The following is a 72,089-nucleotide window of genomic DNA, read 5'->3' as shown; positions in this document are numbered from 1 at the left end:
AGGAAATAAAAAAGGTCCATGGGAGAGGAATGCATAGGTGGGGACTTGAAGATGCCAGGGTGCTTATCTAACTTGTACAGAGGATAGAGAAATGCCTTAGGAGGGAGGGGTCCCGGCAGATGGAAATATTTCTGGCCTGAGCAATTAAAACAGCCTTAAACCAAGGACAGAGGTATCTCTGGCCTGAGCAATTAAAGTGACCATAAGTTAGATCAAAAGTAGCCCTGACCTGAGCAGCTGGGAGAGCTGTAAGATAAAACATCCCAGGCCAGCACAACTGGGAGAAAGCTATAAGATAAAATCAAAAATGACTCCAACCTAAACAGATAAGATGACCAAAAGGAGGAAAAGTGCAGATGTGGGAGTTGTGAGAGCTGATTACAGGGCTAAGGTCCTACAGTAGAAAAGAATCATCTCCAGCCTATTTAATGCCTCAAGACAAAGAAAGAGTGTTCACCCTTCTTAGGGGACCCCTCTGTCCCTCCAGGAGGGAAGAGTTTTAGGATTAGGAACTTAGAGGACACATTTCTTAGGTGACCCCTCTGCCCCCCTGTGCCAAGGGGAGCAGAGTTTTAGGCTTAGACTTTAGAATTAAGGGTTTAGAAGAAGCATTTGCTTGCAATAAATTTTCTGTACTTTTCACCTACCACCCTTCGTCCGTGGCTTCATTCTTCGAATCCATCTGGACAAGGACCAGGAAAGAAATCACTCTGCTCAATAAAATAACCCGAATCATTTATATATCTTAAATCTTCTTATTAAACATAAAAACTTTGTCACAAACATGTCAAAAACTAAGTCTTAGTGCATGTGCCTGTGCATGTGTCCCACAAATACCAGTTGAGAGCCTAATATGCCAGGCGTTATTTTAAACCCTAGAGACACCATAGTGAAGAAAGCAAAAATTTTCTTCTCTTACAGGTTATATTAATAATTTGAACAAGCTTTTTAAAGTTACCTTAGAACTAGGCTTGAAGTAGGAAAACTGAATTCTAATTTTATCTTGGACCTACACTAACTGAATTACTTTGGGGAAAAAAAAAAAAAGGTCTCTAACCCATGACATAAAAAGTTACTATATTGTTGATAGTATTACTCCCCCCGCCCCATCTCTCCTTTTCTTCCCTCCACCTGAATATTTTTTTAAATTAAACTTCAAAAAAATGTTTTTATATAATCTTTACATATCACCTAGCCATAAGACTTCAAGCTTCTGTTTCCCCAGATATTATAAACTTTCATGCTTTTCTTAGATATGTCAATCATTTGTTAATATCTTACTTTAGAATACACTTAATTTGCATTTTGCTCAATTTCTTTAAAGTAGGAGTTCTATTTTGTTTATTGCTTCCTTTTAACTATCATTTCATTTGTACCTCTGACAGGCATATTTTCCCTTATTTAATTTCTTACTATTCATAGCGTCATAGAATAGTTAAAGACAGGACAAAGTATTGTCCTAAAGGATAGCAGATTCTGCATTTTTCCTCTTGAAAACCTTAAAGAAAAAAAGATAAAGGACCACCAGGAAGCAGCCTATATTCCCTCTAAGAAACATATCATGACCTGAGCAAACTGTGCTTATTTAGGGCCCAATGTTTCCAAAATACAAAGGAAAGACAAAATAAAACAAAAACACACAAAATAATGTTGGTTTTAATTATTTATAAGGGCAAAGTAGTTTTATATTATCATTTCTCTTAAATTTGAGACGTTTTCTTTTTTCCATTTTATTTTTTAAAATTTTATTGGTCACATTGGTTAATAGGATCATATAGGTTCAAGTGTGCATTTGTGGTACATGATCCATATATTGCTTTGTGTGCTCACTACCCAAAGTCAAATCATCTCTGTCACCATATTTTTGGCCTCTTGTATCCTTTCGCTTAGGATAATTGTTGATGTTTTTTTGTGAACGGTGACGCTGAGATGAGCCGGACGTGCAGGATACGGAGAAGCAGAGGGCTACCGCTCGCTCAGGCGAGTAGCCATGCCCCTAAAAGCTCTCATGGCTTTTATTTGGCGAGTACAGCAAATAACAATGGAGTACAGCAAGTGACAATGATTAACAAGCATGCTTGTGAGATCATCTGAGCTAAGTTATACATTTAACTATTAATTTCCTATGTTATACAAAGACCCTTTCCACCTGCAGCAGTGCACCCTCCCTTGAACTTCCATGCCCTCATGGACTATTTATCACCTCAAGGAAAGTTCTGCCTCTGAACAATAAGTCTTGCTTGCAAGACTTTGTTCTGACGTGGCCTGCTTGCAGGCTCCCGCCTTTTCCTGGCAGAATGTCCTCTTCTAGTTAACTTCATTCCGCTTGACCACTACAATAATCCTACCCACTGTGGACGAAAAGGGGCTACATATGCTAACCTGGCTAACTCAGGGAAGGCCTGAGTGGCAGCCTTGCAAACTCAAGAGACGTAAACTAAACATAAAGAATGGTCTGAAATTAAAACCTCTAGTTAAAAAGCAGTTTATAGTGGATAGTCCATGTCCTAAACCAGCATCTTCCCTAACAAAGATCAACTTCGATCTTTACTGAGCCTATTATATTTTTGCATCTAAGATAACAGATCTGTGAAATGCCAGCGTAACTTGTAACTTCCCTTTTTCTTCCTCTCCCACCCCCACCCCCCATCCAGGGCACAACCAGGGCACCCTGGCACCAGGACAGGGATCACAAATTCCTTCATTGTTATTGTTATCATGTTAATTGTTGACTGTTAACTATACTGTACCCACCTATGTAAAAGAAGCATGTGTCTATCACTTTACTTTTATCCAATCCCCCCCTCCCTTTGGTTTCTCCCACCTCCCTAATATATCACCAATGGATTTCATGTAACCCACTTAGGTCTCCACTTTTGATGGTAATTTATAAAAATAGGTGAAAAACCACCATTTTCCGGAGCATTATCCTAATACATTGAGATTCTGCTTCCCAGCAATTGTCAACAGTTTGGCTCAAATAAACTCACAAAATTCTTTACAGGTTTGAATGTTTTCTTGCATTAACACCACCCACCCCCTTCCCTCTGGTAACCACCATACTGTTGTCTATGTCTATGAGTTTCAGTTTTATATCCCACATAAGTGCTTTTAGCTTTTTCTGACTGACTTATTTTGCTTAGCATAATATTCTCAAAGTCAATCCATGTTGTCACAGATGGCAATATTTCATCTTTTCTTAGAGCTGAGTCTAACTTAAATGTTAGTCTCAGGACCATAGGAAGAAAGTATGGGAAGTAAAGTCTTAACATTTCTCATGGCAACATTTTTTTCTGATCTATTACTTTGGGCAAGGGAAACAAAAGAAAAGAAAAAAATAAACACCCCCCACCCCCCAAACAAACTAAAAAGGTTTTGCACAGCAAAGGAAGCCATCAATAAAATGAAAAGACAACTACTGAATGGGACGATATATTTACTGATACATCTGATAAGGGCTTACTATCCGAAATGTATAAGGAACTTATAAAGCTCAACACCAAAAAAAAAACACCAAAAACAAAAACCCAATCCATTTAAGAAATGGGCAAAGGACCTGAATAAACGCTCCTCTAAAGAGAACATAAACATGGCTTATACACATATGAAAAGATGCTCAACGTCACTAATCATCAGAGAAATGAACATTGAGCTATCACCTCACCCCTGTCAGAAAGGCTACCATCAATAAATCAACAAACAACAAGTGTTGGCAAGGATGTGGAGAAAAGTGAACTCTACTGCACTGTTGCACATACTGTGGAGAGTAGTATGGCATTTCCTCAAAAAATTAAAAATGGAATTGCCTTATGACCCAGAAATTCCACTTCTGGGAATATATCCAAAGAAACCCGAAACACTAATTTGAAAATATATATATCTCACTATCTTATTTACAACTAGAGGGCCAGGTGCATGAAATGAAATTTGTGCACTGGGGGGGGTGGGGTGGGGGGAGGGGGTCCCTCAGCCCGGACTGCACCCTCTCCAATATAGAACCACTGGCTCCTAACCACTCACCTGCTTGCCTGCCTGATCGCTCCTAACTGCTCTCCCCTGCCAGCCTCATTGCCCCTAACTGCTCTTCCCTGCCGGCCTGATCGCCCCTAACCACCTCTGCCTTGGTTTTGTCTGGAGGACGTCTGGAAGGATATTTGGAAGACATCTGGTCTAATTAGTATATTACCCTTTTATTAGTATAGATAACCAAGATTGGAAGCAGTCTAAGTACCCATCAGTAAATATGTTTTAAGTGCTTTCTATGCCTCAGAAACAGTAAAGGAGACAAAAATTAAAAATAGAAATAAACATGTTCTCTGTTCAGAAGGACCTTTCAGTCAAGTTCCTTACTTTCACAGTTTGTTCCACAGGAAATTGAGAAGGAAGCAGTACAAAGCTATTAGGGTCTGATGGGAGGGAGGAGAATGTGGGGGAAGGGAGGTTCTTTTTTGTTGTTGTTAATCCTCACCCAAGAATACTTTTCCATTGATTTTGATGTTTAGAGAGAGTGCAAGGCAGAGGGAGAGATAGAAACTTTGATGTGAGAGAGACATAGCGATTGGTAGCCTCCTGCACACACCCAGACTAGGGCCAGGGAACCTGCAACCAACATATGTGACCTTGACTGGAATCCAATCTGAGACCCTTCAGTCCATGGGCTGATGCTTTATGCACTGAGCCAAACCAGCTAGGACAAGGAGGTTCTAATAAGGATTAGAGCCTTAGGACCACAAAAATGCAAAACCCTACCCCATCCTCCCCAATTTTTATTCCCTAATTTTTTTCTAGATGGGACATTAAACTAAAAGAAATCAAGATAACATTGTGCTGTTGAAAATAGTTGGAGTTCCTTCTGACCAGGTGCTCAAACCTCAGAGGGAAGGTAGGGGAGGGTGGGGGTAAGGGGGAGAGATCAACCGAAGGACTTGTATGCATGCATATAAGCATAACAAATGGACGCAGACAACAGGGGGTGAGGGTGAGGGCATGATTGGGGAGGGTAGAGGGGCAATGGGGGGATAAGGACACATATGTAATATCTTAATCAAACATATATATATATATATATTAGAGGCCCAGTGCACAAAAATTTAATTTGTGCACTCGACAGGGGGAGGAGGGGGGTCCCTCAGCCCCGCCTGTGCCCTCTCGCAGTCTGGGACCCCTTGGGGGATAACCACCTGCTGGCTTAGGCCTGCTCCTCAGGGGATTGAGCCTACGCTGGCAATCAGACATCCCTCTGGCAGCCCAGGAGCCCTCGGGGGATGACCACCTGCTGGCTTAGGCCTGCTCCTCAGGGGATTGGGCCTAAGCTGGGAATCAGACATCCCTCTGGCAGCCCAGGAGCCCTCGGGGGATGACCACCTGCTGGCTTAGGCCTGCTCCCCGGGGGATTGGGCCTAAGATGGCAATCAGACATCCCTCTGGCAAACTGGGAGCCCTCGGGGGTGTTCACTTGCCAGCGGGGAGCAGGCCTAAGCTGCAGTCTGACATTCCTAGTGCTGCTGAGGAGGCAGGAGAGGCTCTCACCACTACCGCTGTACTGGCAGCCGTCAGCCTGGTTTGTGGCTGAGCAGAGCTCCCGCTGTGGGAGTGCACTGACCACCAGGGGCCAGCTCCTGTATTGAGCGTCTGCCCACGGCTGGTTGAAAGCAGGTATCTGGGGTTTATTTACCTTCTATAATTGAAACTTTGTAGCCTTGAGAGGAGCTAGAGCCGGCCAGGTAGGGCAGGAGGGAAGCCTGCTCGCTCCCGCTCTGTGGCCACGGCTGGTTGAAAGCAGGTATCTGGGGTTTATTTACCTTCTATAATTGAAACTTTGTAGCCTTGAGAGGAGCTAGAGCCGGCCAGGTAGGGCAGGAGGGAAGCCTGCTCGCTCCCGCTCTGTGGCCACGGCTGGTTGAAAGCAGGTATCTGGGGTTTATTTACCTTCTATAATTGAAACTTTGTAGCCTTGAGAGGAGCTAGAGCCGGCCAGGTAGGGCAGGAGGGAAGCCTGCTCGCTCCCGCTCTGTGGCCACGGCTGGTTGAAAGCAGGTATCTGGGGTTTATTTACCTTCTATAATTGAAACTTTGTAGCCTTGAGAGGAGCTAGAGCCGGCCAGGTAGGGCAGGAGGGAAGCCTGCTCGCTCCCGCTCTGTGGCCACGGCTGGTTGAAAGCAGGTATCTGGGGTTTATTTACCTTCTATAATTGAAACTTTGTAGCCTTGAGAGGAGCTAGAGCCGGCCAGGTAGGGCAGGAGGGAAGCCTGCTCGCTCCCGCTCTGTGGCCACGGCTGGTTGAAAGCAGGTATCTGGGGTTTATTTACCTTCTATAATTGAAACTTTGTTGCTTTGAGTGGAGCTCAGAGCCACTGCGGCAGGCAGGAAGCTTGGCTTCCTCCATCATTGGGGCAACCAAGCCTCCTGCTCGCTCTATCTCCGTGGCTGCCAGCCGCCATCTTGGTTGGGTTGATTTACATATAGTTACTCTGATTGGCTGGTGGGCGAGGCTTAAGGCATAGCAAAGGTATGGTCAATTTGAGTGTTTGTCTTTTATTAGTGTAGATATATGATAACATTGTGTGGAAAATGCTTTTCCAGGAGTGTAGAAAAAACTGAATATGCCTTTCAAATTCCTTTTGGCTGGTTGTCAAGATGAATGAGTCAGTAGGTAACAAGCCTTCAAGAAATCAGGCTATAGGCCAATTGCCTATTCAGTCAAGGGAAAAAATTCTTTTAGAGATTCTTATCAGTCCAATGACACCTCAGTATCCTCCTCTGATCCTAATTGTCTCTAAGAGTAAAATGCAAGAAAGTTGATCTCACAGAGTATTTTAAAAGATATGAATGAACAACCTCAGATTTATTTGCCCAACTTGCAAAACTACTTATATTACTATAACTAGCATAACATACAATGTGGGTGATATACACCAGAAATGCTAGCATATCAGTTAATAAACAATCCTCCAGAGAAGAGAAATTACTGCCAATAACCAAGTATGTCCAAGAAAACATAATAATAAGGTCTTGGGATTTGAGTAGAACAAATCTAAAAAATAAAACCTGAAAGAATATAGTAATGTGCAAATAATACACAAACTGTCATTAAAGTTTTCTGCAAGAAAGTTTTTCACTTTTGCTAATTCATACATCTAAAAAGAAAATACCCTTTCATGTCCTCAAAACTATTGCAAATCACAAGTATAAAGTATACCCATATGCGATCTAGGGAAATCACTGAGTTTTCAAATTTCTTTACATGAATCTACACGATTTTATTCTGGAATATTATTGGAAAAATTTTTAAAAAACTAATCAGTTTGAGAGAAAATAGTCAAATGATTCAAAATACAAAATCCTCACTTTCATATGAAAATTTAAAAGTAATTCACATCAGAACAGCTTGTGCAAAATCTCTGGAATCCAGAGAAATAATGTCATGTATGTGGGGCTAAGATGCTTAGTCTGACTAGAGTGGGGGTGTGGTGTGGTGTGGTGTGGAGACAAGAACAGTGAATAGAGAGTTAATAAAGAGCTGGATCATGAAGATCCCTGTGCACTGTAGTGAGGCAACCGGCTGCTTGTTGAAGTGAGCAGCAAGTCAAGCAAGCTTTCTATCTGTCAGTCTGAGTGAATGAGAAAGTGAGGGCTTGATGAGTGTGTGTGTGTGTGTGTGTGTGTGTGTGTGTTCTTTCCCAGAAGTAATATATGTTGAACATGTGCAGTTAATTTATCACCTGTGATTTTCTTGTAATAATTGTTACCATAGGCAAAACCATATGTGTATTGTTCTCAAAGAACACTCAGAGTCTGCTATATGAAGGAAGACAATGAGAAGAGTACAAAGATTAATAAGGTCATTTATGTTCAGAAGCAAATAAGCTATAGGAAGGCCACTCCTCAGTAAACATAAAATTACTATTCTCCATGCCTTCAGTTTATTTATTCTATCCAATTTCACCCTTTCCACACCCTTCTGATGTTACTAAGTCCTCATTGTCTTCTACTCTAATTCCTAGCAAGATCTGGTTTAATTAAATCTTCAGCTTATTCTATGCAAAGAAGGAAGAATATGAACAACTTAAAATAACTTCAGTTTACGGTGATACAACATTCCTTTGAAAATTCCTCTAAAGTTACTTAAAAGTTTATATTTCTGGATAAATATAAACTTTTACCCTTATGGAGGGATTGATGACCCTTTGAACAGTCTAAAAATCTTCTGTTCTCAAAATCATTGCAAATCACAAGTGTGTCATATGCGATCTAGGGAAATCACTGAGTGTTAAAATTCCTATAAAGAATCTATACTAACATATTTTAAATATGTTGAAGAACCATGAGAAAAACATGGCACCAGTTAGTCTACTATTACAATAAATCAGAGAAGAAATAAATGAACAAAAGTAGTGGCAATATAAATGAAAGGGAGTCATAGGCTTAGGAAATTTTAGAGTGAAATATGAAGATTCAACTCCAAATTTCTGGTTCACATGTAAGAACTTAGAAGTCACCATTGCATCCTAACAAGTAAAAAGCTGAACAAACTGAACAATCTGCAATTCTTTTTAGACTCCTAAGAAAAGGTCACAGGGGAAACTGTTGCCTCCAGATTGGAGAGACATAAAGGCAAATACAGAGAATCACAACCTACCAGGCAGAAACCTCTGCAGGAACCACAGCCAGGTTAAGAAAACCTCAACTATAGTTGACCAATTGCTGAGGCACAGACTTACTGAACTGAGACTTAATCATAGGACTATAGACTGCTTTTCGTCCACCTCCATGCAGTACCACTACATTACTGAAGGCCAATTTACAGCAGTTTCTTTTATCCAGTACAATTACAAGGCACTCTAAAAGGCAAAACAAAAACACACACACAGTTTGAAGAGACAAAGCAAGCATCAGAACCAGACTGAGAGAATGGCAGGCATGTGGGAATTACTACACTGGGAATTTAAAACAACTGTGATTAAGATGCCAGGGGATATAGCAAATAAAGTTGAATGAATGCAAGAACAGATGGGCAATGTAAGCAAAGAGATAGGAATTCTAAAAAAACCCCACAAAACAACAACAACAAAACCCCACAAAAATAAGTGCTAGAGATTTTTTTAAAAAGCATTAACATAAAGGGAAAATGACTTTGATGGACTTATTAGTAGACTGGATGTAACTAAAGAAGGAATTTCTGAGCTTCAAGATATCTTAATAGGAACCTGAAAAAACTGAAAAAGAGAAAAAAAGAATGAGAAAGAAAAAGAAAAGCAGAGTAGAATATGTAAGAAATGTGGGACAAATACAAATGGTATAACATACTGTTGTTCATATCTCTGTGGTTTTTTTCCTTCTTCTTAATCCCTTCACCTTTTTAATTTAACCCCCAACCCCCTCCCCTCTGACAACTGTCAGTCTGTTCTATCTTACCTAATAATAGACAAACATGTAAATTGACCATACCTTTGTTAAGCTAACCAGCCAATCAGGAGAGTATGCAAATTAACCCAACAAAGATGGCGGTTAATTTGCATACATAGGCTCCAAGTAGTGGAGTGAAGCCTGACAGCCCAGGGGCCGGAGCAGCGCTGCCGGGTGTCGGAGGAAAACCGGTGCCAACAGCCAGGGGAAAGGAAGGCCTGTTGCACAAATCTCTTCATGCAACAGGCCTCTAGTGTATCTATAAGTCTGTTTCTATTTTGTTCATTTATTTTGTTGATTCGATTCCACATGTAAGTGAAATTGTATGGTATTTGTCTTTCTCTGGCTGGCTTATTTCACTTAGCATAACAGTCTCTAGATCCATTTATGCTGTTGCAAAAGGTAAGATTTTTGTCTTTTTTATGGCCTCTTAGTATTCCATTGTGTAAATGTGTCACAGCTTTTTTACCTACTCATCTATTGATGAGCTCTTGAGTTGCTTCCAGATCGTGACAAAGGGTCGACAAATAGTGCTGGAAAGAGACTTGACTTTGAGTGGTGAGCACAAGATGCAGTATGCAGATGATGTGTTATAAAATGTACACTTGAAACCTGTATAATTTTATTAACCAATGTCACCCCAATATGGTGAATAAATAAGAATTCACACAAGTAGACATTCTAAATACATATTCCCATATTTTGAGTATAAGCATATTTTTTTTTACCTGAAAATATATAAATGAGAGTTAACAGTAATTATTTTAGGGGAAAGGAACTGGTGTGGGGTGAAAAAATAATCTTTTACTTTTTATTTATTATTTCTAGTATAATTTACATTTGTTTTACATATGAACATGTTACTTTTATTTTAAAAAATAAATGAAAAATTTAATTCAAAATTATTTTAAAACATGTATATATGTAATAGAAAACATAAGGTTAACCAAAAACTTTAGAAAAAGGTATAACATATATGTAATGGGAAAACCTGGAGAAGAAACAAAGGAACAAAAGAAATATTTTAAATAAAAATAACAGAATTTTCCAAATAAATGTCTGACACCAAACCAGATCCAGAGAGCTCAGAGAACACCAGGCTGAATAAATGTAAAAAATAAACAAAAACACCCAATAAAAGAAAATGACATCTAGGCATATTATATTCAAATTGCAGAAAATCAAAGAATCAGTTCTGGGAGGGAAAAAAAACAGAGGAAAAAAACACCATTCCTAAGAAGAGTAAAGATAAAAATTTCATCTCTCTCCTCGTAAGAAATCATGCAAGCAAGAGAGTGCAATGAAATATTTAAAGTATTTAGAGAAAAACACATCAACCTAGAATTTTATACTCTAAGAAATGAGCCTTCAAAATTGAAGGAGAAATAATAATGAAGAGGGACATTGCATAATGAAAAGGGTCAATTCTCTAAGAAGATTAACAATCCTTAAGGTGTATGTGCCTAGCAACAAAATGAGGCAAAAATTGATAGAATTGTAAGAACAAATAGATGAATTCACTATCATAGTCAGATACTTTAACACACCTGTATCAGAAATGGACAGATCCAGCAGGTAGAAAATTAATAAGGACATAGTTGAACCTACAACACAATCAATCAACTTGATATAATAGACATCTATAGACTACTTCATCCAACAACATCAGAATACAAATCTTCTCATGCTTGTATGGAACATTCACCAAAATAGACCACATTCTGGACTATCAAACACACTTTAACAAATTTAACATTGTAGAAAACACAATTTCTGTTCTTGGACCACAATGGATATAACTAGAAATCAATAATATAAAAATAGCTGGAAATGTCCCTCGATATTTAGAGATTAAGCAGCATACTTTTAAATAGAATATGGCTCAAAGAAGATATCTCAAGAGAAATTTAAAAATATTTAAATTAAATAAAAATTAAAAAACAAGTAATCAAAATTTGTAGGAAGCAGTGAAAGTAATATTTAAAGGATAATTTGTAGCATTGAGTACATATACAGGTTTATAGTTGTTAGTATGCAAAAGTAGTTTTGCAGTTGTGAGTATGTGAAACACAGAGATTATTCTTGTATTATTCTTGTATATTTATTTGAATTATAATTGTAAATCTACTTTTGCCCTGTAACATAAAAGAAACATCTAAAATCCATCATTTAAACCAGTGGTTCTCAACTTGTGGGTCGCGAACAATGAAAATACATTCTGCATATCAGATATTTACATTATGATTCATAATAGTAGCAAAATTACAGTTATGAAGTAGCAGTGAAAATAATTTTATGGTTGGGGGTCACCACAACATGAGGAACTATATTAAAGGGTCGCGGCATTAGGAAGGTTGAGAACCACTGAAACTTTCATCTTAGAAAACTAGAAAAAGGAGAGCAAAATAATTACAAAGTAAGCAGTAGAAAATAAATAATAAAAATTACAGCAGAAATCAATAAAATGGAAAACGATAATAATAGAGAAAATCAATGAAACCAATAGCTGATTATTTGAATTTATCAATAAAATCAATAAGCCTCTTGAATAGGCTATTTAGATGAAAAAGAGAGGTGACACAAACTACTGTTAGAAATGAAAGAAAAGACATTATCCCAGAACCCATAGAAATTAAAACAAATTTGATAATTAAGGTAAATTTGATAACCTAGACAAATTTTTATAAGACACAAAAGAAGATACACACACGACAAATAAGCATATAAAAAGATGATCCATATCATATGTCATCAGGGAAATAAAAATTAAAACAAAGATGTATTCCTACACAGCTGTGAGAATGGGGAAAATTCAAAACACTGACAACACCAAATGCTAACGAGCATGTGGAGCAACAAGAACTCTCATTCATAGCTGGTGGGAATGCAAAATAGCACAGCCATTTTGAAAGACATTTAGTATTTTCTTACAAAACTAAACATACTCTTATGATATAATTCAGCAATTGCGCTCACTGATCATAACCAAAGGAGTTCAAAACTTATATCCACAGTAAAACCAGATGTTTATAGCAGCTTTGATTTTAATTGCCAAAATGAGGGAGCAACCAAGATATCCTTCAGTGGGTGTTTGAAATATAAATCTAGACAATGGGATATTTATTATTCAGTGATAAAAATAAACAAACTCTCAAGCCATAAGAAGACATGGAAGAAATTTAAATACATATTGCTAAGTGAAAGAAGCCATTCTGAAAAGGCTACCTATGTTTTTCCAAATCCCTAAAATATGCAACACGAAGAGGCAATCTAATGTAAACTGTGAATTTTGGGTGATGATGGCATGTCAATATAGGTTCATTAATTGTCGCAAAGGTAGCATTCTGGTGTGGAGGCTATGCATGTGTAGGGAAGAGAGTATATGAGAAACCTCTGTAGCTTCTCCATTTTGCAGTAAACCTAAAACTGATCTAACAAATAAACTCTACTTTTAAAAAATGAATAGACTGAGTGTTTCCACAGATGGGGGGATGAAGTGAAAGTGAGTAAGGAGGATACCCTGGTGCTGTTTAACACATCAAAAAATGCAGTGAGAGTTACAGGTTTGCTGGAGGTTGTGGTGGCACTGGTGTTGTTGATAGTGGTGATCTGTTTTGGCTTGAGGCATGTGTTCCCTTGGGAGTCAACTCTGAAACAGATTATTGGAAAGGAAGCTTATCAAGGAGTGTTCCTAGAATCAACATCTGCGGGGGAAGTAAAAGTAGCAGAATTAGGCAGATGAAGTTGGACTTCAGTACAGTAAAAATACCTCAGCCAATCCCACAGGAGCTCTGAAGCTGGGATGGCCCTCAGATTTGTCCTGATTTGAGACACCAGTGTCGAATGTAGACAGATGTGTGACCTTGGGGGAGGTAGACATGAGCGGCTGAGGGAAATTTCTAGAGAGAACTGACCGCTCACAGCTATCAGGCAGGACCTTCTAGCAAGTAGGGAGGGTGTGGGTGCCTAGACACAGCATCTACAATAGGATATCTTTGGAAATCCTAGTAAACATAGCCATTAGTCCACCCACAGGATAAAGAACTGTGCTGGAGATGTAATTATCCCTGATTGCGTAGGTGAGTGCTGTCAGAATTTCTCCTTTTTGGAACAGGATCAGGAAGAATATCTTTTTTTTTTTTTTTAACTGCAATATGCAAGGCACTATTCTAACGTTCTCTTGTGTGTTAGTTCATTAATTTGTGACAATAGGTACATTTTGATATCTTAATTTTTAGGGAAGACTTAAGCTCCATGAACTCTGCCTGACCTTCCATTCTCCTATATTTTTCATTAAAAAGCTTTGCTAGATTGATCCTTAGAGGTTAGAATAGGTCTGAATTGTGAGTCTCTGTCTAGTGGGAGGGTTTGGGGAAAGTGTGCCATTTGAAAAATGGGAAGTTCTGGGAGGCCTCTGAGCTTTTAAGAGAGAATGTGTCAAGAGATAACAGAAAAGATAAACTCTCAAAAGAGGGTTGGATGGTGAAAATAACTATTTCACTCACTTTTTAGTGTAAAAAATTATCAGGCCAAATAAAATTAAGCCAGTGATTATTCAGTAATATCAGCTGTACTTTCTAGGCAAATTCCATGGTAAATAATAAAACCTCTTCTTTCTTTTTTTTGTTTGTTTGTTAATTCTCACTGGAGGATATTTTTTCATTGATTTTAAGAGAGAGAGAGAGAGAGAGAGAGAGAGAGAGAATGAATCACATCGATTGGTTGCCTCCTTTCATTTTCAAAATAAAATAATGGTCTCTCTCTTGAGTACTAATCATGTATTTTCAAATGCCCATTATACGTTAGCTCAAGAAAATCTTCTGTTATATCAACTTACACCAGTGGTTCTCAACCTTCTTAATGCCGCGACCCTTTAATACAGTTCCTTATGTTGTGGTGACCCCCAATTTCATTGTTACAAATTGAACATAATTAAAGCATAGTGATTAATCACAAAAACAATATGTAATTATATATGTGTTTTCCGATGGTCTTAGGCGACCCCTGTGAAAGGGTCGTTCGACCCCCAAAGGGGTCGCGACCCACAGGTTGAGAACCGCTGACTTACACAGTGTTAGTCTTATTATTTCTATTCCAAGTGTGTTTTCCTTCTTCCCAACTCCTGTCCGTTTATATCATAATCTCAATTCAAAATAAAAAATGATTTACTATTTCATTATATTATCATCACAGTAAATTCACTGGTAACACTTTTATTTTACAAATGAGCTAAATGAGGTTCAGAAAGATTGAATATATGATTAAATTTACAAAAAAACCATGCAGGCAGGATTTGAGCCCAAGGCTCTCTGTCTCCACAAATGTGCTCCTTTCACTGCACCAAATATTTATTCCATATTCTTCTTTTCATCAAGAAACTATTACCTTCCCTGGCTGCTGTGGCTCAGCTGTTTGGGCGTCATCCAGTGCACTGAAGGGTTAGGTTTGATTCCCAGTCAGGGCATATGCAAGGATTTCAGGCTCGATACCCAGGAGGGGGCTGTGCAGGAGGCAGCAAATCAATGTTGCACTCTCACATCCCCTCCCTCGATGTTTCTCTGTCTCCTCCTCCCTCCTTCACCCTCTCTCTCTCTTTAAAAAAAACTATTACCTGTTCCTAGGTATTATTTCTTGTATTTGTACATTATTCTGAAATTGCTTTCCCACATTTTGTATATTAATACTCATCCTTATTTTCTAATGTTTCAATTACTGTGCTGGAATCCTGATTTGGTTTTCTATTTCTAATCCCCTTTCTTCCAAGCCAGCCCACAAATCACTGTTAGTTTTTCTATTCTCAAAACACTGCTTCTACTTGGCTACTTCCTTACTCAAAAAAAATATTTCTTGGCTCCTTCCAAACTTTACAATAAACTCCTTACCTTGGAAAACAATGCCCTTCACAATCTGTTTCAATCTGTTTTTCTAAATGTGTCTCTCACTGCTCCCAAATACACACAGTTCTCAAGTCAAACTGATCTACTCATGGTAAGTCACACAATGTCTCCTGAACTCACCGGTATCTGTGGAAATTCCTGCCTCTGGTTCTCACACATGCAGTTTCCTTCATCTGGAAAAATCATAAATGCTACCCTACAGTGAATTCCTGTGATCCTCCAGGCACCATGCTATTTTATAGACATGATTTCTAATCTTCAAAAGAACTTTCTAAACCTCTGTTGCACAAGGAAAATAATAAGTCTTTCAATATTAAGAAATTTGTACAAGATGACCCAACTACTAAAAGAATGGTGTGGCTGCCTGGTGTGTCTGCCTACAAATTCCATGACCTTTTAATATTCTGTACTGAGCTCTGGATGCCTTTTCTTTTATCTATTTGAAATTTTAACTATAACTCAAAGTCTAGCTGAAAGCATAACTTTCTCTTTTGAATTCATTAAATCTTGTTTGTGTTTGTATATGTGTGTATACAATTAATTTGACATTGACCATAATCCTTTTCAGCCACAATTGTTTTTTTCATGTGCACTTGTATTATTGACTTAACTATATTTTGTAGTCATCAGGTGTGTCATCCTTTAGTATAACCATAGTTCAGAATTTTAGTAGAGATGTAAATAGGGTTGAATAGGCAAAGATATTATTTAAGGATTTCCAAGGGAAAAATAATTCAATGGAGACATGAAATTATTATTTAGCAAGCATCAAAAAAGGAGAAAAATGCAGTTATTAAAACAGATTAATTTATCTTCCTGCTATCATCGAGCAAGTAGTAATGCCTCTCTGACCACTAGATGAATAGAAAATAGAAACTATGACAAAAAATAAGAAAATACTGGAACATGAGTTAGTGTCAGGAGAGTAATGGCTGTGTGATTGCTTTCAGACTTTCATGAGTTTCGGGTGGTGTGCCAAAAGAGAAAAATAGCCATGTAGCATGGGTCATAGAAAGAAGACCAATATTGGTACATACAGTAAAGGTGGGAAGTAGAAAATATGACTGTAGTATTGATGCCTGTTGCTGAGAGTCATCAATTCACTGAAGACAATATCAGTCCAAAGGTGATTAATCACCAACTTAGTGCAAAACCCAGAGGATCAACTGAGTGGCATAAAAGGTACTCTCATCTCCTATAGTGAAGATGGAGGTAGAACAAGTAATAATCAGACACAGGACTTAATTAATTATAAGGTTAGGAAAGTTCCATAGAAAATGGAATTTTCAACTTTGGCAAGACTGCTATATCAAACTCAAGGTCCTCATTTAAAAAAAAGGCGGAATAGTGATGCCTGGGTTTTGCTGCATCAAAAAAATCTTGAATCCTTAGATTTCACTTGGACCCTCTGGGCTGGCAAAAGTGGTACTCTCTTCCCTTTTAAAGGCTAGCACTCCCCCTTGCCTGAAGACAATGCAAAGGCCTTTTTCAGATGACATTCAACCTAGTGAGAATCTATGCCCACTGCTCCTAGAGATCTGGTCAGTAACTATGATCCACTTATGACATAACCTGGCCAGGAAGTTCTGGACCTGTTATCAAAAGAAAGAGCCCGCAGACCAGAAAAGCAGCAGAAACTAACCAACATGTAGGAGCTGGAAGAGTGTGTATGTGTTTATGATTATATTCTAATGGTCAAAGGAAGGTGGAACATAAAGATGAATAAAGGAGAGGTATTGTAGGAAAGCCCCTTCCTGTATTATAGGGTGCCAATACCCTGGGAGATTATGTTAACATGTTTTCTAGGATGGCTCTTGGAAACCTGGCTATAGAATTGTTCCCTGACAAATGGTAGACAAAGGCAACAGAAGGCTGAGAGAAGTTGGCATCCTAGTTTGAGGAACCAATCAGACTTTAGAACAGTGGTTCTCAACCTTGGCTACACATTAGAATCACCTGGGAATCTTTTTAAAATCCTGATTTCTGGATGAGGCCCAGAAATTAAGATTTTAAAAAGATTCCCAGGTGATTCTAATGTGCAGCCAAGGTTGAGAACCACTGCTTTAGAAAATGATCACATAGCTTTCCATGTATTAAAATAGTAAGGAATGTACTAGTGAGAGGGGATTTCAGTATTATTTTACTGATTTTTTACAGAGAGGAAGGGAGAAGGATAGTTAGAAACATCGATCAGCTGCCTCTTGCACACCCCCTACTGGGGATGTGCCCGAAACCAAGGTACATGCCCTTGACCGGAATCGAACCCGGGACCCTTGAGTCCGCAGGCCGACACTCTATCCACTGAGCCAAATCGGTTAGGGCAGGATTTCAGTATTATTAAGACAGTTTTTATAGGCAAGGGTTAATGGTAGAAAGTGCAGTTAGAGACCTAGGCTTCCTCAAAGCAATGGAAATAAGAATGCAAAATAATAGAGACCAAGTGCCAGCATTTAATTATGAGAACCAAAGTAGATGTAATATTGTAATGATAGTCATGATAAGAGTGATAGCTAGGAGAGCCTGATGTGCAGGGACCTATGGAAATAGTTAATAAAACAAAGTAGTCCTAAAGCCAAAATAAATGAGCAGGCAATATGAGTATTGCTCAACTTAACCAGAAAAGTCAAGTGTAATCATTAGGAGGGTAATGTCAAAAAAAATATCATGATCCCTTGCCCTATTTTCAGACCTAAGCTATTTCTCAAGCCATAACCCAATTACTGAAAGTTTCTCACAAAGAAGAAATTTTCAACTAAGACAAATATATACAGTGAAGATTTACTAAAGGTATTTTATGAGATCTGAGTGGACCTTGATACTTGGGAACCAGCAGTAATATCATGGCCATCACATTACAGTAGAGACATATGGTTGTCAGGTAATAAATGGTGACCTAAACTATATCAAGGTTACAGTGGTCCAGTGGATTCACAGACCCAGACAGTAGTCATTTCTCAAGCCCCCGAGTGTATAATTGGAATGAATATACATGGCATTTGGCAGAATCCACAAAATCACTTTTTTTATTTGTACAGTGAGTTATCATAGTGAATCATATCAAGTGGAATCTTCTGATATTCCCCAGCTATTATGACCCTTAATGGGGATATAAGGATCCAGTTCTTCATTTCATATGTATATGAACAACTCAGCTTGGGAACTCTCTTAGGACTGGCTAATGCTCTGTTGCAATTACATTACAATCCAATTTCTCCTTCTGCCAGTATTTCTTCCTTCAGTCATTTACATGGATTGTTCCAAAGGACACATTCCAATAAACTTTCTATATGCATTTTTCTATCTTAAACTCAGTTTCATGGAACTTAATTTAAAACAAGTACCCTCTTATTTCTTCCCTGAACATCCTAAATAATAAAAGGCTAATATGCAAATTATCCCTTCAGGAGTTCGACCAACCAGGAGTTCAACCGTTCGCTATGGTGTGTGCTGACCACCAGGGAGCAGCATGGGACAAAGGAAGGCCCTGGCTGGCGGCTGGCAGCAGGGGGAAGGAAGGCCCCGATTGGCCCTGAACTATAGCCAGGCCTAGGGGCCCTACCCCTGCATGAATTTCATACACCGGCCCTCTAGTATTATATAAAATTGTAATCTCTTATGCTCTCCACCACCCCATACTCTCTATGCCCATTCTGTTTTTGTTTTTTCTTAACATCACCATCTAAATTATATGAACTTTAAATATTGATCATGTTTATTGTCTGTGTGAACCCTGTACATACTCACACACTATAGAATTTAAGTATTTGAGAAAAGATATCTGACTGTTTTATTTACCGATGAATCTTCAATGCCTGCTACATAACAATTGTTGAATATATCAATTGTTGAATAAGTGAATTCATGCAGCTCTAGAAGTAATATTTCACACTTGCAATAATTTGGGAAGCAGAATTATATATTTCCAAGGAGGAGCAAAATGCTGTCAAACATCATATATTCATTGATCACTCATTATTCACTAATTATTTCAGTAAACACTATTTTCTTCTGTGTACTCTCAGGTACACAGAAGAGAAGAACCAGAGAGCACAATTACTGAAAAGTATCCTGACCATTTAACGAGGAAGGACAAATTCACTGACAGAACATTCCTCTTAGGAATTTGGAAAGTAAAGAATCACCCAATGGGTGTCAGTAGATGTGAAGCACAATGGAGAACATATACCTTAGGTTCTTTCTTAAAGAATGGGTACTATGAGAAAAGTCAGCTATGGAAGAACAAGATATTCTTAGTGAAGAAAATAAAAGCACGAGTGAAAGGTAAATTGGGACACCTAATTAGGAAACAGATAATAGTGGAGCTAAACTAGAGAATGTGTTAGGAAAAGTACCCGGAAATATATTTGCATTGTTGGGTTCTGCTAACTAGATTAATGAGAGTATAATGGCAGGACTAAGATAGGTGTCAGTAAAAAATAAGGAGTTCTTTGTGTGTGTCTTTTTTCAATAAGAAAAGTATAATAATAAAACTTGGGCTTTAGAGAATTTAACCTGGCACATACAGGTTAGACTGGGATAGGGCAGAGACCAGAATCATGAAACCAAAATAGGTGGTGGTTGCAATCATCAGGACTGAGATTACTGAGAAATAAGATTCAGGGAACATGTAGTGGAAATGCTGTATTAAAGGCACATATGAAAAATCTTGAAAGAGTCAGAGTTTGGGACAAGAAGAGGCCCCTTGGGAAATAATTCTGACTCTCATCTTCTTTGTCAGTTAGGCTTATAACATTTTTTATTTCCAAAAATCATTATATATAATCACATCCTAATCCATAAAGAAGAGTATATGGCATAAGTAAGGTGGAAATACTCAACTACAATGAATAAAAATACACACTTGTATCACCTCTTAAGACATAAGAGCGGCTTAATATTGGCATTGTAAACTTATTGCACTATCTGAATGTGCTAATTTGAAACGGCAAGTTTTGATTGCCCTATTCCCTCCAGATCAAAAGACTTCTCTCAGAAGTCCCCCAAGACATGAACTATCTGGAGGAGATACCATGCACAGAGCTCCCAGAAGTGCACATCTGAGTACCATTAGCAAAGGAGAGAGGGTTTGCCGCAAATTCCATGGGAATATGCAAGGATAAAAGTCATCGCTAAGGCAGCTAGGACTCAAACTACCCAGGGACCCAATACTTGAAGTAAACAATTCCTATAAGATATGAAAACAAAATAAAAACAAATACAGATAGCAGCCTGTATTGATAATTTCCAGAAGGAAATTGAGCCTTTGTAGTCACATGTCACTTGCTCAGGGGAAATCCAGTTTGATAACTGCAGAAGCCCAGGTAATACCAACAAAAGAGACATCTGCAAAAGCATAGGTTAAAATCTCCATATTAAAAGCAGATGAGAAATAATTGCATGTCACTGCAAGCTAGCTATTGAGTAATACATTTAAAATAGTGATTACTCAACGTTTTCAAAAGCTAGTGTCTTCTTCTGAAGGTTCCACAGAGACCTTGACCCAAAATAGCAAGAGGATGTATTACTCATGCCACCAGGCTTGTGGGTTTTCAGTGACCTTTAGCGCTGAGGGCTCATTCTCTGTATTTTACTTTAAGTCCACTTTTCTTTCTTGCACAGCCTGGTACCAAAAGAAGATATTCCAAATCAGGTGATGCTGTGATTTTAAAAAGAAAACCCAACAAGGTTCTTAGAAGTCATTTTCAATAATTATTCTAAAAAAATCACAATGTTCCAACATAATGTCTCCTGCTTTCTGTGGGTGTGTGCATGGGTTGTGCATCCAAGGTTGTGTGGGAGCACATGTATGCACACAGGGCAATCTATCTCTTTTAGCTGGTTAATATATGGAACTCTAACATGACAGTGTCTGTGATAGTTGCGTATCTTCTAAAATAAAATTTATGGCCATATGTTTCCCTGAATAAAAAGCATCTAATTTCCTATTGTCATCTTCTATCAGATTTTCCTCATTATGGAACAAGATTTAAAGATAGAAAGGGAATGTGCTGGTGTTATTTTTAAGGCTGATAAAAAAAGTGTAAATGTTGGGCTAACAGTTGTAATTGTATTTATTGACATTATTTCAGACTAACATAGGACATCTTCACTGAATTTTTTAAATAACTCTAAAATTTCTAGGGTATTGCAAGAGACCAATTATGGCATTGAACCTTGGGAAGAATCCCTAACTGTACTGTCACCTCAGCATAGCACAACAAGAAAAAGAGACCCTAAGTCTCTATCAATGATTAGCAAGAAATCATTTTTTTAACATTTCCAATGGCTAGCACTGTGCAAAATAATCTGGAGGACATCCAAGTTAATAAGATATTGTCACCACTCTTGTGGAATTTATTATTTTACTTTCCTCATTTTCTTAATTCCAGAAAGCTGTAATCCTAAGTGAAGCAACATGGACTAAAAACTCCAGCTTATTAGTGAAGCTGTGTCCCAGGCACCCAGGGGGAGAGGGCTGAGGAAAGAACCTTCCTTTCCTCTCTGGTTCACCCAAACTCCCTCCCCTAAATATAGACGCATCTTGATATTTTTGTCAAGAATTTTTAGTCACTGATGAAAAAAATCACATCATAATCACATAATGTTAATGATGAAAGATTCTGGGATACACCGAAAAGTGGAAATTCATAATTTTATATGATGAAGAAAACATACAGTTCTACTCCTGAAAAAGTTGGTCAGTTTTAGCCAGTAACTCTCTTAGAAGACTTAGTGAAACCCATACCCTTTCAAAACCAGGGTATGTCCCCATCAAAAAGCTATGGGGTATATTTATTTGAAATAAAATTATAGGAAGTATCTAGACAGTTCATAATTGCTATGGAACATCCAAGAATCTTGTGTACTCAGGGTATTATGTGTATTCAATCTTGATATAAGAACAATAGGCGAAAGAGATTTATTACAATGTTTGTGTTCTTCTATGTTCCTATCAGAGTAAACTCTGTCCATGAGTGAGTATAAATAAACTAGTCAGTGCAAATCATGTTCCTTAGGAGCAGGCCCTTTGCATTGTAAAAGCAATGCTACATGATTTACACAAATCCTTGCATACCGACCTTTCCACAGCTTTGTACTATCATAACATGGCTTTGTAGGGATAAACTTCAGCAAGTTTTGACTATGCTTATGTATCTGCAACTTAATATTTTTTGTGAAAAAGTAAACAAAGCAGGAATATGTATTTAATTTGGCAGCCTATTTCCTTCTTGTATGAATATGCAAAAACCCACCTGTTCAAACTTTGTACATGATCCACAAGAAGAACAGCACTGACACGTTGATGGACTAACTATATTCTAGCATTTTCTGGTTAGGCACATTCACAGATCCCAAAATGTACATTGAATAATTTGCTGGCACAGGTAGCCATGTCTGTTTCTAAGGAAAATATTGATTGAATACCTAACAAGAACTTTATGCTTCAAATAAACAAAAAAAAAATTATACAGCATAATCTCTGTCCCCAAGCTTGTAGGTCTTCAAGAAGTACATGGTACCTATGATGGTAGTTGAAAGGCATGGAACATATTTAGATGTATTTACTCTTCTTTTTCAGGAAGAATCAAATTATCTACTGTTTCAAAGAACATTGCTTTTGTATTCCCTTTATACCAAATCAATAAAAGTCCTTCCAGAACAACAGCTGTTGCTTAATGGCCCCAAAGAGTCAGTGCACTACCGAAATTGAACACAGTTCAGTGTCAACACCAAGTGGGTCCTCAATTAAAGTTGATGGATTGACTTTCTCAGGAGCAGTAAAAGCTCAATTTATGGAAATGCATCCTGTGAGACTAAAATCAATAATTTAAGAGCACTGTGTGTTGAATTCTATGTGACAGTACAATAATATGTATAACTATAAGAACTACAACTTTTTTATCTTTTGAAGTTGTTTTCTAGTTAATCGACAGATACTGAGATTCTCAATAATGTTGTATCATAATCTAATCACAATGAGACTAGAAATTTGGATGATTGAATATAAATATTCTGATAGTAATATTAAATTAATTATGAAGAATCTGGAGACTCAAATATCTAAAGATAAGATGCAAGCTTGTTGTTTAGTTATCAGAACTTAAAATCACAGTAATAAAGATGGCCTATTAGGGTGAGATATTTTGTTTGAAATGCTCATTGCATATTATCTTCAGTATATAGATTTTGACAACTTTTTACATATTCATATGCCATTGGTTAAGGAAGATGGACAGATTTTTAAAGATGAACCAGAAATAGCCATTTAATTTGATCGGGTGACACCCTTAGATCAGGTGACAGCTCAGAAAGCATCTCCTTAGTCAAAGTAGAATCTTTGAGCATGAGGGAATGGTCTGTTGGGTACTTTAGCAGAGAACTGCTCTTGCAACCTACATTCCAACCAGAGTTGTGCTCTACATCTGGAAAAGTTTGAGCAAATAATCTGACGTGATGGGAAGCGGTATTAGTTCAGAGAGTAAGGAGTCAGCCAAAAGGTCAAAAGAACTGGAGAAAAAGCTTCAGGAAGATGCTGAGCGAGATGCAAGAACTGTAAAGTTGTTGCTACTAGGTAACATTTTACTTCCTTTTGCTTTCAGACCCCTGATGTTTTCTTCAATTGTGTTGTGTTTACTTTCCTGAAGTTTAATTTTAAGTGTAATGCCTTATGGGATATTTATTATGAAAATGTGGAAACAAATAGACTTTATGTGCACTTTGTACATATTTACTCATTTTTATTTAGTATTTTATTACATTTTTATTAAGTAGAGAGAAAATATTAGATGACTCAATTTCTCTGTCAATAATACAATTTATTATAATTAAGAGAAAACTCATATACATTTATTATTTTATTGCTTCCTATCATAGCTCAATGTCTGTTTTTTAATACCGGAAACAATCCTTTAATTACAAGATATAAAGGTTTATGTTATTTTCTTTGAACAGAAATACATTGTTTGATAGTCAAGTTAATGTTATTTACTTGTGCTGCTAAAACCAATTAGTCCGAAGTTATTTAAAAAGTAATGACAAGGTACTTAAAATTATATTAATAATATTACTCAGGCTTCTGAACACAAACTGTGATATTGTCTGAAAAATACTCCATTTAAATCCTTTTAGGATACTTATATATTCATTGAGGTAAGAAATTAGGTCTCTTCTGTCTTTCCAGTCCCTCAAAACTCAGCACAATATTTTACCACAGCTATAAATTCAATAAATTTTCAATGAATTGAAAGATAGAAAATAACCTATAAACCACACATTTTTCTAAACATTAAAAGATTCACCTGTAGTGGTCATTGGAAGAGAAATACATTTTTGAAATAAAAATAAAGACCTATAACAGGATACAAAACAAGAGCTTTATTTTAATCATAGTTGTATGTTCCTCCTGCTCCTAGTTATGCACAAAAGGACTTCATTTCAGAATTGTGACATTTCACGCTAAATGTCCTCATACTTTATTAAATTTATTGGAGTGACATTGGTTAATAGGTTTCAAGTATACATTTCGATGATACTTGAATTGTATATTGCATTGTGTGCCCACCACCCAAAGTCAAATCAGCTGCCATCACCATATATCCTTTATCCTTATCCTTTACTACCCTTCTACCCCCTTCCCTCTGGTAACCACCATACTGTGGTCTGTCTATGAGTTCCAGTTTTATATTCCACATCTGAGTGAAAGGATATGGTTTTTAGCTTTTACTGAATGATACACTTTGCTTAGCATAATAGTCTCACTTTTTTAAAAGTGTCCTTTTGCTCCCAGTGGCAAGTGTCTCAGACACCAGCTGTGGGATTCCCAGCACTTGTTCCTCAAAGGAAAGAACATATTCTCTCCCTTCATGCACAGGTGCTGTGGCTGCACACTTGTCCATAGCACTTGCAAGTAACCAACACCAGCTGTGGGATTCCCAGCACTTGTTCCTCAAAGAAAGGACATATTCTCTCCCTTTATGCACAGGTGCTGTGGCTGCACACTTGTCCACAGCACTTGCAAGTAACCACCTACAGCATCGGTTCTCAACCTGTGGGTAACGACCCCTTTGGGGGTCGAACGACCCTTTCACAGGGGTCGCCTAAATATATCCTGCATATCAGATATTTACATTATGATTCATAACAGTAGCAAAATTACAGTTATGAAGTAGCAACGAAAATAATTTTATGGTTGGGGGTCACCACCACATGAGGAACATTAAAGGGTCGCGGCATTAGGAAGGTTGAGAACCACTGACCTAGAGGTTGGTAACCTAAAGGATGTTGGGGCCAGCTCTTATGAAACCAGCAAACATACTTTCTCTAAAACTCCAAAGTATACTAAGAGGCTTTGATCAAGAGTGAAAGTAATATGGACATAGAAAAAGCAAATAAAATGTGAGAGGGAAAGTCAAGCAGTCCTATAAACATCATTAGTGTTGTTGGTTTTTTCCTTCAGGTCTAAAACCTTTACTTCTTTAATTTTCTATGTGTTTATATTGTCAATACCACACTATATTTTTTCAATGCTGGCATCTGAGTTTTATTATTTTAAAACATTATTCCAATTTTCTGGCTCTTATAAACATAAACCTATATGAAGTCTAAAGATTTTTAAGAATCTAGTTTAAATGAGCTTACATTTGCTAAGTTAATGAACATTTTCAAAATTTGCAGAGGGTTGCACTTATTCAAAAATGTATATTTTGGCCCAGTCAGTGTGGGTCAGTGGTTGAGCATGGAATTATGAACCAGGAGATCACAGTTCGATTCCTAGTCAGGGCACACGCCCAGGTTGAGGGCTCGATCCCCAGTAGGGGGGGAGGGGGGATTGTGTGGGAGGCAGCCAATCAGTGATTCTCTCTCATCATTGATGTTTTTCTCCCTCTCCCTTCCTCTCTGAAATCAATAAAAATATTTTTTCGAAAAAAAAAGAATGGCAGATGGCAGCATCTAATAGCTTTCTATAATGTCCCTTTTCCCCAACAGGCAAAAAGCACTTAGGCAAATGTTTTGCACATATTTGGTTGTTTGTTTTAGATTAATTTATCTCTAATAATCAGGATAGTTTAAACATTGACTCACAGGTCTCTCACATACAAGATGTAAACCACTTATGAAGGTATTCCATATGTAGCCAAATGATGATATTTGCTAATGAGATTAAATATCCTGTCTCGCTACAAATGACTCTTGTTAACTATAATTTAATAGAACCTCTTTATATACTAATATCACAGAACATTTTTATATTTACTTTTTCATTCAAACTCTGAACTATTGATTGAAGAACAGTATGTACCTTTTAAAACATATAACAACATGAGCAGTTAACAAAAAGTTTTACACCCCTCCAAACTTCTAAGAGAAAAGGAGGGTAGTGAAACCTTTACTTGTGTAGAGACCCCATGTTCTACATAAAATAAAATATGCTTCCATTTAAGATTTTAGACTTAAATTCAGAACCCATCTTCTATTTAAGCTTTCTCCAAATACTGACTCATAAATATATCAAATAGAATTTGAACCCAGAGAAATAGGATTCAAGATAAAACTGAGGGTGAGACTCATCAAAGTATAATGATATTCATTTTATTTATTAGATACTGAAGCTAACAAAGTAGAAGTCATGGGTTTAATTTCAGCCTCAATGTTTTATATTCAAATAGAATAAATTTGCTATTTAGAACTGTTCCCCTTTTAATATATCTGGACATGTGACTCTCTGACCATTATTTTATATTGCGCTAGAGGCCTGGTGCATGAATTCATGCACAAGTGGGGTTCAGCCAGCCTGCCCCGATGGGGGCTGATTGGGTTGAGCTGGTGGGGGGAGGGGATGCAGGAGGTCAGCCACCCTTGGGGCCACAGGAGGTTGGCTGGCCCCGCCCCCAATGGGGGGGCCAATTGGGGACAGGGATGGTCAGGGGGGCCACAGGTGGTTGGCTGGCTGGCCACGCCCCTTATTGGAGGCAGGGGGCTGATCGGGAGCCAGGCCAGCCAGGGGGAGAGGCCGCCGCAGTTCATGTCATAGTGACCAGTCGTTCTGGTCATTCCAGTAGATCCATCATTCTGGTAGCTTGGCTTTCATATATGTAGATTCTCTCTCATACTTTTCCACATTTTGTGAATTAGATCTTTGATTTAATTATATTTCCTTACAATCAAAGTCAGCTATATTAGCTATGTTCCTCTTAAAATTCTGAAATACTCTGTCCCCTTAATCTTCTACCTTAATTGACATCATAACTTCAATCCTGCATGATCCCTCAAAGGCTCTCCATTTATCATTGTTCTATGACATTATTTCCAATAACTTTCTCCACAGTGATGCTATTTAATACCTTTTCAGCCCTTCCTGCTGATCTAACACCCCTCCCAGGTAAACTTCTAATTCCCTTCATTTCCAAGTGTTGTAGAATAAAATGATAGATCATTTTCAGTTTCCTGGCTGGCAAGTTGCTATTTTCAACTTTACCTGGGCCAATAATTATTTTACTTGTTCCTACTTTTCTGCTAAAATGCTCCATAAGGCAGCTGTGTCTGCATTCCCAGCTTCACTGTCATCCAGAACCTCCTCCTCTCCCACCTCAGCCTAGGTGGTTACCCAGGCACAAGGTAGTGATTCATCATCTATTCCCACCAGTTTTAAGAAAGTAGTAGTATTTCATTTTCATTTAAGGCCAAGGTTTGTCTTTGGACCTCAGTATTTTTCAGTTTGTACTCTTTCTTGGGGACCCCATAATGGGGCTTAACTATCACTTCTGGAAGAATGACTCTAACATCCATTCTTTTGTCCAGTTTCTTGATCCATATTTGCAAATTTCTGTTATTTATCAATGACCTGATTACACTTTGAGAGATCTCAAAAGACTTTTCTGAGGTTATCTTGCTGCCCATTCATCCCCAAAATTTGTTTTTAAGAATTCCCCTATTATATATTTTTTCCATTATCTCAACTCAATATCTCAATCTTCTTTAGCTCCTTTTTTTTCCTGATCCTTTGCCACAAAATTTAGTTTTAGCTCTATCTCTGATAAAATGGTTCTCATATTTCTCTGTTTTTCTCACTGCTTCTGTTATGGCTTTTAATATAAAAGAAATGAAATAGATATTATTATTTTGATTATTTAGAGAAGAAAATGAGAACTCAGGAAGGTAATTTAGTTTCTAAGATCACAAATTAGTTTACAGGAGAACAAAGCCTTTTATTTTTATCTGTGTCAGTTTTAAATTAGTACCTGAATTCTAAGAACTATGAGAACATAGAACATGTCTGCTTTTACTCTCCCCTGAATTCCTGCTTAGCGCAGCATGCTTAGCACAGGGCAGCATGAATGCATGAAAAATACCAGAATCAGAGTGTAAAATATCTCTATAAGTTGTTCATAGTGATGTAAGCATATAATTGGTATCCATCTACCTATTATCCGTTTCTATCTAAAATAGGTCTGTGGGGGGGGGGGGGGCGGAAATCACATAATTCCATATTTTAGTTTCTTCATTTTTTAGCCTAAAGGTATATTAATAAGATAAGAAAGATAACATCTTATTAAAAATACTTCAAACTCAAAGAAGGCTCATGTTATGTTTTGAAAACAGAGTGTGGCAACAGCAGGTTTATAGTTGTGAGCATGCACAACTGTAAATCTGCTTTTGCCCATCCATGCATGATCAGATATTTTTAAAACAAGTATAAAATTGGAAGCATTCATATAAAACTTCACTAGAAAGTAAAGATAATACAGACCCACAATATTCTTTATCACAAGTGAAACATGCTTAGTTTGACTGATAAAGTATCTTACAGTTATGATGCTCATTATTAAGATATCACAGAAATAAGTAGTCAGACATTCTAATCATTATAGAAATATATCTGACACCATAAGCTTACTAATGTGATTCACTGAAAAAAACAACAACCCACAATATTACTTATTAAAATATTTACATTGATTTTAATCATCAGACAGTTGGACACTATATTGAAGTTCATTTGAGCCAAAACTGATGACAATTGCCAGGAAGCAAATGCTAAAAAAAAAAAAAAAAAAAAAAAAAAAAAAAGGCTTTAGCTGGTTTGGCTCAGTGGATAGAGCGTCAGCTCGCAAACCGAAGGATCATGGGTTCGAGTCCTGTCCAGGGCACATACCATGGATGCAGGTCTGAGGTGTGTGCAGAAGGCAACCAATCAATGTAGGTCTGAGGTGTGTGCAGAAGGCAACCAATCAATGTGAGACACATCGATGTTTCTCTATCTCCCCTCCTCCCTTCCATTCTCTCTAAAAAACATCAATGAAAAAATATCCTTGAGTGAGGATTAAAAAAAAAAAAAGATTTCAAATACTGAGAATAAGCTTTGCAGTTTATTTTATGTATTTGAAATTAAGAAGGGAACATAATCAATGTTACATGAAGGTGGGAGAAAGCAAGGTAAGGATTGGATTACAGGATAGTTAACAAGATTATGTACTTTTAGAGGGTGGTTACTTATTTTAAAGGTGTATTAACATAAAATAATGTATAGAAACAATAGACAGGTCTTGCTTAAAGCAAAATAAAACTTTTACTAGAGAAGTTATCTGACTAGGGCATAACAACTCACCATGACCTGCCCAGTTAGGAATTTATTATTAGACTAGATGCCCAGTGCACGAAATTCACGCATGGGACGGGGGTTCTTCAGCCAGGCCTGCACCCTCTCCAATCAGGGACCCCTCAGGCCTAAACCGGCAGTTGGACATCCCTCTCGCAATCCGGGACTGCTGGCTCCCAACCACTCACCTGCCTGCCTGCCTGATTGCCCCTAACTGCCTCTGCCTGACAGCCTGATCACCCCCTAACTGCCCTCCCCTGCTGGCCTGATCACCCCCTAACTGCCCTCCCTTGCCAGCCAGATCGCCCCTAGCTGCCTCTGCCTCGGCCCCCTCCACTGTGGCTTTGTCCTGAAGGTCATCTGGAAGATGTCCGGTATAATTAGCATATTACCCTTTTATTAGTATGGATCATCACCCTGTGAGGTTACTTTGTACAGAATCCCCTTTTCTTCCATAATGAAATATCTTTAAAATAGCGATGGTGGGGGAAGTTATCCCAAGAATGACTGGTTAAAATACTATTAGAACGTTCGTTAATATTACTTACCATGTTATCAAATTGAAGGAGAAAACCCAACATGACTATATCAGGAAATACACATGCACACATACATGTTAATGTGTGGGCACGCACACACACACATGATAAATGTGTTTCATCCATTCTTTTTTTTCCTCTTTTTTTTCTTATTGATTAAGTTATTACATATGTGTCCTTATCTCCCCTTTGTCCCCCCACCCCCCATCCCTGCTTATGCCCTCACCCCCCTGGTGTCTGTGTCCAATGGTTATGCTTATATGCATGCATACAAGTCCTTTGGTTGATCTCTCCCCCTTACCCCCACCCTCCCCTATCTGCCCTCTGGGGTTTGACGGTCTGATCAATTCTTAATAGAAACTCTTATCAAAATAGAAATAGAAGGCAATTTCTCTAATCAGATAAACAACATGTACAAAAACCTTCAGTAACTATCATACTCAGGGGGAAACATTTAGCATTGTTGACTACATACAGCGAGTGAACAAGGACTTAGGATGATTAATGGGAATTACATAGCTTCCTGACGTTGACCTTCTCCTCTTCAATGCTTTTTTCAGGGATTTGGGTGAAGGTGGATAAGGCAGTATTTCACAAGTGAGTAAATGTTTGGAAGAACAGAGTGACATACAAAGTCAAATTTCCAGGTATCCTCAATCAGCAGAAATATTTGGCCCACATGAGCAAAGTGGAATCAAAAGATGTCTTTAATTTGGGTTCAAATTCAATTATACCATGTAGTACGTGGGAGAATTTGTTTGCTAAGAGGTGATGTGAAAAAGAAATTAGAAAAAGTTAACTGCTACAAACTCAATACAAGAGTCTGGTAAACAATGTGATAAAGCTACAAAGAAAAAAATAAAGAAGACACTCTAATCATGGCCCCTATTAAGAAAAGTGTTCTATTTAAATACAGTATCATGAGCAAGGCAAACCCAGGTTCTATCCCTATCCCACTACATCAGAACATCAGTGCTGCTGACAAATCTCCTGATATCCACAGGAAAATTTCAGTACCAGTGTTTCAAAAGGACATTGGAGTGTGTTTCAGAGGGTAAGGGCTATAAAAACCATGTTCTACAAGTAAAAATTAAAGGAATGGAACACTATATTTGAAAATTTTATTAGAAAATGGAGCTTGCTTCAAATATAAGGAAATGTTCAGAGCTCACTACATGTTAAAGTATGTTCTGGGTATTTTATATCTCTAATTTAATCTTCCCAAACCCTAATAGGCAGATATTAATAATCCAGTTTTATAAAAAGGATACTGACTCTCAGATTAAACATAATCAAGACACCTAGTCAATGTCAGAAATGAGTGCAAGCTCATATTTCTTTAATTCAAAAACATGAGTATTTTTCTATTCATTTTTCTACCCTCAGTCTAGAATATCTGAAAGGTTGTCATATGGCAGAGACAGATAATTTTGTCATTGTTCCATGTGAAAGAGAAATAGTGAGTGGAAAAAAATTAAGTTGGTTCAGAAAAGACTACCTTAAGAATCTTAAGTACCAACAGTCTTCAAACAGATGACAGCAGACACTGCATACCAATATGTTTCTGAAAGTACACTGCTTTCATATTGATTTAAAATAATTTATGCAAAAGAACCTGGCTAGAGAACCTGGCTATGCTGATCAACTGAATGCTGTCTCCGTGTCCTTCATTCTTCGCCGACTCCGTCCACACCTTTGGGAACCCCTGGACCTGCTGGGGCTGGACCCCAACAGCAAAGAGTCATTTGAGTCACTGAGGAATGAGGGAAATTTAAGCATATGTCTTAAATGCTGCATAGTTATCTTTCAGTTAGAATAATAAATTTATTTAAACAATTTGAAAAGGATTATCAGCAGACATTTTAACAAAGCTGATAAAGACATGGCAAAGAAATTTATGAAAAAATGTTCACCTTAAAAAATTCTTAGGTAGATGGAATTACAACGAAAGTGAGTTAACAATATATGCATTTCCCGGGGTTACTATTTGAAAGGTTAACAATTGTATGTCCTTGCAGGGTAGCAGAAAAACTGGAATTTTTATATACTGTGGGTTAGAGGGAATGCAAAGGGAATGACCATATTGGCTCACAGTATCGCATATCTTAAATGTAAAACATTAATCCACACAACATTTTGATAAGTAAAACATATGTCTATATAGAGAACTGAATGCAAATATTCCCAGAATATTTATTTATAATACCCCAAACCAGGAAATAACAAAAAACACAGACAGATCAATAGATAAAGTGTTTATTTACAGAACATAGTTAAATAAAAAAAAGTTTATTTAATTCTATTCAGAATTAAATAAACTTTTCACATAAACATTTGTGTTGAATCTCAGAATAACAGTATAGCATGGAGGAAACCAGAATTAGTTAAAGAGTACACATCAAATAGTGCCTATAAAATTATGAACAAAGGGGTCCCGAATTACAGAGGGTGCAGGCCGGGCTAAGGGGTTACCCCCCTGCGCGCCCCCCCCGCCCCCCGCAGGAATTTCATGCACCGGACCTTTATTAATTAATAATAATAATACAGGAATAAACTCTGCCCTGGCCAGTGTCCTCAGCTGCTTGGGTGTCATCCAATTCACTGAAAGGTCTCTGGTTTGATTCCAGGTCAGTGCACATCCCCAAATGGATCCCCAGTAGGGGGCATGAAGGAGGCAGCAGATCTATGTTTATCTCTCTATTCCCCTTGCTTCACTCTCCCTCCCCCAAAAAAGAATAAAAGTATCTAAAATATTTTTAAAAGAATAATCTCTGTGTTTTCTGAACTTAAAACTGTAAGCCCATGAGTGCCCCACCCTGGGTATGATTTACAGGTGGGTTTATTTCACATGTGACAGTTTCACAGCGTTGTCTCTATGTCAGGGCTCACCAAAAAAATAAAATAAAAAAAATAATAATAAAATAATAATTTATGCATTTAAATCATTTTGACTTGACATTAGTAGTACATACTAAAAAGAAAACAACATTATAGCAGTAATATGGGAGTCAGCTGACATAGCTTCTTTGTCTTAAATAGATCTGGGGTTTTGGATGAGTGTCATGGTCTCTACAGGACTCCTTTTCCTTTTTCTCACACCAGAATGATGAGATGTGCATAGATGGCTGATTTTTAAGGTTTCTTCCTACTGTACCATTATGGGATTTTAAAGATCCCCTACAAAATATTTTATGCATGATAAGAATTCAATGTGTTTATATTCGAATTTTTCCTGTTTCAACAAGTTGTATCAAATGAGCAATCAAGCCTTGAATGTATTCAGTGAAGTACAGTTACAGGTATAGATATTATAAAGCTTTAAAATTGTTTTTGGTATTTGCAAATAAAAAATGTGGAATAAAATTCCCAATTTATTCTTACTAAGAATAAAATAATTTATGCATATTAATGTATGAATTAAGTATAAACTTAGATATTTAATTAATTGAAACATTATCTACTTCAAAGAAATACATGCACATTTTGTTAAAAGTCCCTTGGTACACCTTGACCCAGAAAATAATTTTAGTAATGACTACAGTTTGGAAGGAAGAAATTATTTCAGGATGCCCTCAGCCTGTGCAAATATATTGTCTTTATATCTATATTTGGCAGTGTAACATGATCTAATCTTTAAAAAAATGGAAAGTTATTGTGAACTAAGACCTAGAATCATTGAGAATGGGACTCAATAATTTATTTCTGAAATAGTTTTGCAGTAGAGTTTCAAATAATAAATAAAATTTTGGACAAATTGACTTTTCTTCAAGAACTTTATTCTGTTAGTGCTGTAGTTTACTATACTGGACCTTCATCTAGAAGATAGAAGTCACTGCAAAAAATAAGGAATAATTCAAAGAGCTTTTGTAAGGTCTTCAAATGGTAATACTAATGTGTCATATATAGTTTCACACAGAAACTATAAGCTATTTTAAAAATGCTTATTTATTCAGTTTACCTAAATCACATCATGAATGACCAGCTAAGTTATAAAGAATCCTTCTATGATAATAACCACTTAGCCTCCGAAATACTTTTGGAAACTTGCCAGGTGTCATCAGTACGATTACTAATAGGCCATATTTATGAAGTATGAAAGACAAGTCAGAATGTACTTTAATTCTGACACAGTCAAAAAGTCACTTTTACCCCAAGTTATAATAAATTTTTGACCAGTCCATCATACAGAATGAATATAATAAACTTGGTTGTGATTATTTAGAATATTTTGTGTGCTCAAAATGTTTCTTAATTGATAATGTATTAGTCCACAACACATATGCTAGTACAATTCTGGAAAATCATTTTATAATTTTTTTTTTCTTATTCTCAGGATAGAAAATTTGTTTAAATAAAAATGATCTAAATTACTTTCATTTCACTTAGAAATACTAGATATTATAGTATTATTTAAGAAAATGTGTTTAATGGTCAGGAATTAGACATTCTTTCTCAGTCTCTGAGTTTCTTCAAAGTTGAAACATATAATTTTATTAACCAACTGGAGGCCTGGAGCATGAATTCATGCACAGGTGGGGTCCCTCAGCTTGACTAGTGATCGGGACCTATCGGGGCCAGCTGCGGGGAGGGACTGTGGGAGGTTGGCCGGCTGCAGGAGGTTGGCTGTGGGAACGCACTGACCACCAGGGGGCAGCTCCTGCATTGAGCATCTGCCCCCTGGTGGTCAGTGTGTGTCATAGTGACCAGTCATTCCCAATCATGTTAGGGTCAGTTTGCATATTACCCTTTTTATTATATAGGATGCTAGAGGCCTAGTGCACGAAATTCATGCACGGGGGCTTGGGTCCCTCAGCCCAGCCTTCACCCTCTCACAATACGACGGGCCTCTCACAATCCAGGACTGCTGGCTCCCAACCACTCGCCTGCCTGCCTGCCTGATTGCCCCTAACCGCTTCTGCCTGCCAGCCTGCTCACCCCCTAACCACTCCCCTGCCAGCCTGATTGACGCCTAAATGCTCCCCTCCTGGCCCAATTGCCCCTAACTGCCCTCCCTTTCAGGCCTGGTCCCCCCCAACTGCCCTCTTCTGCTGGCCCAGTCACCCCCAACTGACCTCCCTTGCAGCCTTGCCCTCCCCAACTGCCCTCCCCTGCTGGCCATCTTGTGGCAGCCATCTTGTGTCCACATGGGGGTGGCCATCTTGTGTGTTGGAGTGATGGTCAATTTGCATATTACCTCTTTATTATATAGGACTAGAGGCCAGTGCACAAAAATTCGTGCACTCGGGGGGGTTCCCTCAGCCCTGCCTGTGCCCTCTTGCAATCCAGAACCCCTCGGGGGATGTTGGAGAGCCAGTTTTGGCTCGATCCTGCAGGCCAGGCCGAGGGACCCCACTGGTGTACGGTTCATACACCAGGCCTCTAGTATTGTGAATAATTTTAATCATCCTTATATGAATCCTCTTGAGTCCCCTTGCATTTATTCTACTGTTTAAAATACAACTTCTCTGTAGGCCTTTTAATTCATTTACTGTTTCTCTTCTGTTTCCTTTCTTTAAACAGAAGAGAAAGTGCCTGTGTAGCAATGTAAATATGATGATGAAGACAACAGCCCCTTCTTCAATCACAATAGGCTTTCTGGAAATAAAAAGTTATTGCTTAGATTTTTTTGTGTGTTTTTTGTTGTTATTATTTAATCAATAGAATATATGCAGAGACATTCTGGGAGAATGATAGTGATCTAGAAACTATAAAGTTTGGACCATTTCTTTAAGGTACAAAGCCAAGAGATAATCTTTCTAAAGTATGTTCAAATATAATAATAGGATTTTTTTCCTAATGACATGTAATTCTTGCTTTAGAATATACATTCTACCTTGAAACCAAACTATATCTGGATCTATCATCAATATAGGTGGGTTTCATTTCCTTCGGCTATCCTAGAAAGTAGACACCTAATACCTTACAAGACTTAATGGAAAAATTATCCTGCTTTTTACATCGGAGAGCTGTCTGTTAAGGATTTACCCATGAGATAGTGATGTCACAGGTTTTAATATGTATATGAATTTGATGTACATATATCAGTTGATAACACTCCCATCTTTCTTTTCAGGAGCAGGAGAATCTGGAAAAAGTACTATTGTTAAACAAATGAAGTAAGTATATACTATTATAAATGTTTACTATTTAATATCTGTCCATCTATTTGGCCATTTTAAAAATAAATACCTCTGGGAAATGTGATTGATAATCTAAATCTGCGACTTTCAACAGGTGTGCTGTGGCACACTGGTGTGTCACAAGAATTTTAAAAACATGCAACACTTGACTATTTAGTCAAGGGCACTGACCTCTTTTCCCTTAGATTGTCAAATAACAATAAAAAAAATAACAACAGCCAACATAATAGTTATCCAGTGTGAATGCCCTGTATGAACCATAAATATAGAGTTGCATCATATTGGTTACATCACATAATAACATAGCGTCTTGATTGGTTAATTCTTGGTACCAGAAATCATTATATACAAGAATAGGCACCTGATTTTTTATTTTATTTTATTTCTTATTCTTGTTAATCCTCACCCAAGGATATTTAGACATCGATGTGAGAGAAACATAGATTGGTTGTCTCCTGCAGGCGCTCCAACAGGGAATGAGCCTACAACCCAGGTATGTGCCCTTGACCAGGAATCAAACTTTTAACCCTTCAGTGTGCAGGCCGATGTTCTACCACTGAGCCACAGTGGCCAGGGCAGCACGTAATTTTTAAAAAAGTCACTTTGGAGCAAAAAGGGTAGGTTATTATTATTATTTCTTTGTAAATATATAAAAATATATCTATTTTTTGTAAGATTGGCAAAAAATATAACTTTTTCTGGTGTGCTGCAGAATTTTTCTGTGCAAATATTCCTCCTTACTTTAGCACAAAGCATAGGAGATCAGTAATATTATAATTTTCACTTTTCTTTTAAATTTTGCATCTTCACAAGATGAATACCAAAAGCAGTTATACTATAAATATATTAATCTGAGTATAAATAGAACTTTAATATTGTGGTCATAAGCCAGAAAGATTTTTAAATATGTCAGTCAATGATCCATTTGCATTTAGGAGAAAACTATTTTTAGCCTAATTAGTATTTTGCTTACCTGAAAATAAAATGCATATTTAAAGTTATGATTATCGTGGACTTAAATTTATTTTATTTACTTTTTTCTCTTTATAATGAAATTAGAGGCCTGGTGCCAGGGGGCATGGGTCGGGGGGGTGTCCCTCAGCCCGACCTGCACCCTCTCCAATCTGGGACCCCTCGGGGGATGTCTGACTGCTGGTTTAGGCTAACTGCCTCTGCCTGCCAGCTAGATTGCCCCTACCTTGTCCCCTGCCAGCCTGATCGCCCCTAACTGCCTCTGTCTTGGCCCCCAGCCTAAGCCACAGTCTGGCCTCCCTCTGCGGGAGGTGACCTGGTGGATCAGGGGAAGGCGCCACCCCCATTACCCCTTTGCTGCTGCCACTGCTGGCCTGAGCCTGGGCCCTGGTAGCCGCTGAGGCTTTGTCCCGAAGGACATCCACCCTAATTAATATATTACCCTTTTATTAGTATAGATAAGTACACCTGCATTTCTTAATACTGAGATAATGGACACAAAAACTCTATGAATCCAGAATGCGATGCCTAAACAAATAAAATGGCAATTGATAGGTGGAGATAAATATGTGAAATTTCATGGCTCTGTCACTGCTGGAGAATTTTGAAGGACAATTGCTGCTATAGGAGAAGATGATAATCATTTTTAGCACATTTCTAATTAAATGTTCAAGTATTTTGTTCTTCAGCACATATCATGAGGGAATATTTCCAATGAATGATGAAATTGTCTATAATCTAAACCACTGCTTTTTGTTTCTTATTTCTGAGTAATGTGATGTGAGTTCCATATTGGTTCCCATATCAACCAATATTTAAACCCCACTTTTGAATGCTGTCACCTATATCTGTAACTACATTTTTGACCTTTTCTCTTGTCTTTGAAGTTTAGAGTTCCTTTATCCAGATCACTACTCATATTGCTTTCGGGTTCTCAGATCCATCCCTGCACCCAAGTCATCTTGTATTTCTTTATAATATTACCACTATGTTCACCTGTGTTTTTCTTGCAGGTTATAATCATGCTTGAATCCCTCTTATCCTTCTTACTTTTGCACTCTCTATAAAGTAAAGTGCAGTAAGAAAAGATATGACCATTGGGCTATATAAAAATTAAAACTTTTAAATATATTTAACCATAAATAAAATTAAAGAGAAAATAGAAAATTTGAAAAAAATTATAATAAATAATTGAATACCATAATATGTAAAGAGCTATTAATTGTTAAGAAAAACAATTAGCTGCCCAATATATATAAATGTGAAGAGACTATGAACAGACAGTTTATAAGACAAAATTCAAATATCTATTAAATATATATACATATACATTTAGTTTAACCTCACTAATATAAAAAAATAAACAATAATGAGCTGTTTCTCATCTTAGTAAATTAGCAAACAATAATTGCAAAGTAATATTACTTAATAAGAGTGATGTTTTGAGAAATAAATATTTCTTATTACTACTTGTAAACTTGTTACAGCAAGTTTATAGAAATAATTTTGGCAATTATGCACAATAAGTTGATAAAATAATTATTAACCTTTTAGACATATTTTTGAGAATTTTTAATAATACTATAATTTAAATATAAAAAGATATGATTTTTTTTAATATAAATATTAAAATGTATGCACAGAGACATATCCACCTTATTTCAAATATTGAAATACAAGATAGGATAAAATACCCTAAATTAAAATTAAACATAATCAAATAGTTTGTGAAATCATGGGATTATTCACCTTTAAGATTTTGTGTCCATTATAAGTTATATGTATATGAAAAAAATTTAATAAAAGAAAATACTGTTAACTGAAAAACCAAGATATAAAATTGCATAAACAGCTGTAGTTCAGCAATGACAAAATAGATAATGTTTCTCCTGGTTCTGCCCCATCTCTCCCTCCTCAGAGTCTTTTAGGAATAGTCAACATGTTCACCGGCTAAGATCATAGGCTCTAAAATCAGATTGCATTTGCTGCCCAGTTGTACCATAAATGAAATTAAGGCTAGTTAGTCAATGTATCTGACTACTTTTCTTACCTGCAAAATTTAGATGATAATTTTACCTACTTTAAAGAGCTTATTGCAAAAAATGAGGAGAGAAGGCAAATAGAGCACTTAAAACTGTGTGTGGCACATATTGAAAGCTTGATGACTGTGAGCATTATATTTGGTCATACTGATTCTTCTGCCTAGGTTATTCTCTTCCTCTTGATTATCTGGAAATAACTATTTATGCTAGAAAATTCAACTGTTTATCACTGCTTCTACCCTGATCCCTTACTCCCAATAAAATGTATCACTTTTTCTTTTCTAGTGCATTGTACCATGCAGAGGTTGTTGCTACACATAACCACACTGTACAAAAATCAGATATGCTCTCCCTTCCTATAATCCAGTAGTCTCTAATAGAACTTTCCTGGGTGATAGAGAGGTTATATAGCTGTACTCTTCACCATGGTAGCTCCTAGCCCAGCAGTTCTCAACCTGTGGGTCGTGACCCCTTTGGGGGTCGAACGACCCTTTCACAGGGGTCGCCTAAGACCATCGGAAAACATATATAATTACATATTGTTTTTGTGATTAATCACTATGCTTTAATTATGTTCAATTTGTAACCATGAAAATACATCCTGCATATCAGACATTTACATTACCATTCATAACAGTAGCAAAGTTACAGTTATGAAGTAGCAGCGAAAATAATTTTATGGTTGGGGGTCACCACAACATGAGAAACTGTATTAAAGGGTCGCAGCATTAGGAAGGTTGAGAACCACTGTCCTAGCCACATGTAGGTATTAAGTATTTCATTGGGGCTGGTGTGATTGAGGAATTAATTTTTAATATCTTTTAATTTGAATTAATGTGTCCAGTGACTAGTCTATTTTTGGGGGGATGGGGGGAAAGAAGGACTTGTTTAATTTATTCATTTTCTTCAGTGCATAATGTAATATGTTACCGAAAATGCCCAGTAAAAGCTTATTAATTTGAACAGAGCTAGGAATTAACTTGCAGGTAGAGAGCTCTATTTCACAGAAATACATTTGTGCAGCTCCAAAACAAGTTACTTCAAGTCCCACTGCAGCTGGATTTTTTAAAGTCTATTTTTGTCATTTGCTTTGTGATAGATGTTTCCTTTTTCAATGGTGAAAGGAAAGGGATCAGTACTTGTGCCAGGAAGAAAATCTAAATGACCCCTATTTGTAATTGGCATTCTGATTTAATAATTAAAATAATTTTCCAATTTTAATTTTTGACTAAGAATTGGAATTTCTTTAATAAACTTATTCCTAATATATCCACAAAAATATTTTACTGCATTTTCTATAGCCTTTAATTGACTACTTAATTTACTCTAATTGTTTAATATGTCAAAATAAACATGGCCATATTTACATTACAAATACAGCAATTATTGGCAATAAGATATTAAAAGTAGAAGAGATATAGGTACTGTCTCTACCCCTTTCACTGCAGAATCCATTTAAAGATTTTAATATCTTGGGAGATCCCCCCCCCCCCCCCAACCCCCATGCTAAAGTCTCTAAATGGATACAACACAAATCTTTAATAACATGACATCCAGAATAATGCCTAAAAAGCATTTCCAAAACAATGAGAGAGAAAAACTAGCTAAAAGAAATAAGAACACATTATGCAATAAAGCAATAAAGTAATTAGCATATGCAAAGATTTTAGCTTTTAATAGGTAAATCTATTTTAATCTATTTCTAAAAATATTGTAATATTTTTGAGTTCTAATTGAATGAGTGGAAGGAAAAGAAGAGTTCAGCCAAATTAAATGTCTCAGCATTTCAGCCTTGAGTACTCAGTGGCACGCATGTAGTGTGACAGGAATTTAACAGCCAGGAATTACCTACATTTAAAAAAGATGCCTTTGTTACTGCTCTAAATAGAAAGCACACACTCCTATTTTTTAGAGTGTCTTAAGTGAGAGGAAAAGACTTGAATTTCATACTAACTTACTTCTTTTCCTCTTGATATCATGTGTAAACACTACTTACACAACTTTGTCCTGGGAATCTGGGCGTTTTTTCTCTTGAAAAGAAATAAGCTTTCTAAATAAAATGTTCATGATTTTCCCATTTTTAATAGCGCTTTATCTAGAGCAAATCCTAAGTTGTCTTTATATTTAGCATTAGGAAATCAGAAATAAAATATTGTACTAAACTCAAATGATAATAAAAATCCAAAAACCAAAAAAATATTGTTCAGATTTAGCATATATGTATGGACAAAATTCTTCCTTTTTCAACAAATATATACTTTAATTTTATTCAAGCAAATTATTATTGTGTTTTAGTATTTTTAAAAAATCAATTGTTTGGCTCATGAAAGCTTTTCATGTTTAAATTATAGGATCATCCATAAGAACGGTTACAGTGAGCAAGAATGCATGGAATTCAAAGCAGTAATTTACAGTAATACATTGCAATCTATCCTAGCTATTGTGAAAGCCATGACCACCCTCGGGATTGACTATGAAAATGCCAGAAGTGCAGTAAGTATGCTAATAATCACAGTTTTATGTCCTACAATGGAGCATGAGTGATAAAACAGTAGGACTTAATAAGCTTATAGTACTAATCTATACCAAAAATTTAAGAATATGAAATATGAATTTTGGAAACATTAATTCTGTTTAATGTAAGATTTCCAATTTTCTTTTGAATGAAATTTTTCTTTTATAACCTTATTCAACATTAGCTATTCCTAGAAGTAAAACTTGATACCCAATAATATACTATATTAGAGAAAAATACTGTTTATATTTGCTAAATACAAAAGAGTTTATTCCATAAAATCAAATGTCAAGATCTTTACCTTTATTTTCTTAGTTTCATTGTGAGTCATTTCATGGAGACTTTATTTTTAAGAAAAACACTGCAGTTATTATTGTTCAGTGATCATTACAAAGACTCCGTGGCATGGAACCAATTATTTAATAATGTTATGTTTAAAAATAATTCAAAATTATGTGATTAAAATGTTTCTATAGTAAATATACTCAAGTAGTCATAGTTTTGTTATTAAGATAGCAACTAAGTAGTTTCATTTTTCTTCTATTTTCTATTTTGTAATGTAATTATTTTATGTTAAAATACATTTAAAATCAACTTGTTTTAAAACAGTTTATGTGCAAGCAAATAAAACCATTTTAGTTGACAAACAAAGCGTGTAGTATTATCCAAAGAACAATAGTTAGCCACACCCAAAAAAGGGAGTAACTGTGTACAATTCTTAGGAAGAACTCACCCATTTCCCTATCCCCTCCGGGAGCAGCTGGTTGCATCCGATGACAATTGAATTGTTCCCAAAGTAATTCTTAGATACCTTGATATATGAAAATAAAAACAGAGAAGAACAGTATAGTAAGTACAAGGGAAAAAGTGACATTTATACTTTTTTCTTCCCCATTTTACCAGTAGTTTAAACCATCTAAATGACCATTGGAAATGATTAGGATGAAAAGAAAAATATCTCATGCTAGTACTTTTTTTCTTATTTTTCTTAAAGCATAGTTGACATACAATATTACATGGGTTTCAGGTATACAGCATAATTATTCAATGTTTATGCACCTTATGAAGTGATCACCACATTTATCTAGTAACTATCTGTCACTGTACAAAGTTAATTTGATGCTATAGATGATATTCCCTATGCTGTACATTACATCACGGTGATTGATTGATTTTGTAACTGGAAGTTTGTACCTCTTATTCCCCTTCACCCTAGTTACTCCTCCCCACAGGTAGTGAAATCATAACCTATTTGTCTTTCTCTGACTTATTTTACTCTAAGTCCATCCATACTGTTACAAATGGTAAGGTTTCATTTTTTATGACTAACATTCCATTGTACATATGTGTGTAGATGTATATGTTTTATATATGTGTGTGTGCATAAAAAAACAACTGTTTTATTCATTTTTCTATTTATGGACACTCATGTTGCTTCCATATCTTGGCTATTGTGAATAATGCTGCAATGAACATAAGGATGCTTATATCTTTCCGAATTAGTGTTTTTGTTTTCTTCTTGATAGCTACCCAGTAGTGAACTTACTGAATCACATAGTAGTTGAATAATGCTGCAATGAACATAAGGATGCATATATCTTTCCAAATTAGTGTTTTTGTTACCCAGTAGTGAACTTGCTGAACCACATAGTAGTTCTATTTTTTGGTTTTCTGAGGAAGCTCATGCTACTAATTATAAAGAATACAATAAATTCCATCTAGCTCTGCCTCTTCCTGACAAAGAGCATGGAAATGTCCTTGGGGCAAATCCTTTGTAAAGCAGAGTCAGGAGTTCTGCTAGGCGCTCCTTCCTTTTCAGCTTAACCCAGAACTCGGCTCCAGTAAGTCACCTACTTTTCTAGATTACAGTTTTTCTCCTTCATGTAAAAGGGAAACTTGCAAGAACTGAACTCCAAACATCCTTACTGTTTTTATCATCCTAAGATGTAGTTATCATGTTGTTATTCAAGGGTAGTTTAGTTTTCACTCTGTCTGTGTTTTCCTACAAACCTAGGATGTTGAACTGACCCTTAAAAGACAACTTAAACTAACCCTTTTACTTAAAGTTGTGAAAAAATAAGGGTCACAAAATAAGGGATTGGCCTCCCTTCAATTGCTAGAGTTTAGAGCAAAACCCACTTCTCCTGGCTTCTATTAGATTACTTCTTCCTATGCAAGGTATTTTGTAAAAATACTTGTAATAATTATTTTCTTTCTTCTAAGCAGTAATAATTCCTGAAATAGGTGTTCTTTCTGCATTAATTTGAAAATAATTTACTGTTTTAATTTGCATGTGTAATATTCCATATAGTTGCATCACTGAAATTGGAAATCACAACCTTGCCTATTGCTACTTATTTAAATACTAGGGGCCCAGTGCACGAATTTGTGTACCTTGAAAGGAACTGTGGGCCGAGAGGTTGTGGTGGGCACAGGGGCAGGCTTCAGCCTATCCTCTGCGCCCCCGCCCAGCCCACGGCCCCCAACCCCCTGTCTGCTGGCAGCCCCACTCCCACCGCCACCGCTCCCATGTGCTGACATGGCACAAGCCCTGCTCACATCCGCTGACTGCGTGGAGCAATTGGGGCCAGCGCCAGCAGCAAGTGTGAGCATGGCTGGCTCCAGCAGTGGGCGTGAGCGGCGGCTGCTGCTTCAATCACCCTTCAGGACCAGGGGGAGGTGGAGAAGCCCTCAGGGGCGATCAGGGCCAGCAGCCATCACTCGCACCCGCTGACGGCACCGAGTGATTGGGGCCAGTGCTGGGCGCTGGCAGCAGATGTGAGCTCCAGGCAGGACCACAGCATGCTGGAACAAAGAATTTTCAATAACCACCAGAGGCTCACCCCGATGACAGCGACCAGTGCTCTGCCTTGGGCTGGCACCCCCGCTCACCTGTTCCACCATCCCGCCACGGCTAACCCCTGCCATGTTCTGCGCGCACCCCCTGGTGGTCACGTCATAGCGACTGGTTGTTTGGTTGTTCTGCCGTTTGGTCTATTTGCATATTAGAGTTTTATACAGAGAGATATTGTGTGCTTCATATAGCCCAGTGTTTGCAAAGAGGTGATTCCAGCAATCACTAAAGACCTGAAATCTGTTGGTTAAAAGTCTTAATGATCTGGTATTCAGGTGGAGTGAAGATAATAGATTCTGTACATTGCTGCCATTATTGCTAACTGAAAAATAAAAGATATGTAATTTATTCAAAATGTGCATTGAATGGGAAAAAAAACAGATTAATTTAAGCAGCACTAAGCAACTGGCACAACTTCTCAGGAGTAACTATGTTCTCAAGTATCAAGTATCACCATTGCCAGGCACTACACAGCTCATATTTTTATTTAAACTAACATAAATGATTGTGGTTTCAATCACAATCTTTAGTATTTGATTTTAGGATTAATGCATTTTATGCATCTCACTTAAACTGTGTATTCAACAGATTAATTGCTAAGCACTTTACCTATGTGTACAATTCAGAGTTCTGATTTCCTACAGCTTTCTCTTTATCTTTTTATTTGTTTATTTATGCCAGGTTATATATTCTTACATAGCCATTATACATTATCACACAGATTGCCATTCAAAGAGGAAAAGAGTCTTAACCAAAAATTTACATGAGTTTTTTGGTTACTGGTTCCTTAAGTTTAGACCAGTTACTTACTGTCTCTAATTTCAGCTCCCTTACCCACAAAATATTAGTGCTTTCCTTACTGAATTATAATGGCTATTGTGAAATGAAGGAGAAACATAAGATATACATTTAAATACCAAGTATTGCAAAATGTAAGCTCCCAGTAAATATTAGATATAGTTACTTTTTAGTAATCACTTTGAATATAGGCAAATTAAAATGTATTATTTTATTCTGCACATCTAACATGTACTTGGGTTGCAGGCCCCAATGCATGTGGGAGCCAACCAGTTGATGTGTCTCTCACATTGATGTGTCTCTCCCCCTCCCTTCCACTCTAAAAATCAATGGAAAAAATATCCTCGAGTGAGGATTAACAAAAAAGAAAAGAAAAGAGAAAGGGGGCTTGTTCTTGTTTTGGCTTAATATCTAATAGACTGACTTCAGGAATATAGAACTTGTAAGGAGAATAAAGCTGAAGAAACAAGACAGGGCAGAATAAAGGCATTTAATAAATTTCCATTTACCCTTTATGAATATTACTAGTGACCCAGTGCACAATATCACATGCAATAGGCCGCCCACTGCTTCCGTGGGAGCCGGCGGGAGCCGCAGTGCGCCTGAGAGCACTGGTGGGAGGGAGCCGTGCCACTTCCACGGGAGGCGGGAGGGATCTGCGCCAATTCTGCGGGATCGGAGGTGGGGAGGAGGGACCTAGAGGTACTCCATGCGTGCGCAGCCTGTTGAACGGTCATTACTGTGACGCCGTAACATACACTTTGCATATTCCCTCTCTCTCTCTCTCTCTCTCTCTCTCTCTCTCTCTCATATATATATATATATATATATATATATATATATATATATATATATATATATATATATATATATATATATATATATATATATATATATATATATATATATATATATATTTTATATTCTACTTTAGAACTTCTGAAACATCCAATAAACCAGCATAAAAGAATGTTAAAAGTTATAACACTTTTATCACACAATCTGGGTGTTTTAAAACTATTTTTGACATAGCACCCAGCAAAGTGAACCCTACAATCTGAACCAAAGAACACAGATTTCTGAAGATGGTCTATGATACAAGTTCTGTGATCAAATAAGTCTGGGATACTTACATACTATTACAACTTCTTGGAAATTTTCAAACAATATTAGTTATCAAAGACTCTAAAAATCTGAAGCAATAAGCTTGGCATTTTTAAACAGGTATTTTCCCAAATAACTAAATTATGATATATTTTCCTTCATTTGATAGATATATTTTTTGCAATCTTTGGAAATATGAGTCTAGGGTTCAGAATGCATATTCATGAGGTTCTAGGACCATCTCAAGTCCCTAATATTGATGAGGAAGTTCTGGGTAACCTGTACAGAAAATATATATTTTGCTTTCTAAGCAATAATCCCAGAACTATGCAACCTTGAATTCGCCATTCTAGAACCACCATAATTTCCATGCCTTTCCAAATAAATTATAAGGAAGTAAAATTTCTTCAGGATGCCACCCATTCCCACTTGGGACTATAGAAAAAAAAATGTGGGAAATTATTGGAGGTTCCCTTAAAGTTTCCCTACAAGTGTGGTCTGAGATAATTAATATATTTATTTTATCGATTCATTCATTCAACAATACTTCAGAGGCATGAACTATGTATTAGATTCTCTTCCCAGTCTTAAGGATGTAGACGTGAACAAAATAATGAAATCTCTGCCTTCAAGTGCTTAAAGTATAATATAAAAGATACAGAATAAAGACGTGTACTATATAAGTACTAATAAATACTTATTAGTACTTATTAAATCAAGGAGGGCAAGGGGCTAGAGAGTAATAGAAAAAGGATGGCCATGGATGGCACGCATGAGGGGACGGTATTTGGGAAGAGACCGAATGAAGCAGGAAGTGGGCAACAAGGAAGACATGAAATGAGGGCTTGGTGAGTTCCAGAAAGAGGAATGAGTCCTGTAGTTCTTGAGGAAATGAGGAAAGGGAGAGAGGGTGAGAGGAGGAAAGAGAGAAATAACTATAAAAAGAAAGGCATGAGTCAAAAATGTAGAGTCGTGTGAGCAATAATAAGAGATTTGAAAATACTGAAGTTTTGAAAACATGGGAGTAAGATAAGCAGTAGGAGTTCAGTTTTCAATCAATTTGGATGTTATGTAAAAGACAAGTTCTCATTAATACCTGTGTTATATATTTTAAAAATTCAAATTTGTTTGGTGGACCCAAGCCCTTAAATACATGAATTTTGATTCTTTAAATTACCATGTTAGCCCTTTAGCAACTGAGGAATAACTTCAAGAATGGAAATGCAGTATGTCCAATAAGACATTACTTATGTGATTTAAAAAGACACCAAAAAAAATTCTGTATATTGATTCTTAACTCAGTCCTCACATTTGAGTCACTGGAGAAATTCCTTAAAATACCTTTGCAGAAATTGACATCAGAGATTCTGGATCATCTTGTTTGTGTTGAGGTCCTGGTATCAATATTTTTAAGAAGTGCTCCATGGGCTTATAATGTACAGCCTGGTTTGAAAATCACCTCCATCAACTTCAGTTATGAATGCAATAAAATAAAAAAACTAAATATCTCAAAATACAAAAGCCAAACTGATAGGATTGCTTGCTCTTGGGGGAGGTAGTAGGATTGATGTATTGGTCAAAGAGGACTTCGTGACATTTAAATGCTCAAGGTGAGACTATGTTCATGATATCTATACAAACAAAGCATATTTAAATTAAAATGGAAAATTTTAAAGAGAAATGAAAGAGTTTATTAGCATGGTTTATAAAGGTACTAGAGGCCCGGTGCACAAATTCGTGCATCAGTGGGGTCCCTCAGCCTGGCCTGTGGGATCAGGCCAAAACTGGCTCTCCAACACCCCCTGAGGAGTCCCAGATTGTGAGAGGACGCAGGCCAGGCTGAGGGACCCCATTGGTGCACAATCAGGGCTGGGGAGGGACACAGGAGTATGGCCAGCCAGGGAGAGGCTGCAGGAGGGCTCCAGGGCATATCCAGCCCATCTCACTCAGTTCCAATAGGCCAGACCCCAGCAGCAAGCTAACCTACCAGTCGGAGCATCTGCCCCTCGGTGGTCCGTGCACGTCATAGTGAGCGGTTGAGCAGCTTAGCATATCATTAGCATATTACGCTTTGCTTGGTTGAACGGATGATCGACTACCGGACACTTAGCATATTAGGCTTTTATTATAGGATGCTAACAAGGCATGTAGTTTTTCCCCTGTATGGACAAAACTGTTTGAGCAACTGTCTCATTGCATCATTTCTCCTAAAAGGCATTTTAATAGTGGAAAGAGGCAAATGAGATAATGTCAGCAAAAGTGGCTGCATCATATTTTATTGGCTTTGCAGTTCTCTCTCATAGCCAAATAATCAGGAAGAAGTATTTAAAACTTACCCAATGCTGATGCAAGAAAATGGGGTTTAAAAATGTTGGCCTAATGGTCATTTGATCAGTTTGGTTTGGCAATAAAATCTCAATGTGAAGAAAGACAAAAATAAGGCTTTTAATCTTAAGAGAGCCTCTCTCTAACATTGAGAAACATACCCTTATGTTTCTCAGCAGATTTTTAATAAAACAGTGAAATAAATTGGCATCAATTTACAATAAGAACAATAAATTAAATTGTATCAGAAAACCAGCAAGTTCTTATTGGAGATACTCCTAACATTTCACAAAATATATTTGGGTTTGACTCTTCTTCTTCTTCTTTTTTTTTGACTCTTCTTCTGATGCTTATTTTCTTTATTGGCTCATCAAATTAAGCACTGACTCTTAGATTCCTCATTTGTAAAATGGGAAAAAATATAGTGTCTATGCGACTGTTTGTGAGGATTGTGTGAGATATTACATGTGCTGTCTTGGAGTATAAGAATATGTACAGGAAAGAGTAAGAGCTTTGGAATCAGACAAGGAGAATATGAGCCCAGACTTCATTTGCCTGGTCTATATTGGTCAACGATTATTGTGAAATTCAAATTCTTATTCTTAAAATATTTTTGTTACAAAACAGACTTGATAGTTTAGGTAAACTGTGGACTGTATTATTTACTCAGTGTACTTTTATATCTGCCCTTGTCAACTCCAAATATTCTATCAGGACTAACACAATTTTTGCTTTCTTCTCTATTTTCCTCTTTTTTTTTTCATTGTCTTAACTCTGCCCTATTAATTTGCCCCCAAAGGCATGCAATTAACAGCACTACATTGGACGTTCAAAATTTTGAGTATATTTAAATGTTTACCATTAGTAATATGATTACAAAGAGGTACATGATGGCAAATAATATTGTATATCAATTTTTAAGTATGATTTTTAGAATACTGAGTTTTATTTTCCATTTCTCTAATTCTTATTTGATATTTTTATTTCCTAGGGAAAAAATGTGGCCATTATCAAAGGAACACTATGCGCCAATTTAGATCAGATCCATTACCCTTTTATGAGCATTTGACCATCTGAGAGCTCGATGGACTTATACCAAGCTATTGTTATCCCTTTTTACATCATAATCAAAACTTAATGATTTATAGCAAAATATATAACAAAATATCCTACCTTTTTATTATAATACTTAAATCTATTAATTTTTGCAATGGAGAACTCTTTTGGGTATTAGCCAGTGATCATAAGGCACTTTAGATATATTGTTTACATGTTCAATGGAATTATTACCTAAAGAAATAATATAAAATCATCCAGTTTAAATGTTCTATTTTAAAAAAAGAATATGTGATTTCAAATAATGACACATTTTTATTCTTTTCATAAAAACATTGCCATAGGAAGACCAAAGACAACTTTATGCGATGGCAAATACCCTAGAAGATGGAGGAATGACGCGGGACCTGGCGGAGGTAATAAAGCGGCTGTGGAGAGATCCAGGGATTCAGGCCTGCTTTGAAAGGTCAGCTGAGTATCAGCTCAACGATTCAGCAGCTTAGTAAGTGAATACATTTTTACAGGAATTGCAGTGGAAATATTTACAATTAAGAATTATAACTGTATATTCTGCACTCATACTCACAAATAAGAAAAATAAATGGCTTTTCTATTTATTATACGAAAATAAAAAGTAATTCAAGAGAAATAAAAAAGATCAAAATGATGTAAATGAGATGCAAAAAAATATAACCGGGGAGCATCCTGTATAATAAATCCCTAATATGCAAATCAACCGAACAGCAGAACGACCGGTTGCTATGATGCGCACTGACCACCAGGGGAAGATGCTCAATGCAGGAGCTGCCCCCTGGTGGTCAGTGCACTCCCACAGGGGGAGCGCCACGCAGCCAGAAGCCGGGCTCACCTCGGGCGAGCACAGTGCTAAGGAGCAGCGAGCCGAGGGGTAAGGAACAGCAAGCAGGTGGGCGGCAAGAAGTGAGGGGTCCTGGACTGCGAGAGGGCACAGGCCAGGCTGAAAGACCCCTCCCCCACCCCACCCCACCCCCAGTGCACGAATGTCATGCACCGGGCCTCTCGTTTTAAATAACTAATTTTGAAATTATTTTCCTGAGAAGATCTATATGTTTTAAATATGTTTTCAAGACCAGCCAGTGTGGCTCAGTGGTTGAGTGTCGACCTATGAACCAGGAGGTCACTGTTGGATTCCAGGTCAGGGCACATGCCTTATTATACTTGTAGCATTTGCAGCTACCAAGATTATTCACTGATAATGGCAAGCAGAAATTTAGGGGGGGGGGGAAGCTCAGTTCCTTTAAGAAAGCATTTAATCTCTGAACTACCCTAGAACTGCTCTATAACTGGATTACTGATGTTATGTAAGATTAAAGAAAAAAAATCCTTGTGCCCTAGCCTGTTTGGCTCAGTGGATAGAGCATTGGCCTGAGGACTGAAAAGTTCCGGGTTCAATTTCGGTAAGGGGCACATGCCCGGATTGTGGGCTTAATCCCCAGTGGGGGCGTGCAGGAGGCAGTCCATCGATGGTTCTCTTTCATCATTTATGTTTCTATCTTTCTATCCTTCTCCCTTTCTCTCTGAAATTAATGAAAATATATATTTTTTAAAAGACAATTGACTACTAATTCATTAATAAATAAATAGCTAGCTAGCTAGCTAGATATGTTCTCTCCAAACTAAAAATAATGAATTATTTTGCATCGTGCTCAACATAAACACAGCATGGTGACATGCACACTAAGGTTGGGCTATTCATTTCATCTCTATTCATGTTATTGAAGTCATGGTCTAAGGTAATCAGATTAATGACACATGCTTTGATTCGAAGAGTTCTAGAAAAAGTAGTGTATTGATATTCACAACACTGGTACATTGTGGAATTCTTGTTTGAGTCTCAAGAAAGACTATATAATTTTCATAGCTCTCATCCAGTTTGCATTTATCAGCAACAAGGAAATTAGGAAGTTGTGACACTATTTATAATTGCATCATCAAAATGATTTTAGGTTTCCATTTTAGTAACTGGTTCTTATCTTATCCCATGGTCACATGCCTACAAGTATGTGTGTACATGTATGTAAGTATAGTTTCATTACATATTCTATATTTTTGTCTATGCATATTAATATGTAAAAGAGCGACCCACAGGTTGAGAACCGCTGCTGTAGAGGAACAACTTTTATATTAATTTTTTAATATAAGGAGTAAGAAATGTGAAAGTGAAACAAATTCAAAATTATTTGAGGACAGAACAATAAAACTTGCATGATCTTCAGATTTTTAATCATGATGGGCAGAAGGATTATGGAGAGAGAAAGAAGTGTAAATTCTAGGAAAAGATCAGTCTTCTGTGATTATTCATTTATGTTCATTTTAAATCCCAAACCCAATGGGTGCATTGTCCTTTACCAACTCTTGTCTCACTGATGAAGTAAAGAATGAATATCATCTTATGATTATATAAGCTTATATAACTGCTTTTATAAGTTTCCCAGTACATATTCACATTTTAATACTAAGAGGGTTGTCGGTAGTATAGAAAAATATTGCTTTTTTATATGAATCATTGATAAAAAGCAGTCAAAATTAATAAGAAACTGAAATATGGAATATTTTCATTAAAAGTTGGTTAGCAAAGTTCAAAATGGGAGGAAGGAAAAGTTAGATAAATAAATGATAGAAAGCTGTTACTAGTTTTAGATACACATTATTGTTTAATATAATTTTCCCTTAAAATGTATTTATAATTATATTATCATATGTTTACCAAGTTCTTTGCTCTTGAATAGCAAAAAGTATGTATATATCATAGACAAAATGGGCAGACAAAATGACATTTTATTGTATTTTCTAGTTTTTTTCTTTATTTTGACACATAAAATGTGTTTTGTTCTGGGACTATCACAATATGGATTCATATTAAGAGCAATGTATCTGTTCTTCAAGCTAAACACGTGTACACAATATCTACTTGCAGTAGAATAACAACAGGAAAGTTGATTCCACCCACATAATACACCCCATGTCTAAAAATGATTTCAGATAAAATCAAGAGAAATTAAATATTAACATTTTTGTTCTTAGGGATCCTTTAAAGAATGATTGAGTAAAAACTGGCTAAGAAAAATAGCTGAATGGCTCTTGTTTTCTTCCAAAAATTAACAGATTTTCCTAAAATACTGAATGACATTCAATTTTTAAAACTAGTTAATATAATATCAAATCAGTACCATATTCATGTATATTTCAGAATCATTATATAAAGCAATGGTCTCTTTCTCTTCCTCTCCCTCCTCTTTCTTCTTTTTTTTCCTTTCCTCTTCTCTTTACTTCCTCCCTCCCTCCCCCCTCCTCTCTCCCTCCCTCCTTTCCTTCCTCCCTCCCTTCTTTTCTTCCTTCCTTTCTCTATCTGTCTTTTTTTGTGTGTGTGTGAGATATTTGTTATCCTCTCAAACATAGATACCCTTCAAGATGAAGCTAACAGAGATGAGTCCTAAGCAGTGCAAGGAAAAAGAATACTGTTTGTTGGCAACATAGCACCTCCCCCATCACTACTAGCACACTCTTGGAAAAGCATCATGACAGTGGCAAACAAGGGAAATATTTTAATTAATATTTGATGATTTACTCATTGAGACTATCTAGTGTGTTATTGAAATTGCATATGTTTTAAGATTTAACATAGACTTGACCAGAAAAAAATGGTATTTTTACATGATTAAAAAATTAGATATTTTTAAGTGATTTGTCTTATACATATTTAGGGCCTGTGGTTTGGTTTAAGATTTAGTCTACAGGGTTGAGCACCCAAATCATATATTTGTTTATAAAAACAAACATTTTAAATGCAAATCTGTCACTCTGCTAATGCTTCTGCTTTGCTTGAAATGATTTATATATACAAATAAAAGTACATTAAAATGTGACTACCAAAACATTCATTTGCCTATTATTAAAATAAATTAAATATCTATCATGGCAGGTACGTTTCTGTTTTGTTTCATTTTTTTTTTTTTGCTTCTGCATGAATCAGTTGACCACTAATATACCTACCACCGATGTAGAATTTTCCATAAAAAATGCACAGAGAAACTTGATTCACAAAATAGAAAATAGGTAAGCTAGAAAAATATTCCAATACTTCCTTCTGACATATTTATATCTTTATTTTTCCTCATTTTAAAAGATAAATTAAACTCAGAATAAAACAGAGTGACATATTTTCACATTATTACATATATGTATTTCTAACTTGTGATTGTCTATTTGTCCTTGGCCAAAATTTTTGCCTATTCTAAGTTTATTTCCGCTTAAAACGAGAAAGATCCTTCAAGAATAAATTATCCATATTGCTGTTGGATTTATTTTCTTAACCAGTGATAAATAGCTTTGTTTTTTTAAGGCATTGTGCTAGATGCTAAGACATAAACAGTTCCTCAACTTAGTCCCTGGAAATTTCAACTTTTAAATGATTAATATTCAAGTGGATCCTACCTCTTAAATTTTATCTGAATGCATGAAAGCCCATCATGATCTTTCTATTTAAGCCATATGTGTAAACTTGGTTCATTATAATGAACAATTTTGTCATAAAAACCTTACTGGTCTATTGCTACCTCTAACATTTTCCCGGAAATAGCCATATTTCTAAGCTACTAAAACCTTAGTATCAAAAATCTAGAACAGTGATTTTCAACTGCTTTTAAAGCAATAAAACACTTTGTTTTAGGATCTGGTTTCAAGGATGAAGCTAAGAGTAGTTCCTTTCCTCTAATCTAACAGATTCATCTTATAGAGCACTGGGCTTAGTCAGACTTCTTCCTGCCTTTCAGCACTCCTAGACACCGTGAGCAGAAAGAGACTAGAATCATCCTGGTAATAGCAGGGTTTTAAAAGTGGCCTCCAGAGAAGAGTGTGACACACTGATGCCCTGAGGGAAGAGTGAGGAAGTAGAAGTGGGCGCAGTGTGTAGGTTCAGCTTTCTGTCCCCAGGAGTGCTACTGGCTCAGGGGTGGGTCAGCAATTTCGTGAATTAGTTCCACTGCGGACAAGCAAGAAAGTCAAACATTTCTTCTTTTATTGGACTAAGTGGATACAGTCATGGAACTTAGTGAAATTTGTTCAGAATCCTAAGCTAGAAAAATCCATGGAAAACAACACAACAACTTTCAAATCATGATGTTAAAATCAATCACTCTTAAAATTCAGTGTCTAAATACAAACTACAACATTTTGAGACTAGTCTAGTGATCACAATTACAAGGTGACCTTTTTGGATGATGTAAGTCTAATAAAGAGAACTTTCCTCTTAAATGTCTATCTACACACCAGCAAGTATGTCACATACACCTTATAAAATACAAGCAAAGGCAACATTTATCTATCTGCTTTTAAAAGTGTCCCTACCCCCACAGGTCAGCTGTGTACTACACTCAGTGCAATGCAACATCCTTGCCACCAAGCTCTTATAATTCTGATGAGCAGAGTTTGAAAACCACCAATCTGGATTTTTATAAGTTTAATGGACTCTAAACAACAATAAAAAATCATTTACAAAATTAAAGATATATATGCTATTTTGTTTTGTTTGTTTTTGCTAGCTACCTTAATGATTTGGACAGAATAACAGCTCCTGGATATGTCCCAAATGAGCAAGATGTTCTACATTCTCGAGTGAAAACAACGGGAATCATTGAAACTCAATTCTCCTTTAAAGACCTGCATTTCAGGTATAAGCAAATATATTTTTAACTATTAATAAAAGACATGTCATGCTCAATATTTCTGCACAGAGAAAAGCTCTAATTCATGTTCAAGTGCAGTGACTCCTTGGGAATGCTCATAGGCCTAGTTTACTTTCTTTTCCGCTGTCCTTGCCTGCCTGCCTATAGCTTCACACATGGACCCTCATCCTGAGCTCCATCCTTCCCTCCGAGAACAGGTGGGAGCTAGAATTTACTTTCCTCATACTTGAAACTGATATCCCACTTAAAAAAGAAACTATATTTAAATAACATTTAAGCAACAGGTGCTGGAGGTCCTATTTCCTTTGCCTTCCAACCCTCCCATTTGCTTGAAGTACTCTTATGAATTTACTTCCTTAATTTAAAAATGCAAATAACTGAAAAGAGTTATATTTGAATATGATGCTATTTACTGGAATAGCAAGGCCTACTTTATCAGTACGGTTTGGTTATGAAAACGATCCCATTCCTTTCGTTGTCATTGCATTATCAAGACCATCTTAGAAATTCTATTGCAATTGGACTTGAGCTACCAAAGGAAAACACTTCTATGATAGCAAGAAATAAAAATCCGTATTGTGGAGGTAGAAAGGGTCCCTTGAAACTTAAGCACCTCTCCCTACCAATTGTGGATAAGGTGAAAGATTAAGCATTAAAACCAGGTTCTATATGTATCCTTTAGTAATGAAAAAAAGTCAGTAAAGTATAATTAATAAAGTCATTCATGCATGCAGTAATAAGAATATTTTTGGAAAGTAGAAAAACTAGAAAAAAAGGTGACATTAATTATTTGTATTAACTTGTGGGGGAAATTCATTTTAGTGGGAAAATATTTTAAGGCATTTTAAGTATTAAAATTGGTAATACACAATATCTAATTACAATAGTTATTATAGGATAATTTACAAGTTAGTGTGGAAGAAAGCTCTTCAAAATGTATCCCTAAATCTCAGGCCCACAAATAGTTAATTTCTGAAAGGTGAGTGAAAGAGCAAACCAGGGTAAAAGGTCTGCAAAGACTGGGATTGACATCCCCTGTCGGTTAGGTGGTAAGCAAAGCTTATCTGCAGTCCTGTCATCACTATGGAGCATTTCCTCTTTGGCAACTACTTTCTCCAGTCTCCTGATCTGTGCTCTAGTTTCTGGGGTTTTCCTTTGGGAGCTCAACTCCAATTGCTCTGTCCTCTGCCTGCCTGAGGTCTCTCAAAGCATTTCTGGCACACTTGCCTTTTCTTTCTTACTCTCCTCCCTCCTCTCCACATTTCTCACTGAAACACAAAAGGTAGGTATAAGCCTTGAGTCTATTCCTTCCAAGTTTTCACCCCCAGGCTCTCCATTAAAGAACAGCAGTTGTTGAGGAACAAAGGCCCCTTTTCTTTACTTGTCTAATGAGTTTATTGTAAAGTCCTAGCAGAAAATTATCACTTGATGTTAGCATGTCTTACATAAGCTAATAAAATCCCCCAGATCCTAGATCGTCTGGTTCATAAGTCAGTTATGAAAATTAATGTCACATATCAAACACCTAGAAGTTCGCAACCCTGGTCATTCTCAGAAACCCTGGTCTGTTACTATCTTCTCAGAAATAGGTAGGCACCATCATAAATTCTCTCTTTTTTTTTTTTTATAAATAGCTGTTCGTTCAACATTCAAGGCACAGAGCCTCTGTACTTGCTGTTCTCTTTGCCTAAAATGTTCTGACCTTGGATGTCAGCAAGGACTGGCTCCTTCTTAAGTCCTCGAATCAAATGCTATCTCCTCAGCGAGCCTTGACCATCCTATCTATTAATCATCCTTGCATATCCCTGTCACTACTACACTCAGCAGTGTGCTGGTAAAAGTATAAGAGCAAGCTCTCGGGGGCAGGGAGACGGGGAAGGCTTATCTGTGGCCCTTGATTACTTCCTTGGTGTAAATAACCTGACAACGTCCAATTTCAACTGACCAACATGTTGTCACTCATGTACAGCTGGGAAGAATTGCAAAGAAACAGCACTTACTAGCTACACCAATGTGAGCCGGCGTCCTATCATTGATATATTAAAGTACATTTTTTTTCTTTTGAAAAACCAATATATGAAATTGTTTCTTTATCAGTTCACTCTTTCTGTTTCTGTTTCTGCCTCATACACTCTGAGCTCTAGGAGGCCAAGGGCCGTGTCTGTTTACAGCTCTGTCTTTGATTATCAGCATGGCTAGCACAGAGTGAGCACACAGTCAATTCCTGCTAGATGAATACAAGTACTAGTTCAAACACTCTATGTACATTATCTTTACACCCTCACTGTAATATAACCAGCTGGGCATTGCAATCCTTATGTAGAATCAAGACCCAAGAAATGGAAGCTACTAGTAAGCCCAGCCTGCATGACTCAGTGGTTGAGCATTGACCTATGAACCAGGAAGTCACAGTTTGATTCCCGGTCAGGATACATGCCCAGGTTGCAGGCTCAATACCCCAGTAGGGGGCAAGCAGGAGACAGCCGATCAATGATTCTCTGAAAAGAAAAGAGCTGAAAAGTGGTTTTAGTGGATGGCAAAGAGGTAGTAGTTGTGTAGTGTAGGAATTCCTATCCTATAGAATAAAAGCCTAATATGCAAAAAAGAAATGGAAACTAAAACTAGGTGAAAGATTTCCCCAGGATCATATGTAGAAGTACTAGAAATGTGATTAGCATGCACACATTTCTAATTTCAAAGACTGCACTTCTTACACTGCATATCACTGATGGGCTATGGATAAATTGGGATGGAAACTATTCTTTCTCTATAATGCATCTGGCATGTGCTTCTTCTAGTATTGTTGGTCATTCATAAGTCCCTTCAGAGAGAAGAGGGAAAGGGGGATAAAATCAAATGACAGCCTGTTGGGGAGATATCTCTGAGCTGGCAGGCCCCTCTGGGACTTGACAAGCCTGTGCTTCTAAAACCAGGGCACATGATTGCCAATGAACTCCCTAAACCTCAGAAGTCATGTTCATTTCCTGGAGAGGCCTATTGTGAGAAAAAATATATTTAAAACACTGTGTTATTTTTAAAATGCAAATGTATACTACTCAGAATATTTGCTTTATAAATTTATGAATATTTATATTTAGTTCTGAGTGAAATAGATGTTCCAGGAAATGAACATGACTTCTGAGGTTTAGTGAGTTCATTGGCAATCATGTGCCCTGGTTTTAGAAGCACAGGCTTGTCAAGTCCCAGAGGGGCCTGCCAGCTCAGAGATATCTCCCCAACAGGCTGTCATTTGATTTTATCCCCCTTTCCCTCTTCTCTCTGAAGGGACTTATGAATGACCAACAATACTAGAAGAAGCACATGCCAGATGCATTATAGAGAAAGAATAGTTTCCATCCCAATTTATCCATAGCCCATCAGTGATATGCAGTGTAAGAAGTGCAGTCTTTGAAATTAGAAATGTGTGCATGCTAATCACATTTCTAGTACTTCTACATATGATCCTGGGGAAATCTTTCACCTAGTTTTAGTTTCCATTTCTTTTTTGCATATTAGGCTTTTATTCTATAGGATAGGAATTCCTACACTACACAACTACTACCTCTTTGCCATCCACTAAAACCACTTTTCAGCTCTTTTCTTTTCTTAGTAGGTTTTTCTTTCTCACTGACTCAAGAGGGTAAGTTATTAAAGGCATCTTCTATGAGGAAGAGAATGCAGGAAATTTCTCTACAAAATATTTTTTAAATATTTAAATTTTACTATAAAAATATTAAAGAACACAGTTATACTTTTTATAGAACTCTTTTTTAAAATATATTTTTATTGATTTCAGAGAAGAAGGGAGAGGGAGAGAAAGGTAGAAACCTCAATGATGAGAGAGAATTGGCTGTCTCCTGCACAACTCCCACTGGGGATTGAGCCTGCAACCTGGGCATGTGCCTTGACCGGGAATCGAACTGTGACCTCCTGGTTCATAGGTTGACGCTCAACCATTGAGCCACACCAGCTGGGACTTAGGGAATTCTTTAAAATCAATTAAATATGTTTTTAAGTTGAGTCAGAGCAATATTAATCCCTTAATAAATTCTCACAGTTAAGTCACCTTTTTTCCTTTTTTTGAAGTGCTGAATAAGATTATCTAAAAGCATACAGGCATTTGTAGTCTAAAATTTTTTAGTATTTCAAACAGGAAATATAAAAACAATGTACATTCCAATTTATTTCAGAAAGCGCCCAGGTACTAAAATATAGTGCATTAGCATTGATTTGTATTCACATACCATAAATTATCATATCACTATTTAAAAACCAAATACTTAATTTACATATTAAATTAGAGTATTCAGGAATTTTAAACAGGAACTTCAAAATGAAAAATTATCTCTGCCAATGTACTGTATCATTTTCCTGTATCACCTAATTTAGTGGAAATTACCTTAGAGTTCTTATCAAACCAGAACGCCACTGTCAAACTGATAAAATTAATTACCTTTACAGGTGTTAAAATACTGTGTAAATGGAAAATGCAATGCAAATGCAAGACCTCTTATTTTTGTAAAATAATTCCTCAGGACAAAGAACTTACAGATTTATCAGAATTTATTAAACAATTATAGAGAAGTCACTTTCCATGATTAAAAAACAATTGACAGAACATAAAACTATACAGAAGTCAATGAAAAGAGGTCAGAAAATATTACAACATAAAGCTTGAGATATTTTAAATTTAATATAATTATTTTCAACATTCGAATGGATATCATATAAAATAAATTATAATTTTCCTGAATTTGAAGTTGAGTCATGCGCACTGTGTTAATTTCTGGGAGGTAGATTCATCTTAGCTCAGGAGTGAGTCTGGTGTCTACCCAGCAGCTATATTTCAACTCAGCTTTGTTATTCTCTATTAGGTCTCATAGAGCAATAACTCATGTATACTATCTATTTGATTAAGTTATGTTTATGGTTAATATTACCAAAATAATAAGTTATAGAACATAATGTGTAATTTATTCTAGTGATAGAATTTATTTTAATGAATTTATAAATTATACTATTCAATAATTAGAGAATTACATAATGGGCATTTTAAGTTCCAAACATGCATACAGACTTAGCAAAAAGTATATAATGGTACTAAAAATTATGGGAGTTTAGAGACCCTGGCTCCCTCATAGTTGTAAGTCCTTTTGATTCTGTTTTTTTTAACCCCAAATAATTAAGGATTTTAGAATGACCTCTGTGCATATACTTTATGTCTGCAAGTGTCTACCCTGATTTTTAGAACAGGGCACAAGACAAAGACTTGATTAGGCCATTTTGCTATGTCTCTGTAGTGATGACACAGATCCACCTGTTGACCTGTCATGTAGCCATCTTAAGAGGTTATGTCAATTGTGCTAAAACCAAGTATCTTGAATAAATATCATAATTTAATAATTTAAAATAATACTTTAAGTAAATAATTTAAATAAATTCCTACTCAGATTAGATCTATTTTTTTGTGTGGTCAAATATGTAGATGTCAATAATTATAATTTTTCTAAGAGAATCACATGCTTATAGGATGAGCAAAAACATTTAACAAATAAATTAACTGCAGTAGCATTATTTATTTTTAGCTATCCTATGTCATATAATGGTTTTGTAAGCACTGTAAAGGGCAGATTAATAATAATCTATTCTGATATGGAGTATGAATAATCTTGTGTGGTAAATATTTAGCCAATTGTTTACCATAAACCCATAAAACTCAAAAATTTATAATAGACTATAAACTCAAATGTTTAGTCAACTGCTTAATATAAAGCTATAAAACTTTGATGACTTGCCCTATATTAATGCTATGGGCAATTTAACAAATTATTGATGTTCTGCTATGAGTTAAAAGCCTGACCAGTCAATTTACAGCTCCATCATACATTTCAGGCATTTAAAAAGTTTTTTTTTTAAAAAGAATTCTAGCTTAAGTACCTTACTTAATAAGAAAATATATATTACCAAAAACAAGAACAAAATCCTTTACCCAAAATGAGAACTGCAAGTTCCAATCACTGTTATGGCACTCTGGTAACCTTAACAGTTTAGGGAATTAAGGGTATTCAAGCTGTATCACATGTCCATTCACCAGATTAATTGCCCATATAGATGAGCCCAAACCAAATGTTCATCAGCAAGTATATGTGTTCTTTGTGTTTATTTTTGTTTTTCACAGAATGGTCATGATGGAATATAAACACACACACATATATAAAATCACTGCTTCAGTGAAATGTATAATAAATAAATGCTCTACTTTGGAAATCTTCAAATTGTATCAATAGAATGTTATGCTTTATAGCTCTAAAATAAGCCTCAAATAAAAATTTAGAGAAAACACTAAAGTGAAAAGTGATGTATGAAAAATAAATTATGACAACAGCAGAAAAGCATAATGCAAGTTTTCTTAGAACTAACATTATATCCTGAAAAATCTATATAAAAGGAAAACTCCAGCTATTGGTCTGATTTGCTAATGAACATTTCAGTTCTATAATGTTTGCATTACTAGGGACTCTCTGTAAATTATTTTTAAATTAAAAATATATCGACATGAGAGAAACAAGATTATCCTCTCAGAGATAAAATATTTGGTTACCATGCAGGGAATCTGAGCAGTTATCTAAAGTCACATTAAGAATATTCTCAGATTTGCAAAATTTGAGTATATCTGATTGAAAATATAAATGTGATTAAATAAAGAAAGTATCAATCAGAATAGATGAAGATAGGTTCATTGTCCATAAAAGGAGATAAAAGATGCCCCAAACAAATGCTAATAGGACTAATCCAAGCCCTGTTTAATAGGGAAAACTTAATCAAGATATCTTGGAAATTGGTTCCATCATTCTTACTGTGAAATCTGAATATTTGGCGCTCAGAACAAATATCCCATTCATCCAGTGACTTTTGTCCTGGCTCTGTGATTAGTTAGTTCTCCTTTATAATACCCACCATGGAAGCAAACCCTGACGAGAGGATTAGAGCAAAAAAAGAAACAAGAATTATGGAGGTTCTTACATGTTAAAATTGAGTGGGTGGGAATACAAGGGGTGGATTTAGTTTGACAAAGCCCACCATAAGTTTAAACCTGGTGATGTACACTCCATCCTCAACTCACCAAGTTAATCCACAAGTTAATGCATTTTTGTCCAATGACAGTATCACATTTCTTTGCCAACAAATGATCCATCATGTATTTATATATGATTAAATGGAGAATATGTGAAACACCTAGAACACAGACTGTCTACAGTATCTCCATTAGAGAAATGAAACAAAACACCTGAAAGGTGGAGAATTTGCCCAGTGACCTGTTTGGCACCACATAGAACCATCTGACCAGAGGAGAAAGGACAGACTCCACAGCAAAGGTAATTGCAATTCACTCGATGAGGGTTTGAGACAATCAGATAATATGTCCTACTTGGGGACCTCTGGTTCAAAGTAAGTAGACTTAAACTTAATGATATCCACAACACACCATGTTCTCTCATTCCTTACACATGCACTTTACATTAAAATACCCCCTCCATGCCATTAACCTGGAATATACTCATTTATTTAGCACATTTTTATTGCATGTCTATTGTGCATCAGGGATAGTGCCTGACACTGGGGATATAGCCATCACTACTATAGATAAGGTCCCTGTCCTCATGAGGCCACTATTCTATTAGGGAGATAACAGATACTAAATATGTAAAACATATAAATAACTAAACCAGTTAACGACTGATTGTGACAATTACTATAAAGGAAATTAAGAGAGTGGTGTGATAGAAAGTAAGTGAGGGATGGAGAGAGCCTTCTTGGTGGAGGAGACATTAACACTGAGACCTGTTGAGAAAGAAGTGTTACATAAGGAAAAGGGGAATCATGTCACATGGAAAGGAGACAGACTACAAAAGTCCTGAAATAGCAAAATTTAGGTTTATATTAAAGGAACTGAAAGAATAACCTTGTGATTGGGCTGTATTAAAAAGAGGAACATGGTATGAACTTGGATAGGTAAGCAAGAACCAAAACTGCTGTGGCCTTAGTGGTCATTAAACCAGTTTGGGTTTGATTCTAAGGTGGAAAAGATGCCATTGAGTAGTAGACCTCTGGCAATGGCCCTGGTCAGAAATGTTGGTGGCTTATCCAGGAGGAAAAGAGTTGGAAAGAAGTGGTTGAATTAGAAACTGCATTTTTGATGTGTTCTAAATGGATGGTAAGGGGATGTGGGGCATTAAAAATGTAGTTTCTGTATTGGATTGCCATGTCCACATTGGTGCCTTGTGCCAAAATACAAAAACAGAAGGAGAACCAAATATTCAAACACCTCCTCTGAGTAAGTTTCATGATCCCACAGGCTGAAGTAAATCTCCCTCTAGGCTCACACTCTACCTTGTAGATTAGAATTTTATTAAATATTATTATAAAAATGTATTTGTTTTTCTCTCTATCACACAGAGAGCGCTTTGAAGATAGTGAGGATATTTTTTCATCTTTGTGGCTGTAGGTCTAGCACAATGTCTAGTGCATGAATTTATTTCTGGGCTCTCTATTCTGTTTCATTGTGTCTATGTGTCTTTTTATGCCAATATCATACTGTTTTAATTAATTTAGCTTTGCAATATAGTTTGAAATCAAGGAGTTTGATGCCTCCAGCTTTGTTCTTCTTCTTCCTCTAGATTGCTTTGGCTATTTGGGTCTTTTGTGGTTCTATACAAATTTTAGGGTTGTTTGTTCTATTTCTTTGAGAAATACCATTGGGATTTTGATAGGGATTGCATTGAATCTGTAGCATGGGCATTTTAACAATATTAATTCTTCCAATCATGATCAAGTTCAATAATCATTTGAATGAATGAATGTAGGAAGAGCTAAGAAAACAGCCCAGGAATTATATTATCAGAACTATGATAGTTTCCAATCTTCTTGTGGGTTATATTAATTTAAGACTATATATAAACTTTGATCAAAATCTCCCAAGGCTAATCAATTTCTTACTAAAACTCTAAGCTACCTTAAATTTCCCACATGCTCAAAGTCAGTGTGTGATTTATTTTACTATAGTTTGCATGAAGTAAAAAAAGAAAATGATGAAATTTCTTCTTTAGTCCTTGAGCTGAAAATTGGACAAAGAAGATGTATTTTATAATGAATAAAAATCAAAAGACTACCTTTTAGAGATATAAAAGTATCCAGTTAAAATTCTAAAAGTTAATCTTAATGAGAATTTTGGAGGCTATTTGCAAGTTTTGTTATTCTATTATTATTTTTTTAAGAATGTTCGATGTTGGTGGACAGAGATCTGAGAGAAAGAAATGGATTCACTGCTTCGAAGGAGTTACATGCATTATATTTTGTGCAGCTCTCAGTGCCTATGACATGGTCCTGGTGGAAGATGAAGAAGCGGTAAGTCTAAAAGGAACATAAGGCCAGGGTGAAAAACAAGCATTTTCAGTTTGCAATATTACTACCACATTTTCCAACGCAATTAAGGCCTTCCAAAGGTGTTATTTCTAGATCCTTGTTTATCATGTCCAAGATTAATATTTTGCAAATAATAATTCTACACATTCTCATCTTTTAAACCAAACAGAACAGAATGCATGAAAGCCTTCACCTGTTCAATAGTATCTGTAATCACAAGTACTTTGCCACCACCTCCATTGTCCTGTTTCTCAATAAAAAAGATCTCTTTCAAGAAAAAGTCACCAAAGTGCATCTTAGTGTCTGCTTTCCAGAGTACACTGGTAAGATAATTTTCATATAATTACAGAGTAGTAAAAACTTATATAGATACATATTTCCTTATCTGGATCTTGACATGCAATATTTATGAGGTTGAGGCTTGTAGTACATTTTGAGTCATGTGTGTGATCCAAACTGGAAAGAATTTTATGAGAAAACATTCCTACTTTGTCTGCATTAAAGCAAAGCTCTAATAAATAAATAGGAGATGGTTAGATAGACTGGTGTTGCTACTCCATAGTAATGTATCAAATGATGTTGCAAACATTAAACATTGTAATAGGAATGTAAATTTTATTTCAAACTGGAATTTTTCATATATTTCCTAATGAAGCCTTGGAATGCTGTATTAGATCTCAGTGCCTCCTCAAAGTCTGAATTAAATTTCCTGAAGGATAGCATGAATGAATTTGAGAATAGTGACACCCTTTCTTTTTCTAATTGTCCTAGAATCTAGGACCTAGAGTTTTAGTGCTGATCCTATTAATCAGTAATTATAAATGTCAGGTTCTCTAGAAGGGTTATTTTCCCTTTGGAAACTTTTTTTTTTTTGCTATTATATGCTCTGTTGTCAGTAAAATTGGGTAAGATGGAAATATTTATGATTTATACACAAATACAAGCAATTTCACCACTTGATACATGAGTAACCCAGATGTTACTAGGACTATGGCATTCTGTCAAAGTAACTATATGTGCTAGTCTATAGTTAGTGCTTGTATCTTTCTTCTGCATTTATAAATATTAATTATATGTTCACACATTTATCATATGATTAAATATCATGATTCTGTATTGAATATTATAAATTTCTATTTTATTGAATTAATTTCAGAGAGAAAGGGAGAGGGAGAGAGAACTAGAAACATCATTGATCAGCTGCCTTCTACATGCCCCACACTGGGGGTCAAGCTTGCAACCCGGGCATGTGCCCTTGACCAGAATCTAACCCGGGACCCTTCAGTCCACAGGTCGACGCTCTATCTACTAAGCCAAACAGGCTAGGGCTTGAATATTACAAATTAAATATAGGCTTACAATAGTGCTTTCTTTTAACTACTAGAGTTTACTTTTTAGAGCAGTTTTTAGTTTAGAAGAGAAAATACAGAGTTCCCATATACTCCTTCTCTCTGGTCAGCTCCCACAGTTTCCCCTATTATTAACATCTTGCATTGCTGCAGTCTTCTTACAGTTGATGAACAGATATTGGTATATTGTTAACTAAAGTCAGCAGTTTCGCCCTAACAGGTTTGGCTCAGTGGATAGAGGGTCGGCCTCTGGACTGAAGGGTCCCAGGTTTGACTCCAGTCAAGGGCATGTACCTTGTTTGCAGGCACATCCCCAGTGGGGGGTGTGCAGGAGGCAGCTGATTGATGTTTCTCTCTCATCGATGTCTCTAACTCTCTATCCCTCTCCCTTCCTATCTGTAAAAAATCAATAAAATATATAAATAAATAAGTAGATAAATAAGTAAATAAATAAGTAAGTAAAGTCAGCAGTTTGCATTAGCCTTAAGTCTTTGTGTTGTACAGGTCTATGGGTTTTACCAAATGCCTGTTATGTGCCCACCATTACTGTGTTATACAGAACACTTTCACTGCCTTACAAATCCCTGTGCTCCACATTCATACTTCTCCTCGCCCGCCCTCCAACCCTTGGAAACCCCTGTTATTTTCACTGTTTCTATAGTGTTGCCCTTTCCAGAATGTCATATAGCTGGAATTATACAGTATGTGGCATTTTCTAATGCCTTTCACTTTTCAATATTAAATGCAATATGCATTTAAATGTCCTCCATACCTTTTCATGGATTGATAGCCCATTTGTTTTTATTGTGGAATAATATTTCATTCTTTAAACAAACCACTTTCTGTATCCTTTCATCTATTGAAGGATATCTTGGTTGCTTCCCGTTTGGGGCAATTATGGATAAAGCTACTATAAACATCCATGTGCAGGTTTTTGTGTGTACATAAGTTATTGTGTAAATGCCTAGGAGTACAATTTCCGGATTATATGATAAGACTACCTTTAACTTTTTAAGAAATTGACAAATTGCCTTCAAAAGTGGCTGTATCATTTTTGCATCCCCATCAGCAATAAATAAGAGCTCCTATGGCTCCACATCTTTGCCAGCATTTGGTGTTGTCAGTGTTTTGGAATCTTAGCTGTTACAAGATCGTCCCTTGTGGAATTTTTCTCCTGGTAATAATAAATAAAATCTTACCTTCTTGGAAAATCTTTATGCTACCATTCTCTCCTGTGTTAGGTACCCACTCAGCACATTCTGCTAAAGCCACAAGTAGGTCATTTTTAGGTGTCCTGTATTTGTTAGCCTTCTTATTTTATTTCTGCCTTTCCCAATTGATCCATTGTGTGTCCTGCTACTAGTCTAACTTCCTTTTAAGCACAGCCTTCATTGGCTCTTTATTTAACTTTACTAAAACATCAGTCAAGAATAGTTCTCTATCTTACATTTCTCATTTTAGCTGCTTTGTTTAGTTAGCAACATAGTTCATAATCTGGCCCATACCACCTACTCTACTTGACTTCCTACAGTCCCTCTATGAAAATCTTTCATTGTTACCAAACCCAATTCTCCAAAATGCACATTAACTTCTCAACTCGACCCTGAAGTCTAGTGGTACAGGCCATTCTCACTCTCACTTTTGGTTTTCACTCATATAATGTTTCTGTTCTCTTCTAGCTATTCCTTAAGGTCTAGCTCAAATACCACCTCATTCTGCAGTTTACTTTGTAACTTTTATTCTTTTCTTCATTTTGTTCATATGAAACTAAATGCACATACTTTGATATATATATAGAGGCTTCATTACTCACTTACTTGGTTGTGTAAATATATTAGTATTTCTCCTCTATTGATGTCGAGGTTAAATATTAGCCACTTGAAGTCCTCAGTGGTTAAGTATAGTTCCCAGCACAAAGTAGGCATTACATAAATCCCAGATAATTGAGAATTGCCAATATTGACTTTTTAGTACAGAGTACATTAAATAGAAGCACACAAAGTACAATCTTAAAACTTACTGATATTATTTATAATTTTATTTCTTATGCAATTAATGTTTAATTTCTTTTTTAAAAAGGGCCAAATACATTTGAAGATGCAGGGAACTACATCAAGAACCAGTTTCTAGACCTGAATTTAAGAAAAGAAGATAAGGAAATTTATTCCCACATGACCTGTGCTACAGATACCCAAAATGTCAAGTTCGTGTTTGATGCAGTTACAGATATAATAATCAAAGAGAATCTGAAAGATTGTGGACTTTTCTAACAACCTCTTTTTTCCTTTCATTCTTGCTTATGTATGTTTTTCAAGATATAGAAGGAAAGGTGCTGTGTGATGTGTTGTTTTAATAGATATTAACATATCTAGAAATGTAAGTAGCATTATAAAGCAAAAAGTTTTCATGCAAAGTTTGAATTTATTGTCACCTGTATCTGGATCAGTTTTTATTTCTGTGGGACATTGAGGATCAGGTGTCTTTGATGTCCTCAGGTCTGAAAACTGGTATATATCAGAAATTCTATATCAGTACAAATCACTGGCATTGAATTTGCTTGGAAATTAAGTTCTGCATTGTAGCCTATTTTTGATCATAGAACAATTAAAAGTGCCAGGTAATCCATATTATTTCCATTGGCCAGATTTTGAGAGGCATTCATTTTGGTTGCTAATGTAACTGTGCCTGTACTATAGAGACTATTCAAAGGTGATACATGTGGTGTTTTATTGGTCCATTATTCCTATTTAGCCAGCTGCAAATGAAATGTTCACTTGTTGATGCAAAATTACATATGCAAGAAAATGCATGCAATTTTATCTGTTTACTTTTTTTCCTTAGAAAATAGTATTAGTGCTTAATTTACCTGTGGAATTGAAGATTTCAATCATCTATCTCTGCTGAATGAAAACAGGGGACAATGAATGGTCAAGTACACAGTGTAAAACTGTTAACAAGAGTTTTCAAAGGAATGCTCATTTCCCCCATTTTATTCCAGAACAGCAAGGAACATTATTACAATTTATGGTTTGGGGTCAATTCTTAGACTGCAAGAGAGAAAACGAATTCAGTGTCTTATTATTAGTATATATTGTTTTGTAAATAAGAAGTAGAAAGAAAGGGCAAGTAAATTAGGAGATGTTTTTTAGAAGAGAAAGACTGAGCTTTTCTCTTAGTACCATCTGGTTCATGCTATATGTCACATGGTATGCTAATGGTCAAAGCCTCCTTTTTAAAAGTTAATTTGGTGCCCTGCAATCTAAATCATATTATTTATGAACAGAAAAAAATGCCTTTTCTTTTTTAATGTGTGTACCATTTACAACATATACTTTTCAAGCATGTCTCAATACTGTTTACTCTCAACACTTGTAGAAGAAGCTGATATAGATCAGAAGAGTAGGTCAATGCATGAGATTTAGTATTCTGAAAAAATAGCTACTTAGGTGTTTACAATGTAGATGAGATGAAGAAAACATAAATCAAGCAATATGCCAATCTGTAGCTCCATTTGATTTAGCTGCTACTTCCTTGTTCTGTAACATATTTCCTTTCCAAAAACATAAGGATGACCACTACTCAGTAAGTAACCTTTATTAGAGTGTCCCTGGGTTTATCTTCAAAACCACAAAAGCAGTTATAAATAAATCTGTCTAAGAAAAACTATTTTTAAATTTCTGTGCTGAATATACATTTTTTAAGGAGCCTAAGATACCAAGAAAACAACAACAAAAGCATGAAAATATATTTAGTTCAGGCACTCAATAAAATTTTTTGGCTGAAAAACAACATCTATATGACAACAGCCCAACATTTTGCTAGGAGATATTCAATGCTGTGAGATTATAAATTAAGATCACAAATGCTATCATTTCTTCCATTGCGCTTTGTCTTTTTTCCTTCTATTCTACTTTAAACTGTTTGTTTCCCTCAGGGTGAGAAGAATTTTCCAGAGAAGATTAAGATACTTTTTGAAATGTTACTATTATTGTTATTTCAATTTTGACTCTGGCTTACCATTAGGATTCCTCTGTTAGGTAACACAGGTAGAAAGGATTGGGTCCAAAAATAGTTCAATTTGTCTTTTAAAAATGCAAAACTAATTTCAATCTGTGCAAAAAACTGACCGGCATCAATATTTACTTATGAAATATTATAATCTGAGAACTTTAAAAAATATGCTAAATGACCAATCTATAATTAGAGGTAAGTTTGGATTATTAAAACAAATAAAAACAATTTAAATTTATTCTAATGCTGATTGAAATTAAAATCTTCCTCCAAATTAAAAACATTAACTATGCTAAAAAATAATCTTCATTAAAACAGAGAAATGTTTAATAGAGAAAATATAAAATAGATGTTTGCATTATTTCTTTAATGATTGCAACCTTAAATTTGACTCTATTTTTTATTTTACATTAAAATTTTAATTAAAAATGGTTGGTGCAGATGCACAGCATTTTGAGCTAATTTTTAAAAAGTAACAAAATGGAAAATATAGGAAGCGATGCTTTAGCTGGAAGAAATGCACACTGAGACTAGAAATGTTCAAGTTGCTTAGAACTGAAACACCTATTCGATTGAAAACTCAATGTTTAACTGTACAGTTAGGGTTGTTTGTTTTTTGCATTTATAGTGTCTCAAAGAAGCAGTCTTAGTGGTTTTCATTTAAAGTTCAAACCTGATTATACTGATATTTTCCTTTTGTGTTATTTGAGGTTTCTCTTCCTGACTCAGACTGTTCCTGACTCCTGCTTACCTTAGATTTCTAACACTCCCAGCTCATGCATGTCTAAGATTTGTCCAGTTGTCGTCACATGCACTACCTCAGGGATCTGGTGCAGGCCTATATCTATTGGGTCATTAACAACTAGCCCTTGCAGAGGCTGTCCAGGAGCATGAACAGGTCAATAGACAAGTCTTTGCATCATGGCACTAGTGACTGGAGAGAGAAATGAAAACAAGAGTATTAACTAGGTAATATTTTGGTGTCAAAATAAAATTATTGGCAACTCTACAACATGCTTTATGGAAAAGGGCTTTGCAAATCTGTGGAGTCTATAATATACATTATAGATATGCAATATTTTATTGATTGACAAAATTTATAAAGTATATCAATTTTTACATGCATGACACAAATGGGCAAACTACTTTTTCAGGTTATGGACCTGCCTACTACAATGTTTTCCTTGACCCATTATCCTATTTAATCCAAAATGTATTTTAAGCAACTTGCAGAAAATCACTCAGGCTTGACTTTTAATCTAACAATATGTATATGAGGAAAAGTGCTTTGTGTTGATTTATGTGTTTTTACTATGTTACACCACCTCAGGATCAGAGC

At 36.3% G+C, this 72,089-nt stretch overlaps 1 protein-coding gene across 1 annotated transcript; it reads left to right on the top strand.

Annotated features, from left to right (window-relative positions):
- The first annotated feature begins 23,689 nt into the window (after positions 1-23,689).
- GNAT3 (guanine nucleotide binding protein, alpha transducing 3) lies at positions 23,690-69,045 on the top strand. The gene is made up of 8 exons (XM_005862921.2): positions 23,690-23,875; positions 36,512-36,554; positions 41,944-42,085; positions 50,589-50,746; positions 55,824-55,952; positions 65,243-65,372; positions 65,560-65,713; positions 68,819-69,045. The coding sequence occupies exons 1-8, from the start codon at positions 23,758-23,760 to the stop codon at positions 69,007-69,009; spliced, it is 1,065 nt and encodes a 354-aa protein (XP_005862983.1). The 5' UTR covers positions 23,690-23,757; the 3' UTR covers positions 69,010-69,045.
- Positions 69,046-72,089: the final 3,044 nt, after the last annotated feature.

This window comes from Myotis brandtii, unplaced genomic scaffold (assembly GCF_000412655.1).
Source record: "Myotis brandtii unplaced genomic scaffold, ASM41265v1 scaffold17, whole genome shotgun sequence".
Lineage (NCBI taxonomy): Eukaryota > Metazoa > Chordata > Mammalia > Chiroptera > Vespertilionidae > Myotis > Myotis brandtii.
The sequence above is the reverse complement of the archived record's forward strand: the minus strand, read 5'-3'. Positions and strand labels throughout refer to the sequence as shown.

Coding starts and splice junctions, on each gene's coding strand:
- GNAT3 (XM_005862921.2), top strand. CDS start 23,758: ATGGGAAGCGGTATTAGTTCAGAGAGTAAGGAGTCAGCCAAAAGGTCA. Junction 36,555..41,943: donor ACTATTGTTAAACAAATGAA/GTAAGTATATAC, acceptor TTTAAATTATAG/GATCATCCATAAGAACGGTT. Junction 42,086..50,588: donor ATGAAAATGCCAGAAGTGCA/GTAAGTATGCTA, acceptor ACATTGCCATAG/GAAGACCAAAGACAACTTTA.